This window comes from Sorex fumeus, unplaced genomic scaffold (genome assembly GCF_029834395.1).
Source record: "Sorex fumeus unplaced genomic scaffold, SorFum_2.1 ptg000002l, whole genome shotgun sequence".
NCBI classification, from domain to species: domain Eukaryota; kingdom Metazoa; phylum Chordata; class Mammalia; order Eulipotyphla; family Soricidae; genus Sorex; species Sorex fumeus.
In genome coordinates this window covers 34427663-34499751 of record NW_026606059.1, presented here as the reverse complement: position 1 = coordinate 34499751, position 72089 = coordinate 34427663, and the positions used below count along the sequence as shown (strand labels likewise).

The following is a 72089-nucleotide window of genomic DNA, read 5'->3' as shown; positions in this document are numbered from 1 at the left end:
CGTTCACTATTTTGAAATTCAGACACTCATGACAAGATTTTCCCATTGAGATCATCCTACTTTGTAGTGAGTTTCTCTGCGTGCCCTATATCTTTCAGATACTTCTTTCAACCAAGTGAACTATTCATGTTTCCTTTACTGGAGTTGTGCTCTTAAGAGCAACCCTCCACCCATCAAATCCTTCTTTGCAAAGAAGGTCATTATATAGTAGATAGAAACTTTAAGAGGAAAAACCCTACATCAACTGGTGGTATAATCCCCAAGGGGAAACAGACTTTAGTTGAACAATCAGAAACCTGGCTTGCTTTATGGTGTTTACACTACTGCTTGCTAATGGATCACCATAAAGGAAGCAAAAGGGCTCTTACACCATTGAGTAGGCTATCATGGGAGTCTTCTGAGTGTGCCTTTTTTATTTGCTGCAGTCAGGTTAATGAGCTCACCAGCCCACTTGATGTTGAGGACTTTGTAACAAAGCAATCTCTCATTAAATGCTGCCTGGCACCACTCTCTTGAAGCAAAGGGACATTCAGATTATTGAATGCCTTTGTACTCCTCATTCCTACCAGGCTATGGAGTCCAGCAGTGGCATCGGTCCCACACACTTCCTGGCAGGCATCCAGTCATCCGCCTGCCCTCTTCAAACTGCATGGGCATTTGCCAATCTAAGCAGCACTGGTAGGCAAACAAGCATGGCACACGACTCCTTTGGCTGAGAGCCAAATGTGCAGCTGAACAATCTAATTTGTTTCTACTGTAGAGGGAAACATTCTTCCCCATTCTTTTCTATTCAGCCGAATTTACATGCAAAAGTTTTGTTTTGGTACAAAGGAATGTGCATTTATCTAAATTTCTTTCTGCTTTTACACCTTTTTAGTCTTCACAGTGCAGGTCATGATTTTGTCTGTGGCTTTATTTTAAGTACCTCCTGGCTGACAGTTTCTTCAATGAAATGACCCCAGAGTGTTATCAGCTAGCTAGCAGGTGTGTCTCTATTCAGAATCTTGCAGGTAGAAGTGCATACTGGGTAAAGAGCAAACTATGAACAATTCAGCTTTTTTCTAACATTACTCATGAGATTTAATGGTTCAGTGTCATAAAAATTTTTTTCAAATTTTTATATTTTAGAGTGCTGATAATGCTGAGACATGATGTCTTAGAATAGAATCACATAATTATTAAAATGCATCTTATTATATTTTATGAACAGCTATATTTTGCTATTAATAATGCCCATCTCTTTCTGAACTATTAAATATCCCATTTAAGATTTATTGAGATGACATAGAAAAGATACTTAAAACTTCACTGCAATTTTGACCCTGAAATTACATTAGGAATAGATGCATATATACAAGTATTTTGAGATTAAATTAAATAAAGCAAAACCATTGTTATACGTTTGTATACTATTCAACTTTTAATTCAACCTGTATAAAACCTTTCTAAGTTCAAAAAGTCTTTGAAAAGCACAATAAAATTTAAATAACATTAGTAGCTAGAGCAACTTAGCAATTTTCTCAATTTCAGAAAAAGGTTTGTCTGTGAAATTAAGTGAAAATTTTCCAACTATATTCTTCATTTTGTTGGACAACATAGAGACAATGTAACATAAATTTAAACCTGCTCCCTGAAAAATATTCATATTTAAATTCAAGTCAGATTAAAATAAAATAGAAATGCATAGCAAGACTACACAGTAAATGGCTGAAAAAAGTAAATATTTTAAAATTAGTACATTCCTTTCTCATGCCTATAAGCACTAGAAAGGAAAAGATAAAAATTCTATGGTACTGATTAACTCTGTATTTGAGTATCTTATTTCATTTACATTATAAGATATGCAACTTAAGAAACAGCATTATTGTGGAATATGAAACTAAATCTCTACCCTATAAATCGTTTATAATGCGTTTTGCATAGTTTATATATTTATACATATACATAAACAGTTTGCTTAAATAATGTCAGCTCACATACTTCTAATATTTTGAAAGTATTAGCTGTGTTCAAATAGCTTAATATCAAGATTAAGATTCATTAATTCTTTGTCATATTTGCTTTAATAATTTTTTTCAAAAATTGTCATTTCAACTCACTGTGCTATAGATTAATTTTATCTGGTATTAGATATTTTATAATTATGTAATAAAGTATATTGCTATTTTTAAAAATCTAGCTGTCAATTGAGTCATTAATTATATTTAACATGATTTGCTCCATTGTCTATATAAATTGTCAATTCCAGAGAAATCATGAACAGAAAAATCACATTAATATTGTAGTATATCTTTGCTCGTTATATTTAAAGAAGAATATTCAGATAGTATTTTTGCCTTTTTTCCTTCATCTAAAGGAAATGATGAAAGCATTTTAAAAACAGAAACTACTCGCAGTAAAGCAAAAGAAAAGATCTAAGCAGTAAGAAGGGAGCAGGTACGCAGATCAGGCTTTTCTTACTAAATGGGTGCTCCTTCTGCTCTTTAGCATGCTTCCAACCGATGAAGTTTACTCTATTTCCAGGCAATCATAAATAATTACATCTTAAGTCGGTTTGGATATTTGAGGATTGGGAACAAAGGATTCATTTTATTCTCAAATCTGACTGAGTGGGCTAACCACTGCAGATACAGGCTGTTTAGAATGTTTCAGGGAAGTCGTAGTGATTTAAGATAGTGAAACTCTCTTTTTCTGTGTCCCTGGTAACATTACCTTTAACGGCACAGATCCTATGGAAAATTGAAAAATGCCTCAATCACAAAGCATTGTAAGGTTAGTGCTAATCTAATATAAATAGTTTGTAACAAATATATTTGTAGGTGCATTGATTGATTTAAAAATATAATCTTTTATCATTTTGTGAATATTGCAAAGAAAAGTCAAAATTGAGTAATATGAAATATGATTAAAGAGTCTATAAATAATCTTTCTTAAATATCATTTATCTCAGCTAAATTTTTAACTTATACGATTTGATGATAGTCATTTTGTCAGACAGAAAATTTTTATTTCCTTAATTTTGATCCTTAATTTTGTTGACAACTAAATAGTGTTGTTCCTTAATTTTTATTTCTAAATTAATAAGTTAAATATTTGTCTTTGGACATATATGATCGTAGATTTCTTCTTTAAATGCTGGCCGATAACTTTTAATTTTTTAAGGGATCACCTCCCCAAAAGTTTTAAGAATGTATGCATATTTATAAATATATTTTATGTTGCACAAAAAGATTTTTCTATTTAAACAATTTACAGTGAAAATCATGGATAATAAGATTTTTAAAACCCAGAATCTAACCTCTCTCAAATGATTTGGATAAGCAGATTGGTTGGCTAAATGCTCTGCAAGTAGTCTTCAATTTTTTATCTAGCTATTTATAGAAAGCTGAAGAAACAGCTGAGCTGACTGAAGTGATGTCACATTTGCTGATGGAATGGTTTGTTCCAGAGCACGCTCAGAGGCTGCATGAGTCTACTTAAGGTTTGGTACGCAATCCTAAGCAGTGAGAAGGTGTAAACATGGGCATTTTTCAGCCCCACCAATCAATATTGCATTGATGACTTTCTACTGACCTTTAACCCCATGAGGAATACCAATAGAACCATACTGAATCTTCCTGTCTTCAAGGGCTGCCTAGCATAAGCTACCAATTTTACAATCGATCAAAAGTCATCTCTGTGAATAAAGCTTGAGATTTCAGGCAACAGCAAGCAATTTTTGAAAGGTCAGAGCTGGGTTTTTATTTGCTTGACCTGTGCTTTCAACTTGTATCATAGTTCTTTATAACCACTAAAAGTAGTAAGAAATTTTCAGATTTTTTTTCCCCATGTATTTTTAGTAAGCCTTTGGGCATTTTCACTGTCCCTAAAAGAATATGGTTGCATGGCAACCTTCACAGTTGCTATGGAGACTCCATGTGTAAGCAGCTGCTGCAATCAGCATTAACTCCAGGCTTGCAGGTTTGTCATTCCAATACATAGGGAGGGGAAACAAATAGGACAGCACATTGCCGTAAAGGGGAAGTCACCTAGATAATGTCACTCACAAACATATGTTCCACAATTATTCTTTCCACTGTTTTATTGCTGCAATTATAGCTAAACTAAGATTACAAAATTATATGGTTTTAATTTGCCTCTATTGACTATGTTTCACTTCCATTAAAATTAAGTCTGAACCCATTTATGTAGAAAAGTGTTGGCTTTCTGGGGGAAAAATTGCTTTCTCATTTAATGTCAGCAAGAAAAAAAATCAATGGCCATAGGAACCTTCGTATGAAAAAGCAACTTAGGCAAAATATAGATTAACCTAACATGTGAACCATGGCCTCTGTGCTAAAATTTATTCTATATTGCTAATATTTTCAGGTACGTTAGGATAAATCACAAAGATGTCTCAGATGACACTGATCCATCTTTAAAATATAAGCAGAAATATCTGTGAAGCTATCTAAAGCCTCTGTTCTTAACCCATCAAACTTAAGTATTGCAGCATGTGATTCAATATCAAAGTCCTTAGAAAGAAAATTCAAGAACAAAAATGGTAGAAAAATAATTATTGAGGCTTTTTTAAACAAATTTTTATCTAATTCTGGTGAGTGTGTACACCGCAAGAATTTTTGTTTCACAAGACCTAATCAACTTATTTAATAAAACTCAGCATCTCAGTCTATAGGTACAATATTAACTCAGAAGTTATTTAATATATAGCATTAACTTACCATAGTTTTTGCAAATAGAAAATTTGATATCCCCAAAATACCTCTTATTCAAATATTTTAATTTTTATCTGAAGGTAAAATCTTCATAAAAAGCTAAATTCTCCCTAAAATTTATTATTTCACTTAAGACAATATAAATGATTTTCTCTCTAATTTATAACATATAACACTCAGTATCTAACAAGCAAGCAAACAGTTTTTATGGTATCTAAGAAGACTGTAGTGGTAGCACAGAAATAATATTAAATGGCTACCTTTCATTTCAGTTTTGGAATTTAAAATTATCATGAACTTAAAAGTTATTAAAATTAGTTCTGCTCTTACATATAAATTAATTAAATGAAAATGTGTTAAAACAAAGTTCCTTTACAATACTTAAATAGGCACAGGTAATATCTAGACAGCAATCTAATTTTAATATTTATACAAAAAATCCTCCCGGTTTCTATTATATTATTTAGAACCTTATATCAAAATTTGTCAAAGACTTTCTGGAATGAAATAGTAGCTTATAAAATCTGTGTGTATATATATATTTGTATAGTCACATATATACACATATTATTCAAAGTATTACAATTATCTTTATATTAATAGAATATCACATGATAATAAAGCATAATTGCCCATCCTAAAAAGCTTTACTTAGACACATTTAAAAGGTGAAATTTAACAATAACTAAAAGGTAGCCCATTAATAATGTACATGATTATAATATAACATACAAAAATTTCAGTAACTTATAATTACCATCTTAATGGGTCTTTAAGTAGATATCTAATTGCACAATTCATAGCCCTTTTTAAAAGGAACCAAATGTTGAGTTATCCAACGTAAGGACAATTTTGTTAATCTGATGTTTTCATTTTTCACCTCTTAGCATATATTAAAGCAAACATTCATTTTTTTAATTACGGCATGCTATAAAAATATGCATCCTCCTGCAACCTCATTTACTAGCATTTGGGTAGGAGCTTATTTAGGTTTAGAGAATACACTCTACAAACCCTAAAAATGAAAATACTGATAGACCCTTAAGCATAGCAGCATTAGCGGTTGCTGCTTTAATACACAAATCCATATAACATTAAGTGACCTATTTTTAAAGCCTGTCCAAGAAAAGTGACACCAAGAAATTGAATTCTCTGCCCTTTACTTTAATAGTTCCTTGTCATGCAATCTTCAGATCAGAAAGGGTGATCACTACAAAACAAATCTCCAGGCTGATACATACAAAAGATGCATTTTTGCAATTCTGTAGACTATACTGATGGCCTATTCCATATAGTTTTCGTTTTACTAGGATAACTGGCAGTGAACTCTGAGTAGATGCAAACATTACCAACCTGGATTTAAAGCCCTGCTTTTTAGTAATAGAAATATCATACTGAATTGTTTTAAATGTTAAGTTTTCAGTAATTTTATTTCAATCTGAAAATATATTAATTGTACAATAAGGACACCACCAACAATTTTTTTAGTTTGCCATATTTTAATATAAACAAAGCACTGAAGTTCGTTGAGTTCTATAATAATAGAATATATTCTAATTATTTTACTAATGGATATGTCTGTAGTTGAAGATAAAATATGCTCTCCAAAATGCTTTCCTAATAAACAAGTCATAGGTGATTTTTTCTGTAAAAGTGACATAAATTCATGGAGCAATTATTTGGATAATTTAAGTATTATTCCCCATGACTGAGAATAAGAAGGGTTTATTTGGCTTGAATAATAGAAATTAGCAATGTACACAGAATACAGTATGATGGTTTCAACAAAATTATTTACTTATACTTCACCATTTGAGACAGAATTGTGTTTTTTTCTAACTTATTTGAACTTTTATAGATAGAAAACTTATGAAAAAGTTTAACAAATACCCATGTATCTACAATTAATTAAGTAATTGCTAATAGTTTGTCATACATGCCTTCTCTTGGCTAAAAAAAATGTTGCATATTGGCAATATTATATTTCAACCTAACAATACTCTTATGTTGAATCATTTTAACTTTAGCTACAAAGATTCATAACATTTTCCCCCTAAATACTCCTCATGTGTCACCAAAGAGCAAAATCTTTCTGCTACATAAACCACAAGCCCATTATTACACCCAATCAATTTGCATTGTTATAATAGTATTATCTTATATAAATCCATACGTAAAGTTTTTCATTCTCCTGATAATGTCCTTTCTAATCTTATCTGGGGTTGGGATCTAGATTCAAATCAAGAATAACTGACTATACAGTTCATTTAGTTATTTGTCTCTTAAGTTGTCTATAACCTAGAACACATCCTAAGCCTCCGCATCGTCTTGTGTGCACTGAAATATTTGAAGAACCACCACTTGGTCCTTTTAATGTCCTGCAATTTAGACTTCTGGAAAATTTTTTTGAACAGTTATATGTAGAGTGAATATCTTTGAGAAGACCACAAGGGTAATGTGATTTTAAAAATTTTTCTTCTGACAAAGAATTCTACCTATCCTGAAAACATCCTGGGTGTGTTCATTTTTCTATTACCAATTTGAATGACTTGAAAGAAAACATAATTATTTGCTACTGTCACAATTCTACAGTTCATTAAATATAGTTTTATTATACCCTGAACCTGAATATGTCAGCCATTTTATTCATATCTTTTCATGAAACGTTGGGGTGCCTGAACATCTGAACATTTTGTGATTAAATTCCTTTCCCCTGACCTTCCACCTCCTGACAGCTGACAAAATGACCAGATTGGAAAGAAAAGAGTTTCATAACACCTTTGCATTCTAAGGCTCACACAATGAAATTTCATCCATCATTGTGAAATTTATATGTATGTTTATATTGTACATTGAAATGTAAAAATAAAGTACTTTGCATAAAAACACCATTTCTCCAACTCTGTTCCAGAGAGAATATCAAGATGGGACATAATTGTTCATACTTAAAGTTTGTAAATAATTCTATAATTTTAAAATAACACTAAATAATTCAATAAAATATAATCTTTGGAAAAAGTAGTGGGGAACTATAGAAAATAAAGGTACAACAAAAAGTAACAAGATCTAGTATCTACCTGTTTTCGATTTACCTAGGTATATACAAATGGATTTTATGCTTTTTAAAGCAAATAGTTTTTTTTTAAAAAAAAATTATTTTTAGTATCTTCTCACTAATCCTAAACAGTCATACTTTACTGCTTACCTCGGAAACACTTATGCCCATTAAAGTATGGTTAAAGTTTGAGGATCCTACAATCTGTTTAAAGTTTTTCCATATAATTTAAAATAATATGCATCTATCCTTGTCAACCTATAAAGTACAGAGCTATGTCCCACATGCCATCAAATCCATTTACCTTTCAAACATTTTAGAATTATTTTTTTTGCTTTATTAGAACTTGTGACCTTAGAATTCTTTATGTCAGAATGCTTAGTAAACTTAAATCCTTAATTCAGATGCTAGGATAATGATGATGAAAGGTTTCAAAAGATGGGGATAAAAATTCACATTTACTGGTAGCAAGTCACTTAACCTCTCTGAGTCTTACTTCCCCTTACAAAATAAGGATGTAATCATCATTTTTGAATAAATGCATAAAAAGACAGAGTTAATGTTCAGAAAGTTGTAACCTTACAGAATATTTTTTAAAAATCAAGATGATAGCCCTATTTCCAATTCTATGCTATTATGAATAGACTTGTTTGAAACAGTGTATGATATACAACAGCAAATTATCTTAAACAAAGGACCTTTTACTTTGAAATTTAATGGCTCACTTAGAAACACCTGTGCACATGTACAAATATAAACACAATTACAAATATATTGGTGGAAAACTTTGGTGTAACTAAAAAGGTTTAAGGAATATAACTGACCTCTGGGAAGAACATAGCCATATGAGAAGTTTCCCATAATGCTGGAAATCTATACTTTATGATCAGTAAAAGAAATAAAAGACAAAAATCTGGAAAATAGAAGCTTGGTCTATGTCCTTAACCAAAACCTTTTGGTAAGAATATATGCATTATTTGTACTCTTAACTTTTTTTATTGGCTTTATGAGTCACACCCAGCGATGCTCAGGGGTTACTCCTGGCTCTACACTTAGAAGTTACCTCTAACAGTGCTCGGGGGACCATATGAGATGCTAGGAATCGAACCCGGGTCAGCTGCATGCAAGGCAAATGCCCTACCTGCTGGACTATCACTCCAGCCCCTCTTAACATCTCAGTCAAATGATAGAAATCAACTAGAATGCAGTCAATCCTATCATTAATTATGCAAAATTAATGCAAAGCAGCCATCATGCTAATATTTTAAAAGGGTTTTCTTAAGTTCAAGAAAGGGTTTCAACCTTTGTTTTTATGTTTCTATGCATCCTCATACTTGGTTCAATTTTTAGTTTTCTGGCATTATTCAAAATAGGCAGGTTTTTTTTCCATTCTAATCTGTGTGCTTTAGTATTTTTATTTCTATTTAAATAAAATTTTTACCAAAAAATTAAGTGTTTTAAAATACCTCCCAACAGTTATGATAGGGAAGGGACCAACAATGATAGTTGAAAATGATGCCTCTGGAAAATAGGTAAACATGACAACCTGTAGTACAAACCATAATGCCAGAGAGAGAGAGACAGATAGACAGACAGACAGATAGACAGACAGACAGACAGACAGACAGACAGACAGACAGACAGAGAAGGAAAGTACCTGCCATAGAAGCAAGGGGGTGGGCACTGTGGCTGGGGAGAGGCTGGAGAGAGCACGGGGAACACTGGTGAAGGGATGGGTGTTGGAACATTGTATGACTGAAACACAGTCAAGAACAAGTAACTGTATCTCTCACCATGATTCAATTAATAAAAAGGAAAGAAAGAAAATGCTTTCCCTTCACAATAAAAGTATTTTTTTGAAAAATAGAAGCACTATGTATATACATCTTACACAAAGCAAACTGTATAAAGGAAAGAATCATAGCAATTGAAAGAAATCATCTGAAGCTCTTCTAGGCATTGAGCTACATTCTGAGAATTTCCAGCCAACTCTGAAATACTAACGTATAATAAATAGGTCATATTTATTATACATTAATATCTTGATAATATATAATAAATAATATTGCAAAATAAAATTAGAACATCAGCATCACTTCATAGAAAAATTATTATTTATTTTATAATTGTGTTAATTAAAAGGCAAAATCATAAACTTTATGATTATAAATGTATAAATTACACTGTTTATATTATACTTGGTAAGAAAATTACCTAGCTAATAGCCTTCTTACAGTCTTTAATGCCATATCTGCTAAAGTTGCTAATAGAAATGCAATGATATAAATTAAATAATATTAGTATGATTATTCGCAATAGAAAAATTCATTTAATTTAAAATAACACAAACTTATAACAGTACAAATTTTCCATATTTAAGACAAAATAGTATTATTATATAATCAATAAAAATAAATATTTATTTCTAGCTGTGAAGAAACATTAAAAATACATGCTTTCTAAAACTAAATTGTAAAATCTCTACCTATAGTCAATATCACCTCTGAGATCAGGTTTATGTTTATTGGGATTCACTATGTATGGTCCAATCTAGAATTAGTACAACTGACTCTGTGAGTGATTATGCAAAATATGATTTATTGTTTACAAGCCTAAATTTATGGTGGCAAAAAACAACAGCAATTATATTTTAACACATTTTATTCTGATTTTCTATTTAAAGGAGATAATCGTATTCTAGATTTGTTCTTAATAAGACAAATAGACAAATGATTTAACAAATTCTAAATAAAAGAACTTAAAATAAGTACATGGGGAGGCTTAAAAAGAACATATTTTTTCCTCCACCTCATCTACCAACTTAATTTTTTCAAAATGGAGAAGAAACATGTTTATGCATCATCTCCTATACCATAAAAATTCATCAAAGACCCATAGCCTTTTTGACTACCATGGTTTTCTATCGCTGTAATTTTGGTCCTTTTGTGTTTTACAGAAGAAATTCTTTCTAGTCCTAAAGGCTATACTGCCCACTATCATTCATGAAAAACTTGTATTATAGAGCCTGGCACAAATTAAATCAGGGAACATAGGTGTAATACTGACCCAAACCCATAAAAGTTTTCATGGAAAGAATATAATCACATTCCAGGCTACTTTTGTGGGCTTTCATGGGAAATTCTTTTTAACAAAAAGTGATATAAAAATGATATTCACACAGCAAGAATAGGAGCAGCAAGTAAAGGTTTGAAAAGCCCACCAGGAGAGAAAATTCAACCCACTTATAATAAATCAACTGTTATATTTCTACAGGTTTAGTATCCCAAAAGAAGATAATATGAATCCATTTTTCCATTCAGATTCTCTTTAATCCTAGAGATGAAAACTACCCTACTGTTTCTAAATGCTTTTTTATTCAAAAGGTAAAAATAGCTACCAAAAAGATAGAATTTCACTGTGCATCTCTTTCTAAGTTGACATTTTCAAAATATAGACATACTTTTACAGTCACTAATTATTAAATTGTTTTAAACCTAAAATATGTTCATAATGTGATTTGATTATTAATATTCTCCCAATAGTAAGATCTTAAGTACAAAAAAAGCAAAAAAATACCACAGTTAAATCAATTTTATGCACACAAACATCAGCAAACTGGATTTGTTTGGAAAACTATTAACCTGCCTAATTTCAAATTCTTATTTCTTAAAAGCATGCTACAGATTATTCATACTCTTAGTGAAATGAAACAAGAAGCTTTTGACAGACAAATCAAGTTGACTTATAATAATCCCTCTACTTGGAAGGATGAGAAAATCATGACAGAAGATTTTAAAACAAAGTCTCTGATATCAAATGCTATAGTCTTCTTGCATTAATTACTCTAAACAGGAACTTTGAAAAGATAAAATCAAATTATTTCACTATTAATATACCATAACTGTCAAATTATTACCCTATTTTGTAGCTCATATTTTTCTTGAACATCCTGGATTTTAAATATTTGTTAAAAACTTAACTAACAAAACCTATTCTCATAATAGGCTGTTTTATTTATTCTTATTTAAAAGAATGACTCATGCTGGCACTTTAGAAAGAATTATTTTGACAAAGAAGAAATTCATTTATTCAAAGAAGTTTTACAAAATATATTTTACTTGAGGTGTGGAATGTAATAACTTGCTGTGCTTGTTCTTTGGAATTTAAGTTTCTTTTCTTAGCTAGTCAGTATCACTGTCACTGTCACTGTCCCTGTCACTGTCCTCCCATTGTTCATCGATTTGCTCCAGCAGGCACCAGTAACATCTCCATTGTGACACTTGTTACTGTGTTCGGCATATCAAATATGTCATGGGTAGCTTGCCGGGCTTTGCCGTGCAGGCAAGATACTCTCGGTAGCTTGCTGGGCGCTCCGAGAGGGGCAAAGGAATCAAACTCGGGTCAGCCATGCCGGCCACATGCAAGGCAAACACCCTACCCGCTGTGCTATCTCGCTCCAGCCCTAGTCAGCATCACATAAGTATTTTATCTTTATTCTCTCACAATCACTAATTTACTCAAAAGCACACTTATCATTGAGTTATAAAGTTTTACCTTTGAAATATTGCACAATTTCAATGAAAATTAAATGTTTAAATTAGAATTCTATGCAATATTCAAAAATAGTTCATGACAATATAAATTTCTATCTCCTAATATTAGCTACCTTTACCTTTTAATTCTTAATTCTAGGTCAACTATTGATACACTTTAATACATTCAAGAATAAAATGATTGTCACTATTTCGATTACCCCATAATTATTGATAGTCAGGTATTACTTTAGTTATACATCTTATCAGCTAACTATAGCTGCTTTATTAAATTGAAAGAAAATTTGATTATGTCATTATATATTACTAATATACATGAATTTTCTACTACATATCAGTATGATTAGCTTAATGTTTATAAGGGTTTTCAATAGACTTCTAGATGTATGTCCTCTAACATTTAAAATAAGAATGCTAGTAAGTCATGGCCTTGTAACCATTCTCTGAATCTAAAGTCAAATCTTCCTTCATAGTTAACTATTGTTGGTAACTCAACTTTCATAACTTCAGATGAGGGGGAAATTTGGAGAGTGGAAATATAAGACAAAGACTCCCATTAAGATCATGTGTTTTAAATGTGGACATGTTGGACTATGTCAGTTAAAGCCTATGAACATTAGGTGTCTTTCTCTCCTGGTGTGTCAGCAAAGCCACACATACTCTTTCTTGCTACAAATCTGTAAATCTCAAAAGGAGTAAAAGAACATGAATAGGAAATCTCTTTATAGAATAAAAAAGCATGGGGTGTTATTAAGGAGAACTGTAAGCCCTATTCTATTCATAGTAATTACAGGATCAGATCAGGTTAATGTGGGGACCTAGGTCAATAAAGTACTGTAGGTTCACTGCTTTAATCTCTTTCAATCCTATAGTCGGCAGTGCTGACTGCTCTGCTTGACTCACCAAATCACTATAGGTAACATGGATGTCATGGGAATTTTTGGCAGAGAGAAAATTGATATATTCAGTCAGCCTCAAGTTTCAAGAGATGGAAAAAACTAATTTCTCAAAATAATTTGACAAGTTTTTCTCTCTCAACTCAAATAATAAAGGCCAAATTTCATTTCTAGGTAATGCCATTTTTAGTCCTCTTTTCACAATAAAATCTATTTCCTTATTAAATTTTTCACCCACCTATCATTCACAGAAGATATTACACAATCTTGATAAACATATAAATGAGAACTAAAATATATTAAAATTTGGCCTTATGCACCTTGAAATGATCCTTCTATTCTCCAACCATGTTCTCTAAAATTCCACTGGTGGAGAATGAATAGCTAAAATTTTTAAACTTGATATCTCATGCCTAAAGATATTTCATTGAAAAGTATTTTTGATAAAAAGTGCTTTTCAGGGAATCTTTATATCTTTATCTCCTCATATTACTAAATATATGCTTCAAAGTTAAATTCAAAGTTCCTCATTGTAATCATAGTTTTAATTATAATTGTGAGCATTACAATGATTCTTATCTTTGTTTTTAATTTACTACTTTTAATCCATAGAAGGACTGTTTTGGGTTAATGGGAAGAATATGGTGTTCTAGGAGAAAATTCAAACTATGATAGCGTATAGTTCTTTAAACACTAGTCTCATTCTACAATGATCCACATACTCTATATAAAAGATTAAAAGTTGTAAACATGTAATTAGTTCTTTACATTTAATGCCTGTGATTGAAATGTTGGTTGCACTAATCACTTGGCCAAATCAATATTTTTTTTCTAATTTTTTTCTTCTTCAATGTTTTTGTAATGTCTTTTGTCACTGTTTCTTAAACTATCAGTCACTACAAAAGACCATATATTCAAAGTCTAAGTCTGCTAGTTCCTGTAAATAGCCACTGTGAAGAACACTGAAAAAGAAAGATAATATATGTGTGTGTATGATTATATCACTCAGACACCCTAGCTTTTTGATACTTTACATTTCTATTTTTCTTTTCCTTACACTAGTATTAAAAAATGAGCAGAGACAAAGAATAAATGAGAAATTGTGAAAATATCTGAAAAACATTATGGTACTATTACAATGGAATAGACTACATTGGAATTGAGTAGTTTTATATTTTCACTTTTTTGTTTGTTTGTTTGTTTGTTTTTAGATCACACCTGCAGACTTACTCCTTACTCTGAACTGAGGAATCACTCCTAGTGGTGCTTAGGAGACCATATAGGATACCAGTGATCAAGCCTGTGTTGGTTGTATGCAAAGCAAGCACCTTAACCTACTGTACTATCTCTTTGGCTCGATTTTCACTTTTTAGTCATTTGGATTTTATATAGAGTATGAGAAAATATTTATGATGTATGTATTTAAGTGACTAAAACTAACTTGCCTCATGTGTTCTTCCAATTCTCGCTATGAGAATGCAAGCACACTGAAGTTAGGAAATGCTTTATTCCTTTAAGGTTATCATGGACCAAGAAATCTTTAACAAAATTATTATTCACTATGAATTTTTCATCCCAAATTTATACAGCTGACTTTTGTTTACTCTGAATATTTATTATATGAATTATATTTTAAATTTTATTTAACTTTTTATTTGGACATGGTGATGTACAAAGCGATTGACTAAAAAGAGTTTCAGACATACAATGTTCCCAACTCCAACCCCACCATCCCTGACCGTATCCTTCTACCAATGACCCCATAAATCCAATACCTCATAAAAATGAGGGGAGAAAATGAATAACCATGTCTCTCAAGAAGACAGATGGATGACCAGTAAGCATATACAAAGGTGTCCATCGTCATTTATTGTTAGGGAAATCCAAATAGAGACAACAAAGAGATATCACCTAACTGCAGCAGGAATTGCATGTATCAAAAAGCCTAGGAACAACTTGTGTTGACTGGAATATGGGAGAACTAAATAATTAGGCACACACAATAATACTTGGAAGCATAGTTTTTACATGAAAGTTACATTTGAAAGATTAGTGGAACTGACCATATAATAGAGAAAAAGATGTATTTTAAAGCAAAAGTTATCCCAAGAAAGTTTTTTTAAATAGTTTTTTAAAAAGCCAAACCTACCAAACATGTTACGACTTGAATGATGTGAACTGTGGTAAGCGCCAGCATGCAATATGGCAAAAACGAATCAATCAGTTCAGCTTAGTTCAGCCTCTGCAACTGGCCATCTGGCACAAAATCAACCAAATGTATCCCTGCATATTCATCTTCATTTTCACAAATACTCAAGAGAATGTCATTCTAGGGCAAAATAAAATTAAATCACCATAATTTTTAAGACATCTTTCCTTTTATACCCTCTTGAGAATATTGTGTTTATATGAGAATACTTATTACTATAGGGTTGTTGCATAATTATTATTTGAATGTATTCTTCCTTTTCTAGGGATGAAAGTAAAACACTTAATTATAAAACTTTTAATGTTTAAAGGAATATTCTTTTGTAAGGGACAAACTTCCACAAATAGGACAGTTTATTTTAGCAAAGTAAATAGTAGATCAAATGACCAAGGTCACATTTGTAGACTGCAACAATTGGATAATTGCACTAATCTTGAATGAAATTAGCTTAATATTATTGTTCAACATGTTTAAAACAGTATAACATAACTTCACATTTCAATTTCTTTTTACGAAATCAGAAATTAGAAACTAATATTTCAGTTGATCAAATAAAGTTCCTATACATAAACCATATTGTTACAATAAACTAAACAGGCACTTTATCAAATCCTAAGAAAATAAATCTAGATGTTACTCGATAGTTTTATTTTGTTAAAATTGTGAAACTTCATTAAATATTTATTTTCAGATGAAAGTAAAATTCTAGCTTACACAGAATTATGGGGTCATTTTGAATTATAATAAAAGTGTAGTATCATATTCCATTTTTAAGATTCAATTGAATAAATGTTATTTCTGATTTTATGCAGCCATTTTTCCTTAAAATTGAACTATTACATTTTTGACTCTAAAAAATTTAAAACGAATGCTAAGAAATATTGAAGTACATGTGATAAATTGGGTTTTAAGCAAACTTGTTTCCAAAGTTATGTTTGTAAGTATAATAAGACATATATAAACTATTTGACTAAGGAATCATGATATTTAAGTTCTAGTCTCTATGAAATTTTGTTCATTAAAATATTTTGTTAGGAATTTTTAATTTTAAAAGAATGGGAGGTAATTTATTATTGCTATTTTACTATATTCTTGGTATTTTACTATGCAAAAATTTAATTATGAAATATTAATTTATTCTATACTTTAGAAGAGAAGCTTATCAAAAATAATTCCTAAGCCAATATATTTTTATAGGATGTATCTCTGTAAATTACATACTGATATATAGCAATCATAGTGCCTTTTATTTTATCTTGAAGCTTTTTTACTTGAAAGTTAAGTTCTACTTCAGGTACTCTAGCCAAAACAAGTTTTAACTAATGGCTGAGAATCATTTCTAGAGCTCTTTGTTGCCTTTTGTGCATGTGTGTGTATGTGCGTACAAGTGTGTGTGTGTGTGTGTGTGTGTGTGTGTGTGTGTGTGTGGGCGCGCACAGGGTGAGTGGGTGTGGAGAAGGTGGTATTCAGATATGTTGCAGCTTGCTGTTTTATAAATTGACTCACAGTTTGGAACCATTCTTTTGTTATTTAATACACATAAAAACAGGAACTCTCTCCAGGTGGAAAGCATCAACAGATTGAGTGGACCAAAACTTAGAATTACCATCAATATTAAGACTCTGGATGCATCAGCTTTAATTTGCTTGAGTTGAAAAACTCATCCAGATATACAATGGTTCATCTTTCTATTGCATCATCAATTTGTAAATATTGCTGAGTCTGTATAAGTAAAAAAAATGAACTTGACAATAAAATTTATCTACTTTTGGAATAATGACCCAGATTCATAGAATCTTTAAGCTAGGAAATTGTTACTCATAAATCCTACATCTGTTAATTTAAACAGTTTTACTTGAAAAATCATTATCTCTTGATAGAAAACCTTTACGTATTTTTTTATTTCTTGTAATTAGCACATATGTGTGTGTGTGTGTGTATATATATGCATACATATATATATATATATGACATTTTGCCTTGCACGCGGCCGAGCTGGGTTCGATTACTCTGTCCCTCTCAGAGAGCCTATCAAGCTACTGAGAGTATCCCGCCCACAAGCTTGCTTGTTACTTGGCAAGCTCCCCTAGTAACAAGAAGTCTCACAATGGAGATGTTACTGGTGCCTGCTCGAGCAAATCGATGAACAATGGAGGACACTGCTACAGTGCTAAAAGCATACATATACATTTTCTCACTTGATCGTCACAATACCATGCAAAATAGTATGTGTTTTTCTTTTATTTTAAGAACAAAGAATCAGCATCACAGAAGCTCTATAGCTTTTCTGAAGTTATAATCCACTTAGAAAAAGAAAGTTTTACAACAGACATAGTTAGACATCTAGAAATCCTATTTTACCACAATCCTTACTTCTGAAAGGCCAGCCCTGGGGGTTAAAAAAAAACTTTTAACTTCTTTTTTTTTTTTTGCTTTTTTTTGGGGGGGGGTCACACCTGGTTATGCACAGGGGTTACTCCTGGTTCATGCACTCAACTCAGGAATTACTCCTGGCGGTGCTCAGGGGACCATATGGGATGCTGGGAATCGAACCTGGGTCGGCCACATGCAAGGCAAACGCCCTACCCACTGTGCTATCACTCCAGTCCCAAAACTTTTAACTTTTAACTTTTAACTTGTATCCTCAGTTATTCTGAAAATCTCAGTGGGATACCAAATGAATAAACTGTGATCATCTATAGTCCTCTTCCCAGTCATATAATTTAAAAGTAACATAATCACTCTACAATTCAAGGGATTTTTGTTTGTTTGTTTGTTTTTTCTTTATAAATATACAATTTATTTCTTGTCTTCTACACATACATTCGCTACATTTCTTCTCTGAATTGGTTGCTCAGAAAAAGTGTGTTTCCCACTTTTATCCATTTCCTCCTTCATTGGTTGTTGGCCTTGAAGAGCCTTCTTCAGTTTCATTATCAGATGAAAATAAGGCATTATAAAGACAAATTATAAAAGACAAATCATAATGGACAAATGTTCTGATTGAAGGAATACTTCCAGGAGACTTGCTCTCTGCATCCTTATCTAAAGACAAAGTCTTGCTCTTGTCTTCCGTCTCTTCCAATGGGAAGAGACTGAATCCTTCTTTTGAGAATGTTTCATTATTATTTCTTGTATATGTAATAGAAAAGATTGCTTGAATTCTAGGACAATCATGGAGAATAGCTGTTCTTCTACATTCCATCCAAATCTATCATAGCAAGAGAAATTACAATTTTTTCTCAAGAAAAAGCTTCATCATATCCAGTGAGTTATGACATACAGCAAGCATGGGGGCATTTTTTCAACTTATTCAATACATTTATATTTGCATCCATCTTTATTAAAAACTCTATCTGCATTTTTCCCACTTGAAGCACTTATCAAAGGACTATGGCCATACTTGTTTGTTGTTTCAATATCTGCATCATGAATTAGCAGCCTTTCTACTAATAATGAATTATTACTGCAGGCTGTATAGTAGAGGGTAGTGTCGCCATGAATGTCAAGATTGGGATCAGCAGAAACATTGATCAGAGCTGTCCTGATGAACTGGTCACAGAGGTTAGCCTGGCACTTTTTCTCCACTAGGAATGACACTAGTTCTCAGTTGCCAAAGACACATGCCCAATGCAAGGGAATCCTGTTCAGTTTATCCTGCAAATCCACATGCCAAGGATCCAGGCTTATCTTACCCATTTGTTTTTTTTAAAAGTCATTCTGCACTGTGGCAATGTGGATCCCTCCAAGATCTCAGTTCCACACTGAATACACTCACTGGTTCTTATCCTCTCTTCAGTTTAAGACTGTATCAAAAGTTCTCTTGATGTTAAAACTTACAAGGTTCCCAAGTGTCTAAATAAAAAGAGGGGAAGGAAGGGAAAAAAGGAAGGAAGGGAGGGAGGGAGGAGGGAGGGATGAAAGAAGAAGGGATGAAGGGAGGGACGAAGGGAACGAACGGAGCAAAAAAAATGGATTAAAGTTCTCAACATCAGACCTGAATACGTAAGGTACATCAAAGATAACACAGGCAAAACCATCCATGATATTGAAGTTAAAGGCATCTTCAAAGTTGAAACACCAAGACTATAGTTGCAGGGACCATGCATATAGTTCATCACTAGAGAAGTTTCTCTGATTGTGTAGAGCACCCAAAGCCACAAGGAAGATAAGGAAGATAAGGAAGAGTGGTTTATGAGCATGAAGCTGGTTCTAGATGTTGCTTTTGCAATTTCCTTTTACCGTTGATGAACCTTCCTCTCTTCCTTTGGAAGAGGGAGAGGGAGAGGGTACAGTTTGAGTGATTTCAATTTTTTTAAAAAATCTGGAAACAACCTAAGAGCTTAAGAATAGATGACTGGACGGACACACACACACACACACACACACACACACACACACACACACACACACAATCTCAGAAACAATCAGCTTATTGCAAAGATGCCTCCAGACTTTGCAACAGGCACTTTCACTGGGCTACTCCAGATGGGGGCAGTGCTGTCCCTCCGCCTGTCTCCTAGTATTCCCGGCAGCCGCCATATTCCAGAACCCAATGAGAAGCCCAGGTACACAGGAACAATAACAGCAAACAGCAAACTCCAGGCCTCATAGGATGGGGGAGGAACTGGTCCCTCTCGTTCCCGCCCCCCGGCCCCCGCCCTGATGGGACCCTGCAATAACACCCAACTGCTCCTGGCTGCTACTTAAACTCCTTACCGGCCATGATCCAGAGTCACACAAAAAGAATCTTGGAACCTGGCAGCTCACTCACTGCAGAGATCTTTCCAGACACGAAGTATTAAAATTTTAGAATTCCAGAAGTGATATCTTATGCAATTCATAGCAAGCAATATAAAATATAGAAAATAAATTGTGTAGCAGTGCCTTATCGGCAGATCTGAATGGTGGTGTTAAAATTCTAAGTTATAGTGCTGGAACTGGTGTACGGTGTAAAAATATTGAATATAATGGAAGGTTGGAGATCTCGGCCCCGGAACCCGCGTGGCTTTGTCCCTCTGCCAGTACCTTAATGTGTGCGGAGAGTGGTCTCAGCATGGTGGTGGCTGGTCCTGGAGGTCTTCAGCTGCCAGAGCCCTGGTCGGGGCGGGGAGGAAAGCTCAACCCGCTCCCCTCCAAGGGGCCTCGGCGAGGAACAGCCAGGCGCGGGGGCAGAAGACTCCAAGCCTACTCGGATTGGAGTCGAGCATCTTCCACCCAGATCCTCCAAATCCCAGTAGGCAGGGGTCACACCCACCACCTGGCCCCCTGGCGCCGTGTAATCCCATCAACGGCCAAGACTCAGAGACTATAAAATCCAGCTCCCGGAACCGCGAGGCCGCATTTGTGGCCGCGCGACGTCTTATCAGGACATATTTTTATGACATCTTATTATCTCATTCCTACTTTGGACAAACTTGCAGGCTATCGAATGTAGCCTGCCCACAGGGCAGAGTCTGGCAAACTCCCCGTGGCGTACCAAATATGCCAAATACCAGTAACAATGATGGGTCTCATTCTCCTAAAGAGCCTTGAATATAATCTCAGGGCTAGGATGAAAGACACGTTACTGGGGCCTGCTCGAGGCAATGGACGAATAACAGGATGATGAAATGAAAAATGAAATGAAAATGGAAGGTTGGGATGCAGGGGCCAGGGATGATACTGGGAATTTTGGTGGTGGAAAATTATACTAGTGAAGGGGTAGGTGTTTGATCATTGTATGACCAAAACTCAAACATGAAAACTTTGTAACTGTATTTCATGGTGATTCAATAAAAAAAAGGAATAGATGACTGGATTTTTAAAAATGAAAAACCACAGTACATCTACACAATGGAATATGAAAGAGCTGTTAGGAACAATTAAGTCATGAAATTTTCTTATATATGGATTGATATGGGAGTATCACACTGAGTGAAATGAGTCAAAAGAGTATGGACAGATCACTTGATCACTTGATCACTTGACTTCCCATTAATCGTCGACTTGCTCGAGCGGGCGCCAGTAATGTCTCCGTTTGTCCCTGTCACATGCTAGTGTAGCCCAATGGTGTCTGTTTGTTCTAGGAACACGAAGAGCCTCAAACCGATCATTCATGATCTTGATGAAAAAGTCTGACCATCTGGTAGGTGGGCGGCCACACGGTCTTTTGACATCCCGTGGAATCCAGTCGGTAACAGCTCTAGCCCAGCATTCATCTCTAAATCTCATTACGTGACCAGCCCATCTGATTTTTGATGCCTTGGCAAACAAGACACCGTCCCTGATTCTTGATCATTGACAGAGGTCGGAACTCCGGATTCTTTCTCTCATTTGAGTGAAACGTGATATTCCAAGCATAGCTCTTTCAATTCCTCTTTTGGAGACCAGAATAGCATTCTCATCCTGTTTGCGTAGGCCCAGGTCTCAGAGGAGTATGTTAATGCAGGAAGAACAGTGGAATCAAAGAGATGTGCCCAGAGCTGGAGGTTCTTCGTTCTCTAAGCTATTTCTTCAACGCTCTTGAAGGCGTTCCAAGCCACTCTCTTCCTCCTGCACAGCTCAGGTGCCAGGTCATTTGTCATGTTGAGTTCTCGACCTAGGTACACTAGCTATTGCATTCGGAGATGGTCATTCTGTTGAGAGCGAATGGGGCATCAGGAACGAGGCTGTTTCTCATAAACATTGTCTTTGTAAGATTCAGCTGTAGTCCGACCTTTCCACACTCACGGTCAAAGTCGGCCAGCATTTGTGCCGCTTGGCTAAAGTTTGGTGTTATCAAAACAATGTCATCAGCAAAGTGGAGGTGGTATAGTTGCTGACCATCTATCTTCACACTCATTCCTTCCCATTCCAGTCGTCGCATGATGTTCTCAAGGGTGACACTGAAGAGTTTCGGTGAAATGGTATCACCCTGCTGAACTCCTCTCTTGACATCAATGATTACTTCTTTGTAGAATGGTGAGATCCTGGTAGTGAATTCGTAATACAGCTCACGGAGGATCCTGATGTATTGAGTTTGAATGCCTTGATTGGCTGGGGTTTCAATGACTGCTTTCGACTCAACAGAATCAAAGGCCTTCTTTAAACCAATGACCGTTAGACAGAGCGGCATCTTGAACTCCCAAGAAACCTCAATGAACTTGGTTATCATGTGGATATGGTCGATGGTGCTGAATCCTTTGGGGAACCTGGCTTGCTCACATGGTTGTCCTTCATCTAGTGTTCTGCCAATCCTATTCAGGATGACTTGAGTGAACAACTTGTAGATGACAAACAATAGGCAGATTGGGTGATAGTTGCCAATGTCGTGGATGTCTCCCTTCTTGTACAGTAGTACAGTCCTGCTGGTTTTCCACTGGGATAGAACCTTGCATTCAGACAGGTAGCATGTGAATTGTCGAGCCAGCATATTGATGAGTACTGACGGCAGGTTCTTCAGGTGTTCAGATCTGACCTTGTATGGGCCGGGTGCTGTTCGTTGCTTTACTGTCAAAATGGCCTGTTGGATTTTGGAAGGGAGAACATTCGAAACGACATATCCATTCTGTGGAATTTGGTATGTTAGCAGGTAGACATGGCTATTGAAGGGATCTGAGTAGAAGTCATGCATAATCTTCTCCATTGCCCTTCTGGAAGATGTGATAGATCCATCAGGACATCAGAGGGCAGTCATCTTGGTCTTGTAGTTGGTGAAGGACAGGCAGGCATTACGAATACTTTTCCTAGCTTCTGCCACATCTACCAGCACTTCTGCTCTTCTCTCTTTGAGTTCTTCCTTGATCACATCTCTTCACTGCACTGCTTTGCAAGCTCGGACAGATATAGAATGACTACACTCATTTGTGGGATATACATTTAAAAAAATAGTATGGACTCATATCCAAGGCCAGAAAAAACAGGGGTCAGGAAGACTGGTCCATGGTTGGAAACTTGTCAAAAGTGTATGGGTGGTGGGTGGGGTGGCAAAGGCAGTTAGGATAGAGAAGGGATAACTACGACAACACTAGTTAGAAATGATCACTCTGGACAAGAATTGGGTGATGAAAGTAGATAAAGGGTAATATATGATAACCTTTCAGTATCTGTATTGCAAGCCAAAATACCCAAAAAGAAAGAGAGAGAGAGAGAGAGAGAGAGAGAGAGAGAGAGAGAGAGAGAGAGAGTTGCCTGTCAGAGAGGCAGTCAGGTGGTGAGGAGAGGAAACTGAAGAAATTGGTGATAAGAAACTGGTGAAAGGACAGGTGGTGGAATATTATATGACTTAAACCCAATCCTGAACAACTTTGTCACTGTGTATCTCTCTGTGACACAATTAAAAGATAGTTAAGTGAAAATTGAGAATTAATGAGGTAGGGAAATAGCTCAGTGATGGGGATAAATGCCTTACATGGTCAAGGAACCTGGTTTTATCCCTGGCAATATATGTTCCCACAAGCACCACTGGTATAACCCAGGAGGTCTCTAATCACCACTTAGGTGGTCAAGGTGTCTCCTGACACCACTGAATCTTAGAAGTTTACATAACTCAACGTAACCTTTGACTCACCCAATCTGCTTTGCTGAATGTTCCTGATATGGACCCCTATGTTTCCCTAGCACTATTCAGAGGCCACAGACACACACACACACACACACACACACACACTCACACACACACATACACACACAAAATATGAAATTTGAGGAATGAATTATAAAACAATATCCAAGATGATAGAATCAGAAATTATTTAGTTTGCACAAGATAAAAAAATATGACCTTTAGAAAAAGTTGAGAAAGACAATATAGAAAAAAGGGGCATCTAGAGATGATAAAGGAAGCAATAAAATAAAATTATCTGGTGATTCTATATGAAACTGATTCCACTGCTATAATATAAACCCTTCCAATCTCCTAACCAAACCTGACCAGTTCTTTTTTCAGTAAGATATACCATAGACATAATTATTAAATGTAATTCTTTTTAAAAATTGTGACAGTATTTGGGTTTGATATATGCACTGAATTGAAGAGGAAAAAAAATAATAACCATAAGTGCTGAGGATTCAGTATCCATGGAAACAGAAGGTTACCAGAAATGTGATAAAATTGCAAGATGAACTTTGAAATTTCAGAAACAAAGAAATATGAACTCAAACTAGTTTTATAAAGATCTTAAAAGGTTAAGCATCACAGCTGGCATGTAAATTTTGCAATAAAAATTAATCACTTGATCACTTGACATCCCGTTATTCATGGATTAGCTCGAACGAGCATCAGTAATGTCTCCATTCATCCCTGTCACATGCTAGTGTAGCCTAATAGCATCTGCTTGTTCTAGGAACACGAAAAGCCTCAAACTGATCATTTAGGGTCTTGACGAAGAAGTCTGACCATCTCGTAGATGGGTGGCCAAGCAATCTTTTGACATCCCATGGAATCCAGTCGGTAATGTCTCTAGTCCAATGGTCATCTCTAAATCTTATAACATGTCCAGCCCATCAGATTTTCGATACCTTGGCAAACAAGACAACATCCCTGATTCTTGACTATTGATGGAGGTAAGAACTCCAGATTCTTTCTCTTACTTGAGTGAAGTGTGATACTCCAAGCATAGCTCTTTCGATTCCTCTTTGGGAGACCCAAATAGTATTCTCATCCTGTTTTCGTAGTGCCCAGGTCTCTGAGGTATATGTTAATGCAGGAAGAACAGTGAAATCGAAGATATGTGCCCAGAGGTTCTTCGTCCTCTTAGCTATTTCTTCAATGCTCTTGAAGGTGTTCCAAGCCTCTCTCTTCCTCCTGAGCAACTCAGGTGCCAGGTCATTCGTCATTTTGGTTTCTCAATCTAGGTACACATAACTGTTGCCTTCGGAGATGTTTGTTCTGTTGAGGGAGAATGGAACGTCAGGAACAAGACTGTTTCTCATAAACATTGTCTTCATGAGATTCAGCTGGAGTTTGACCTTTCCACACTCACCGTCGAAGTCGGCCAGCATTTGTGCTGCTTGGCTAATGTTTGGTGTTATTAGAACAATGTCATCAGCAAAGCGGAGGTGGTGTAGTTGCCAACCGTCTATCTTCACTCCCATTCCTTCCCATTCCAGTCGTTGCATGACGTTCTCAAGGGTGGCACTGAAGAGTTTCGGTGAAATAGTATCACCCTGCCGAACCCCTCTCTTGACATGGATGATCATTTCCTTGTAGAATGGTGAGATCCTGGTAGTGAATCCATAATACAGCTCCCTGAGGATCCTGATGTATTGAGTTTAAATGCCCTGTTTGGCTAGGGCTTCAATGACTGCTTCAGTCTCAACAGAATCCAAGGCCTTTTTTAAGTCAATGAAGATTAGACAGAGTGACACCTTGAACTCCAAGAAACTTCAATGAGCTTGGTTATCGTGTGGATGTGGTCGATCATGCTGAATACTTTTTGGAACCTGGTTTGCTCACATGGTTATAAATAAAATCAGGAAACGTAAGTTTAAAATAAATATTTAGCTTATTCACACTCATTGATTTTATTATTTTTATTAAGCACCAATATATCTCAGTTGCTAGAAATATTGCTATAAAAACGTATGGTTCACCTGTAGAAAACTTATATATAGGATAAGTAGAGATGAGTTCTAGCAATAGTTGAAGTATAAGTGAGATCTATAATAATTAAAGATATAAAATATTATGCAGGGCCTGGCAAGCTACCCATGGCATATTTGATATGCCAAAAATGGTAACAATAACAGTTCTTATTCCCCTGACCCTGAATGAGCCCCAATACAGTAACAGTAATAAAATGTTATAGAAGAATTTGGGACTAGCACTTAAATGATCAACGTTATTAGGAAAGACTCAATAATGTGTTAGTGGAAAAAAAAATCAAAGTTGAGGACTAGTGAGTACATCAAGGCACAGATTATTTTAACAGTACATGTGAAGTCCCAGAAATGAGATGGAATCAACATGTTTAGAATTTGCTAGTAGTACATAAAAGGTGAGAGAAGTTCAAATTGATGAATGTCATGATTGGGTTGATAAAAAGAGGAAAAATCACAAAAAGATTTGTAAACCATGTTAAAAAAATTAGAAACTTGTGGGGGTTTTATTTCCAAAGGCAACATGAAGTCATTAGAGCTTTAAGTGTATTACATGACAAGGTCTTTGAGAAAGAGCACGCTGGCTGCAGTATTGAGATGGGATTAAAGTAACACAGGCTGGAGGTGACGAAGCCAGTTAGATTAATTAATATTCCCAGTGAGGAAGTCGTGGGTAAAGCAGGGAACTGTCCCTTGCATAGAGGCAATTTATAGGATTTAGGAATATGTTGAGATAGTGTTCATGCTTTTGGGTAATTAACTGAGTATAGGCATGGAAGCAGAGAGAGATTTCCAAGGAGATGTGCAGAATCAGGCAACTGGATGTTGTCACCCACCTATATAGGAAAAACTCACTGGAAGAAAAAGAATGATTTTGGAGATTAGATAGCTAGCACACGGATAATGGTACTTACATTATTTGCAACCAAACCAGGTTCAATCCTTGGCATCCTCAGAGCAACTCCAGGAATAAAGCCCTAAGCATGACTGTGCCCCAACACACCAAAAAGAAAAAAAGATAACACTTTTCAAGATAAATGCAGTGTGATGTTTCTATGAGAAATTGGAGTTGAAGTCTCCAGAAAATATCGGGTGCATAGAAAACAGATCTAGACTTTAGATTTAAAAAACATAATCAAAGAGTGTCTTCCAAAGCCGAAGAGTAACTGAGATCAACCAGGGAACATGTGACACTGAGTAAGAACTTGGGCTGAACTTCAAGAATCAACACATGATGAAGAGGAAGAGAAAGTGGGGACACAAAAATAGTTTAAGATGAAGGATTCAAAGGGATTAGAGCAAAATCAGAGAAATAGGGAAATCCAGAGTCAATGTTGTTCGGAAATCTAAGAGAAAAGTTTTTAATAAAAAAGTGAATCACGATTCCAAGTAGCTTTAGAAAATTAATAGCGCAAATCCTGAAACCAACCCACAGAATTTTTCTTTTTTCCCTTAAAGTTATTTTTATTATTTTAGACATGGTGATTTACAATATTCATAATTGGAGGGTTTTATGCAAAAAAAAAATTCTATCACCACACTCTCCACCAGAGTGCTAGCTTCCCTTTGCCATGACCCCATGGTTTCCCCTCCTATTCTTCCATTCGCTCATGGTGACATGCTTCAATAAAGAGACCAGTTCTCAGTTTCTGTCTCCTTTGAGTTTTCGTTGCTTCTTAACTGTCATTGTCACTGTCCTCCCTTTGTTCATCAATTTGCTCGAGCGGGCCCAGTAACGTCTCCATTTTGAGACTTGTTGTTACTGTGTTTGGCATATTGAATACATCATGGGGAGTTTGCCAGGCTTTGCTGTGTGGGCAAGATACTCTCAGTAGCTTCTTAACTATGTTACTTTATATATTACATATGAGAGAGGTCATTCCTGTGTCTGTCCCTCTCCTAACTTCACTTCAAATACATCCATATAGCTGCAAATTGCATAATAAATTTAGAAGCTTCTGTACTGCAAAAGAAATGATGACCAGAACAAAAAAATACCCCCCAACAGACTAGGAGAAAATATTTGCTCACCACTCATTTGACAAAGACATTTTCTATAAAGAAGGCATTTACGATTTCTCCGGAGGAGTTTCAGTGAGAGGTAAGCTATTAACCAACTCAGCATATTTAGAAGTCAAAGGAAGAAAAAAAGGAGTGAAAAATTGCAAGAACCCATAAAATTTAAAAGATGTTTAGTTATGAAAAGGACAATGTACAAAATAGAAGGTGAAGATTTTTAATGTCTGATTTGAGCCTGTGTAATTATTTACTTAATGTATTTAGTCACATATTTATGTAATGTCAGAGATTGAACCCAGGGTCTCACTAATGCATGGCGTGTGCCCTACTACTAAACTCTAACCTTTACCTCCAAGGTTGCTTAAATGATCATAAAAAGGAGCTAGCAGAGAAAGAAGACGAAGAGAAAAATGCTCGAGTACACAGGTCTTTTTCATTAGGCAGAAAAGGACACACAAACTAGCCCAGGAAAGAACAGTGACTTCAAGTGGCTTTGCAAAAGGAGGTGAGTGGGGTGAACTTAGGTCTTTTGTTTTGCTTTGGTTTGATTTGGTTTTGGGGTCATCATTGGCAGTGTTCAAGAGTTACTCCTGGCTCTGCAATCAGGAATCACTCCTGGTGGTACTTAGGGGGACCACATGGGGGCCAGGGATGGAACCCGGACCAGTTTGTTGCAAGGCAAGCAATTTATCCACTGTTCTATCACTCTGACTACAAAATGAGGACATTTCTGCTCAACATCTTTTCATCTTTCCTTGGATTAAGAGTCATGGATTATCAACACAACAGAGATTAAATGAAACTTGGTTTCAATTTTATCTTAAACTCTGAAGTTTTAAATAGAATTTTTAGATAATTAGAGTAAGAAATTACTAGAAAAAAGAGAGGAGAGCTAAAAGATATTAGGGAGGGAAAGGTGCCTGCCACAGAGGTGGTGGGGCTGAAAGGAAACAAGGAACATTGGTAGAAGGAAGAAGGCATTGGTGAAGAAACTAAAGTTCAAACATTATATGTATGAAACTCAGTCATTAATAACCATGCAATTCACATAAATTAATAATTTTTAAATAAAAAAGAGAGGCACTGTAGCACTGTCCTCCCGTTGTTCATCGATTTGCTCGAGCAGGCAGCAGTAACATCTCCATTGTGAGATTTGTTACTGTCTTTAGCATATCGAATACACCATGGGGAGCTTGCCAGGCTCTGCCATGCTGGTGGGATACTCTCGGTAGCTTGTCAGGCTCTCCAAGAGGGGCAGAGGAATCGAACCTGGGTCAGCTGAGTGCAAAGCAAATGCCCTCCCCACTGAAAACAGAGAAAATGATGAGAAATGTCCAATTGTAGTATTGATGGCATAGGGTTGGAGACCATACATTTGACTCTCCTTCACAGCCGGTGGGAAGCAGACTGGTTCAGCCCTTTTGGAATACAGTATGGACGATTCTCAAAAAGTTAGTCAGATATATGACTCTCTCCAGTTTATTTTCTCCAGTACAATTAAGCAGTTTAGCAGTAGGTACAAAAAAGGCAGCTACTCTACCTGAAATAATTTGGGAGTCGGGGGATGCAGTGTTACTTACTATGCAAATGCAATGAAACAAAAACATGTTTAAAAATTTATGATCTGGGCAAGAATATAAGGTGATGAGAAATGGTGTTTTTTATTAGTACTAAATATCACAGCACCTGATCTTAAAGATGCTTCAAGATTTAAAGGTGACACACCATTGGCCAAGCAAGTGGAAACAGAGATAAACAAATGGGACTATCTCAAACTGAGAAACCTCTGCACCTCAAAAGATACAGTGACAAGAATACAAAGACAGTCTACAGAATGGGAAAGGATATTCACCCATAGAGGGTTGATATCAAGGATTTACAAGGCACTCATTGAACTCCACAAGAAGAAAACATTCAACCCCATCAGAAAATGGGGTGACGAAATGAACAGAAACGTTCTCAAAGAAGAAATCCAAATGGTCAAAAGACACATGATAAAATGCTCCTCATCACTAATCATCATGGAGATGAAAATCAAAACAATAATGTGATATCATCTTACACCACAGAGACTGGCCCACATCCAAAAGAACAAAAGCAACCGGTATTGGCGCAGATGTGGGGAGAAAGGGACTCTCCTTCACTGCTGATGGGATGCTGACTGGTTCAGTCCTTTTGGAAAACAGTATGGACGATTCACAAAAAGTTAGAAATTGAGTTCTTATTTGACCCAGAAATACCACTTCTGGTTATATATCCTGTAAATACAAAAAAAGTATAGTAGAAATGACATCTGCACTTATATGTTCATTGCAGCACTGTGAAAAATAGCCAGAATCTGGAAAAAAAATTCCAAGTGCCGAGAAGAGATGAACAGACTTTAAAATTACAAGAACATTTGGGGGCCGGAGCAATAGCACAACAAGTAGGGAATTTGCCTTGCACACGGCCAACCCAGGTTCGATTCCCAGCATCCCATATAGTCCCCTGAGCACCGCCAGGGGTAATTCCTGAGTGCAGAGCCAGGAGTAACCTCTGTCTGTGCATCGCCAGGCGTGACCCAAAAACCAAAAAAAAAAAAAAAAAAATTTATTTTTGAGAAAAATATCTTCTCAATCACAATTCCTAAATAAATGTCATCTGTTTGGCTATATAATTTAGTTGTCTTTGTTTAGAATGCTAAGACAAGGAAATACAATGGTTTAAAGGTAAGATGATGGAAATGCCTATTTCATCCTTGGCCTCAGAAATTGGGAGAAGTAAATAATTCAAGGTGGAGTCGAGGGAAGAGATAGAAGGGAAGCAATGGGGCAATTGCGGGGGCGGGGGATGGTTATGGAGACAAGAAGATTTCATTACAATCAGGACTGCAAAGGAATAGTAATAGCTTTCCATTATCTGAACATCCAAGAGTCATACAAAGTCAACAACACTGAAAACAGACCCAACATTCAACAACTAAACTTAAAAATGTACCTGTCAAGATGCAGGGTGGGGGTAGGAGTGTGGGGAAGAGAACCTAGGAACACTGCTGGAAGTAAGTCGACAACTGATGGTCTGAAATTGGTGCTGGAACACTGTATATCTAAAACTCAACTATGAATAATGTTGTAAATTATGGTGCTTTGATAAAATAAAATTTTTTAAAGAAAATAAGGAAAACCCAGTTACTACTTTTCTTTTCGTACAAAAAAAGCTTATCAAATTTATCACATGTACTTTCTTTAGATCTTTAAGAGTACCATATCTTCCCCAAGCCAGAACGAGGACTAAGCCCTAGGCACAGCTGAATGTAGCCCAAAAAACAATAGACACACCTTAATACTTTTCAACATAAAATTAACAAAAAACTGGATTGTATTGTAAAAACAAAAAAAATTATGAAAACATTTATTAGATCTATCACTAATGATGCCATTTAATACCGAAGACTTCAGGATAATTATAACTGCTGGATTTTATGTCTCTGACTTTATTTATTTCTTAATTAAGCAAATGTGCTGTCTTATTTCTGAGGATACAAGGATGACAAATGCAGTCCTACTTTCAAAGAGCTCACAGAAGGGCCAAAAATAAATTAATAATAGCAATAAGTGTCATAATGCAAAGAATAAGGTATAAATAGGACAAAAGAGGAGAGTCTGACCCTGCCTCATTAATGGAATCATGAAAGCTCATTGTGATTCTAAATGCATTCATCGTATAGTTAAACTTAATATTTTCTGTTATGCACATAGCTACAGACATATGACAAGGATGAGCTAACAGTTTAAAATTCTCACAACAGCAAATACTAATATATATAGATCCATAATTCTAATATAATAGTATTCTGGTATCTATTTTTTATACTCTATGATGCCATAAATTAATCCTGATCTTGACCTGAACATAGGTTTGCAAAGTTTAGCTTCAAATACAAAAGTTAGGTTTATTCTTTTTCTGTTACAGAATTGTTCGATTACAGTCAGCCATCTGGCATTATTGAATTATAGTCAATCATAACATTTCTCGGAGTGGTAGAATCCATAGTAAATCTGCCCATGCAGAACACTAGATACTAGAATTACAAGGCACAATCCAGATAAACAATGCGAATGACAGACCTAAGAACAATTAAGTGGGATCTTTCAATTATTTCATGTTTTAACACTATGTATCTTAAAGAGCACTAAATACAAAATTATGTTACCATTAATACTCAGTACTTTAAACTCATCTTTTAAACTAATTCATAACAACTTATTTTTAAGTACAAGGGAGATATAAAAGAAGTTGAAAAACAAATATCATATTAGATAACAGTTATAAGCAGCACATTACCCAGATAGTTGAATATGTTAAGTAAATACTTAACCACTAGTAGAAAATTTGACTGATAAAGTACATTAACCCTTTCATGATAAGATTTAGTGAGCTGTTTAGTCCTGTGCATTATTGAATACATATCTGATAAAACTCTCTTCATCCTGAGAAACTTGAGTTCCCTTACCCACTAGTAGATGGTACTATTTTGACAATAAATTGTGATTTCTACAAAAAAAATTAAACAAATTCTTGAAAAGTCTGAATTTGTCTCTATAACTCAACTTTAAATACTCATTTAAAAATTCATACAATTGCATAAATGTGTACAAAAACTTATGCCTTCAACTGCAGTTGGATAGTCAAACTGCAGTTGGATTACTTACTTTTTTGTAAGTAATCTCTTATATTAAATCGCTTTCTTGACCATTTCCCACTATATTTGTTAGAAATAATTAGCACATAATAAATGACACATATTTTTAGTATACAATTTTATAAATTTTGATATATACAATAAACATTTATAAAAGAATAAAATGGGGAAAATAATGTTTATATATCCATAAATATATTTATATAACCTTTGCAAGGTTTTGTTGAGCTCCTTTGTAACCTTTCTCTCCTATTCCCTTCATTCGTAGATAACCATTGACTAGTTTTATTTTATTGAAAATTACATTTTCGAATGGCACTCACATACTACGCATATTTTTATGTTTGATGTCTTCCACTCAGCAAAATTATTATGAAATTTAATTGAGCTATTCTATGTATCAGTGGGTCCTTCCTTTTACTGAGGATTATATGTTTTTGTAAATAATTTGCAACTCATTTATCTGTTAACCTGATGGGCATTTAAATTTTATGTTTTTCACTACTACAAATATAGCTATTATGCATATTCATGTTTTAGTCTTTGTATAGACATATGCTTTCATTCTCTTGCATAACTACTTAAGAATGGAATGTCTAAATCATATGGTGGATGTATATTTAGATTTTTAAAAAACTGTCAAACTGCTTTCCAAAGTAGTTGTACCATTTTAAATTCCTACCAGCTTTCTTTTGATTAGTGTTAGCACAGTACATCTTTATCCCATTCTTTTATTTTTTTTTCATTTTTTAGGAGTGCAATCACCTGTTTATTGTTAGTTTATGATTAACCTTTTATTTTTAACCAATCTGTACCTACATATTCAAAGGTTTTTTGTAGACCACAAACAATTGAATTGTATTTTCCTATCCAGTTTGGTGTTCTCTGTCTTTCAGTTGTGAGTCTCTTAAATAATTTTCATTTAATATTATTAGTGATGTGGTTGTGTTAAAAATCTACCAAATTCTATAGGTTTCTGATCCCACTCATTTGTCCTTCATTACACTCATTTCACCTTTTCTGCCTTAGTTATTGATTCTTTCTGCTTTTGTATATTTTCCCCCCAAAAAAGGGTTACTTCACTTTGATCTTGAGAAAGATTTTTTTTAATACATGAAAGAGTCTGGTCCATTAATTTACAAAGGAACACCACACTTGTTTCCAAGAGAAGTCTGTTTTCATCCGTATCTTTGTTAAAAAATGCCTGATTAAGTTCTCATTTTTTAAATCCCCAAAATTTTCTAGCACTGATTTCAATGAACTTCATTGTGAAACTCAAAAGTCTCTTCTAAGTGTCTTAGGATTGAGTTAATTTTTTCTCAAATTTCAGTCATTATTACTTTAAACTAATTTATGATCCTTTCTTCACAAATTCCAATTCTATAAATATTTAGGCAATTTTATATTATTTCACTGTTTATTAACTACTTATCCTTCATTCATTTTTCTTTCAATCTTTATAGTTTATTTGCTTTTTCTTCAAGTAGTTGCATTTTTCTTTAGATTCCAAGTTGCAATTAATGCCATCTCATTGTGTTTGTTACTCTAGACACATTTTATCCTTAATTGATTATTATCTGTATCATTCGTTCTCCAAGTCCATTCATTCATCTACATTTTTAATATACAGAATATAGTTATGATAATATTTTAATGCCTTCTTGGTGTGATAGCACAATGGTAGGGCGTTTGCCTTGCACATGGCCAACTTGGCCGACCTGAGTTCAATTCCTCCACTCCTCTCGAAGAGCCGGCAAGCTACTGAGAGTATCTTGCCCGCAAGGCAAAGCCTGGCAAGCTACCTGTGACATATTCGATATGCCAAACACAGTAACAACAAGTCTCACAAAGGAGACGTTTCTGGGCCCGCTTGAGCAAACTGATGAACAACAGGAAGACAGTGCTACAGTGCCACAATGGCTTCTTGAGGTAAATCTCATGGTAGACCCACTTATGGGTCTGTTTATATTGACTGGACTTTCCCTTCATTGGATGTCATATTTTCTTGGCGGGAACCCAACCCTTTGTACTGTATCTCTGTATATATGTATATATATACATATATATATGTATATGATATATATAGGGCTGGAGTGATAGCACAGTGGGTAGGGCATTTGCTTTGCACACAGCCAACCTGGGTTCAATTCCTCTGTCCCTCTTGGAGATCCCGGCAAGCTACCGACAGTATCCTGCCACACAGCAGAGCTTGGCAAGCTCCCCATGGCATATTTGATATGCCAAAAATAATAACAAGTCACACAATGGAGACATTACTGGTGCTCACTCAAGCAAATCTATGAACAATGGGAGGACAGTGCTACAGACAGTGCTATTTTCTTTTCTATTTACAACCATGGTATTTTAGATGCTAAACAATGCAATTTTTACCCTGGAATGTAATGAAAATTTTATTCCTCCAAATATTCCTAAATGCTAGGTATTTTTTTCTTTTTCCCCCATTTTTAGTAAAGTGTATTGACGTACAATACCATTAGTATAGTTCCATGAATTCATCTCTCCAACACCACACCCACCACCAGAATTCACCCATCACTAACCCAGGAACACTTCATACTGCCCCACCCCCACATAAACTTGCATCTATACTTTATTCTCCATAGCACAACTCTCAAATTCTGTTCCTTTTAATCATGTGTTGCCCCTTTACTAGGTTTCATTCTACCCCACTTATGAGAGACCTCATTCTATCGCTGTCTCTGTCATTCAGATTGACTTCACTCACCATAATACTCTCTAGTTTTAATGCTGGATATTTCTTTATTCCTGTAAACAGCCTTGAATTCTTTTCTGAGTCATAATCATGTCACTTGAAAACAATCTGATACTTATAAGGCTTGATTTTGTAGACAAGAAACCAGAGTGTAGATTAAGAACTCCCTTACAAACTTTTAGGACAGGGGTAAGTCTCTTGCTTGCATAGAGTGAACCTAGTTTAATGCCTGGTTGAATATGACTCCTGAGCAATGCTAAGAGTGATATCTTAGGACAGAGAGAGGAGTAAGCCCTGAACATCACTGAATGTGCCCTCTCCAAAAAAAACAGATAAACACACACACACACACACACACACACCACAAATCTCTATGACATTACCTTACAATATTTACAATAATACTTAGAATTTACTTTCTCTATTTTTATTGTGCATTTCTGGAGAACATATCTACTCCAGATTTTATTTCTCATAATTATAACCTAGAACCAGAGAAATCACAAATAAAAGTTGACTAAATTATAACAATAAATAGAGGGATGCCATTGATCTTATTGACTCACAGATTCACTGAATTAACAATAAAATCTAGACTACTTCTTCATATTATAAACAAAAGTACATATTGTTGGAAAATGTTTTGGGGTTGGAATGATCGTACAATGGGTAGGGCATTTGTCTTGCACATGTCTGCCCTGTGTTCAATACTCAACATCCCATAAGGTCCCCTCAGCGCTGCCAGGAACAATTCCTGAGTGCTGAGTCAGAAGTAAACCCTGAGCACTGCTGGGTGTGGCCTCAAACCCAAAAGAAAATGTACTACTGAACAACATCACTGACTGTTCAGTCAGCCACAGAAAATAAACTACTTGACTCTCATTCAGAGAATTTTTTTGTTTTGCTTTGCTTTATTTTGGGACCACACCAGCTATCACTCTCTGGGATGCCAGGTTTGTAGCTGGGTCAGTGGTGTGCCAGAAAAGCACCTTACCCACTGTACTATTGCTCCAGTCCCCAATTTATTTAATTTTATATAAAAGTTTAGAGAGTTATTTATAAAAGAAAATACTTTATGAAGCTTAAACTAAGAGTTGCATCTATCTAAAAGGTTTTATTTCTGATTCATTTAACTCATTACTCGACTCTCAGGCTTTGTATACCTTTCTTTGTAAGAACTCAAAATCCTTTCAAATCTTAGTTACAGATACCATCTCATTGTCACTCAGGGGAAATGAAAAGGTAAACTAGAAGTAACATAGGACAATGATGGAAGGTCTTGGGCAGGTTTGTAATGCTGAGTTTCAGTAACTCAAAACCATGAGGTAGAATAGCATCAAAATTATAGACATTTAAAGCTCTTTGATGACCTAGTAACTATATACCTTCATAATTTTTGTAAAAAGAAAACTCACACTTGGATCAGAGGGATAGTGTAGCAGGTAGGGCATTTGCCTTGCACACAGGGGACCTAGGTTCAATCCCCTGCATCCCATATGGTCCCCCAAGCACCACCAGCAGTGATTCCTGAGTGCAGAGCCAGGAGTAATTTCTGAGCTTTGCTGGATGTAAGGGGAAAAAAGTAAAAAAAAAAATGACACTCAATCTTAACCTTGGTGATACTTTTATTACCATTTTCCCCATGTAACTATTCTTTCAAAAATATTTGCTACATGGTTTCCAGACTCAACACCTTCTTTTCCCCTCTTCCACAGACTTCCAAATATCTGCAATCAACATGAACATTTCTTACCCATCTGCCCACCATCCTTGTCTCAGCCTCCTGACTCATTTCATAAACCTTCTTCCACATACTCTAGTTCTTCATATTATCTGCCAATTTCAAGTGCACTTGAAAATATTCTGCAGGAAAAGCCATTCCTGTCACATAGGGTACTTGGCAGATGAATCACATAGAAACAGAATACTAACATTCTGAAACATAAATAATATGAGGATCCATGTCCAGGAAAGCTTTCAATCTCTATTCAAATTTTGCATGAGTACATTTTCTATACCCATCCCAATGTGAATGTGTGAGTCATAATAAAAGTCAATGTTGACATCAATTATGACCAAGTATCATAAGTCAGATCACTTCTATGTGTGATCTGTAGCAGACAACGCCTGACGTACTTCTCTTTCCTTAGAAGTTAGGAGAGGCTCCACTGTATAGCCCCTACCTAGATTCAGTGAACAAACCAGATCTTCAACTTCAGTAAGAATTTATCTTTGTTACTTTGATCTCAAATCAAAGCCTGAAGCCTGAACCCCACTTCTGATGTTTGAACTATTAGAGGCTGTGACTTAACCTGAATTATATGTCACTGTTATTATTAATTTCATGTGTGATTCCAACTAGTCCATGTGGTACTCAGATATTTGCTTAGACATTATTTCTTTTTGTGCTTGTGAGGGTGTGTCTAGATGGTGTTTTTCTTCATAAAAAATATACTCTCCCAGGCCTGCAATTCTAAATCTTTGTCTACCTATTCTATTCCATAATGAATGTAATTTGAGAGACAATAACTATCCCATCCCCAATAGTCAGCTAAACTATTTTATCACAAAATGCCAGCCTAAACCTTTAAATGAGCTTATTTTTCAGAACTTTGAGAGCTCTTGGAGTAATTTAGTTCTGGAGAATAGAGTACACAGTGTGACAGTTTGTTGAGTTCAGTCCCTAGTTCAAACACTTAATATAAAACTTTGTACTTTAAAAATTTATAAAACTATTTCATTCTTATTAACCATTAGTGTTTTTGTTTTTTTATTTGTAAGCAATAAAAATAATTAAAATAGGCTCTAAAATAGGAGCAACTATTCTTCAATAGTAAATTGTGCTACTTAAAACAATTATATCTGAGTACAAATAAAACAATAAAATATTTAAAATATAATAACTCTTGTATACAAAGTAGTACTACATGCTTATGTAATTAAAGATCATCTAGCAACCATGACAGCTATTTTTTCTATTAGTAATACCATATTATATTTATGTCACATAGCACCGTGGGTAGGGCATTTGCCTTGCACGCAGCCGTGCCAGGTGACCCAGATTCGATTCCTCTGCCCCTCTCGGAGAGCCCAGCAAGCTACCGAGAGTATCTCACCCGCACGGCAAAGCCTGGCAAGCTATCCGTGACATATTTGATATATCAAACAGTAACAATAAGTCTCACAATGGAGACGTTACTGGACCCGCTCAAGCAAGTCAATGAACAATGGGAGGACAGTGCTATAGTGCATTGATAAGAAATTATATCTCAAATGATTCCTTGAAGTTTCCTAAGTAAACACAAAAGTTTTATCTGAATTTTAAATTACAAAATAACATAAATTGTGAAAATTATTTTTTAATATTTTGCTACAGATAATTTTATGATATACAAGGTAAATTATGATAGGCCAAGATAACTAAGAATCAATATTCAAATGATTTGACAATATACCACAAACATATTATCAGATACATGTAATTCTTTATATTTTTGTATACTTCCGAAAATTAACTCATCAATTGTCTTAAACACTAAGTCAAAATTTTCTAGAATGCTTTAATTTCAGGGATAAGAAAAGAAAGGCATGTGAGATTGTAGGTAAAAGAATCAGAGAGAAAGTATAAAGAATAAGGCATTTGCCTTGCACAAAGATGACCTGAGTTTAATTCCTGGCACCACATATGGTTCCCTGAGCTTTGCCAGGAGTGACCACTGAGCATAGAGCTAAGAGCATAGAGCCCTGAGAACCTTCAGATATGGCCCAAAATTCCAACAAAAAAACAAAATTAAATTAAATTAAATTAAAATGAGAGAAAAGGTACGAGATTTGGAAAAAAAGTGGTGGGGGGAATGCTGACTTTAAAAACCAACCATAAGTCAGACACTACATTGATTTAGTTATTGTATTCAAGCTACAAAACTACCTTAGCTAGGATGTAACATAAAGGGAGTGCTAGAGGATCTTGAGCACTTCAGTGAAGTAAACTTAGTCACAAAAAAAAATCATAAATGTTAACATTATATAAGCATATTACTTAAACTATACAATTTTTTTAAAAGTCAAACTATCTTAGCTTATTGTCTCTGTTTTGTGGATAAAGACACTGAATTTAGAGAATGGCATGGTTAGAGAGTGACAGATGCCTGAATTCTCTCTCAGTGTAGTCCATACTCTATTATAACAAAAATTAACATATATCGTATCAAAGCCCAAGATACATTCAACATACATTTGCATCTTCAATAAATATCAATAAATACTATTTATGTTTAAAAATTCATGCTAAGCACTAACAAAAAATGTATGTCTTATTTATTAATACATTCACTTAGTTAAAAATCTATTGTCAACTATAAGTATACTACTCTAATCTCAGGAAGTAAGTGAAAAAAAATTAGCCTAGAGGGATAGAAGGAAATAAACCACAATTTTAATATGTATGGTAAGTACTAAGAGGGAAGTATATGCATATCTCTATAGGAATATTGTAGCCATTTGTCTTAGAAATGTTGGGACAAGGGAATGCAGAACAAAAAAAAGAAAAAAATACCCAAAATTTCCTGGAGGTAACTCAAGGAACACTGAGAAATCATCCAAATGGATCAAGAAAGAGAGGATATTTAGGATGGGGCAGTAAATGTGAAAAGACTGAAGAGAAAAGATTACTTAAACAAATGTAACTTGATTGCTAAAGTAGCTATGAGACCTTTAAAAGGAAAGCGTGTAGGAAGAATCCTAAGCCATTGTTTGGGTGACTATTATTTTGGTGTCATACTTTAGGACACAAAATAAATTGTATTATTCTTCTACTGACTTATATTGCTATAAGAATAAAATGTGCTTCCTTAATAATCCTATCTTAACAATGAGTACTCTTTCTGTCCATAAGGTGCTGATACCTAATACCTATAAATCATTCTCTTAGAATAATATCTCTGAACCTCATTCAGCATAAAAACCCACTTTTTCATTTTGCACATCACTTATTCAGAAATTTGTCTTTAGTCTACAGAATGGTTATTTGCAATATTACATCTTTCATGATATCTTTAATGTTAACACTATGGTTTTTACCATGATAGATAGTACTTAAAGTGATGAGAGTCAATGAAGTAAACCTGAGAGAAAAATGGGAAGGAGAGAAACATCAGTATTAGGTATAAATGCACATTTGAAATATAGAAATAATACCTAGCTGGAGCAGTCAGAAAAAAGAAAACTAGTGCAGGCTTGTTTGGAGTTGGCTGGGAGGGTAGAACAGGGGACTTAGGGATGGTGCTAGAGAGAACACTAGTGGCAGGATAGACAAAGGAACATTGTCAAAACTCAGCTATGATTCTCTTTGTGAATCACAGTGCTGTAATAAAATAAAATTTTGTGGGGGGAGCATTAGAATGATAGAACTGAGTTCGGGTTTGGGGAAGGGTGTGAAAGGGAGGGACCTTTGGAAGTTTGGGGGAGGGCGTAGGTACTCTGTTTATGGGTGTGATGTTGGAATTGTGTCACATGAAATTATCACTGAGAGTACTGTAACTCATAAAATGTAACTCCATAAAAAAATTTAAAGCATTGGATAAACAAGGTGAGAAAACTTTCATATCTCAATAAAGATTTAGAGGGGTGAAAATTAACACAAAACTTTCTGTGAGCTAGAAAATAGTACAGGAATTAAATCACTTGCTTGCATGAGGCGGACCCTGTTTTTTCCTCAGTACTACATCTCATCTCCTGAGCAACTGCAGGGACACTCCTGAAACAATATCAGGAATTGCCCTTGAACACCACTGGGTGTGGTGTAGCACAAACCCACACCCTGAAAAGAAATAATAACAAAACAAAATAAAACTTTCTAATAAGAAAAATGGCAGGGATGCAAAATGCTTTTATTTGAAAAAAGTAACAGTTTGAATAGCATTGAATTTTTCAATTCTTTATATTATGGTTTTATTGAGATATAAATGATATCAACATTGTATAAGTTTATTTTACTAATAATATCATTATGATACTATTAATTAAGATTGCTATAGGTGCAGGAGTACAATTTAAAGTATACATCATAATAATGTTATTAAAGAATTTTGCAGTTCTAAGGATAAATGTTCACCTTTCACAGAACAAACGGAGGAAAGAACAGATTGCATTAACTCAAGACCTCAATCATTTAACTATTCTCACTAAATTTTTTTCTAGCACCATCTGTTGGTAGTGACTCAACAGAAAACAAACTAGAAATACGTCCTGTCCTCATGGACTTTAATTCACTAGGATCAGGGGATAAATTTGGCTTTGCTGAAATACAAGTGGTTTATTTCTCTTAATTCTTAATTTTTTTATGCCCTGATATTTCAAATGTTTATGTTAGCTGCCTGTTCCATATAGCCATTGTTTATTAACTTTATAACATTGTATAGGAAGTGTTGAAATGAATTGTAAATGTATATGTGCTCTAATAACCCACACAAGAACAACAATTATAAATAGTTTTCCAAAAAAAAAATGTAGTAGATCTGGAAGATTAGAGTTGGTAGCAAGCAAAAGAGGAAAATTTGTTTTAATCAAATGGCAAACTTTTCAAAATCTTGTGGGCTTTAATGAAGCTAAAAGCTAAAAACATTACTACAGCGTGATAGTACAGCAGGTATGGAGCTTATCTTGCATGCAGCTGACAGTTTCAATCCTCAATGTCCTGTACAGTCCCTTGAGTACTGCCCGGAGTAATTTCTAAGTTTGGAACCAGGAGTAAACCCGGAGCATCACCAGATATGGCCCCAAAACAAACAAACAAAAAAAAGTGCCGAGAGCAAATGTGAAAAAAAGGAAATATTAAAATCCCTTCAATTGTGTTGCTTGAGAATAAAAGAAGTGACAGCTTCCAGCTATTGTTATAGCAATATTTGACAGCAAAGCTTAATATTTTTGTGCAAAAATAGACTGGTGCTTTCTTCAAATACTTTTATGCATTTTCTGATTTCTTGTGTAGGACTGGGATTTAAGACTATTGAGGAACTAAAGGGTTTTTTTTTGTGGGGGGGGGGAAACGTGGGAGTGAGGGGAAGTGGTACTCAGTGGTTACTCCTATCTCTGCACTCAAAGAATTACTTCTGGTAGTGCTCAGAGGGCCATATGGGATACTGGTAATCAACCCGGGTCTGCCACATGCAAGGCACTCTGCTATGTCTTCAGGCTTTGAAGGGATTTTTGTGAAGTCAGTTGTTGAACCAAATTATGGGTATCCCTTTGAAGAAAATCTGAATCAGAGTAGAACACCAATGACTCTGCCCTCTGAGTCTACTTCACCTAATATTTCTAACTTCTGTTAACTGCAGTTAACAGAAAATAAAAATTCAACTATGTTTCTCAAAAGTATTCTCAAATGTTTGAGAGTAGATCCTACACACCTTCAGACATTTAGGAGGCCTAAACAAATAATTTATTAATATTATTTTCCAAATGAACTTCTTGGTAATGTATTGTATTTTTTCACTTTGTCTTTATGGAACAACTAAATTTCCTTGTTGACTATTTGTATGAATTCCAATTATTTTATTTGATATAACAAATAAAGATTTTTAAGATGGTGAACCAAATAATTATTTCAGGGCTTCTACCCAGTGTCATTAGTTGCTAATAAGAAGTGACAGACAAAGTTTTTTGACAGTTTTAATTCCATATATAATTTATGGCTTTTTAGTAGCCACTTAAAAAAAACTCCCTTTACCTTATTGTTAATTTTTTAGACCTCAAAAAATGACATTCCTATATGGTTATATAATTGATATTTGTTCACAAACTGCTTAGATGTTATAAAGAGATAATACAGTGTGTAAGACACTTGCCTTGCATGTGGCCAACCTGGGTTTGATCTCCAGAACTGTCAGGAGTGGTCCCTGAGCACAGAACTGGAGAACGTCTTGAACACAGCTAGGTATGCTCCCCTGCAAAAAATAGAAACTGTTACAGTTTTATATGAAAATGACAATATTGAAAATAAGAGCAAAAATGTTATTTCAAGATTATTATATTAAAAGATATTATAAATGGATTATGTTATATGATTTATTTATGTAATTATTTTATCTATCTTATATAATTTGTTGTATATATACATAAAATAAATTATTTGTATGATTTCTATGTGTTCCTCCAGGGAGACTTTGGTTTTTGGGGTTTTTTTGGGGGTTTTCTTGTTTGCTTTTTTAAGAGTATATCCCCTTGAGGGGGTATGGTGCCGCCAGCAGGTCAATCTGTACCTGTGAGGTGAGTGCATCAGCAGCCTGATGGCCCCTTCAGACTTTCAGATACCCCAAAATTGCTGCTGTGCCTTTGGCCAGACCCCAAAACTTGGGGCAAAATTTACCAAGAAAGTAAACAGCCAAAAGTTAGGTATGTGGGAAACACACCCACAAACCACCTCCGACTCAGCTATATAATTGGAGGCAAGGCCTCTCTGGTTCCTGATTGAACTGCTTAATGGCCGTGATCCCAGAGACTCAGAAGCAAATCTTGAAACCCAGTGGCTTTTGGCAGAAATGCGTCCAGTCCCTACAGTAGGTTACCGGTGCTGGGCCAACCCAGGTGGGAATAGGTTTCGTGCCATGGCCTATTCTCCCTGGCAGCCTGGTGGCCGCCATCCTCCAGAGGCCACTGGACAGTCAGGTTTGAACCCGCAGTGACAAGACATGCAGGGCCTCACTGGATGGGGATGGAGCAGGTCCTTTCCTCCCCACCCCAACGAGACCCCAAGTCATCGCCCACGAATGGCCTCTCTGGCTCCTGATCAACCTGCTTAATGGCCATGATCCCAGAGACTCAGAAACAAATCTCTCCCAGCAGCTTTTGGCAGAAATGTATCTGGACCCTGCAGTAGGTTACTCAATTTGCAGTGGTAGCAAATCTCGGAACCCAGCAGGTTTTGGCAGAAATCCCTCCAGATTTAAATGTTAAAATTTTGGAATTTCAAAATCGCGTGGCCACTACTGCAGCCACGTGACATCGTATGTCATTCATAACCAGCAATAGAAAACAAATTGTCTACTGTTGCCTTTTCAGCAGATCTGAGTGTTGGGGTAAAATCCCAAATAATAATGGTGGTTCTGGTGTCATTCAAGATATTGAATGTGATCAAAGTAGAGAGAGAGTAATGTGGAAATCATCTGCCTCACAGGTAGGAGGAGGGTGTGGAATGGGGATATACTGGGATTGTTGGGGGTGGAGAATGGGCACTGGTGAAGGTACGAGTGTTTCATTGTACGACCTAGACTTAGACCCGGAAGCTTTGTAACTGCTCTCATGGTGATTCAAAATAAATAACATTATTTAAAAAAATGAAAAAAAAGTAAGGTGGAGTTCATGCCCAATTCAATCAGCTAATCAATGGCTGAATAAATAGCAGTACTCCTACATAAAAAAAAAAAGTGTATCCCCTTTCTCTACATCTCTAAGTCATCTAGACATTCCTATAGAGGTCTTTATATATATCTCCATTTTAATATTTGCCATATAAGTAAGTGTGTGTGTGTGTGAGAGAGAGAGAGAGAGAAGAAATAGAGAGAGAGCTTTTTTAGATTAATATTTTTAAAATTTTTCTTTTTTTAATGTTTCTTCATTGACTTAGTTCCCTAAGAATTATTCCCTTCTCCTAATCTTCAAAATAACTAATACTTCAGGGGGCAAAGAGAATGTGCAATAAATAAGGTATTTATCTTGCTCAAGACTGACTCCAATTCATCCCAAGCACCACTATGGTCCCCCACCATTACTGCCAGAAGACATTCCTAAGCACAAGACCAGGAGTAAGCATGAGCACAGCAAGGAGTGGCTTAAATCCCTCCCCTTAAAGAGCCAGTTTAGCAAAAACAAACAAAACATTAAATTTAAGGCTATACAAAAAGAAATTTTAAGGATATATGTAAATATTTTTGCTTGTTTTCTTCCTTTTTAATTTTTTTGCTTTTGGGTCACACCCAGCAGTGCACAGAGGTTACTCCTGGCTCATGCACTCAGGAATTACTCCTAGCGGTGCTCAGGGGACCATATGGGATGCTGGGAATCAAACCCGGGTCAGCCGCATGCAAGGCAAACGCCTGACCTGCTGTGCCATCGCTCCAGCCCCTTGTTTTCTTCCTTATTTCAAAGTTAGAAATGGAAAATGAGTCCACAGAATTGATATATGACAAATCAAATTTAAGCCACAGAGCCACAGAAATGGGGGAGTCGAGGTTGCAAGATGGGCATCTTACACATTGCTCAGACTACCTAGGAGGTCACTCCCACAATTCTCAGCCTGCTGGCCCATGGATCAATGTCAGGGCTTGTGGATGCTGTCCTGTTCGGGACATGACAGATTCTGAAGCCATCAAGGCCACAACTCGTGCTTGAAGGCTTCAAGTGTTACACTCTGTAGGGCCCTGGTTCTGTACAACATACCAGTGCAGCAACAGAATAAGTGTCAGCCACATGCAGAATATCCACTTTAACCCTTGCACTATCTGGTCCTTCCAAAGAATACACAGTCAGCGTAACTTTTCAAGAGAAGTTTGAAAGTCATACAAACTCTTTTAGGTCTTTTTAAAAATAAATAAAAGTTCACTTGGAGAAATAGTGCAAGATGTAAGACACTTGCATGTGCTTGTGGCTGTTATGACCCTGGTTTGAATTTCTGATAACACTAAATATCCCCTGAACATTGGGTCAGGAATAGTTCCTGAGTATTGCTGAGTGCAACTCAAAAGCTCAATAAAATTTTTTTAAAAAGTATAATCTAGTATAGCTTCCATTAACTATTTTAATAAAAATCAACAGCAGAAATTACTCACAAATAAATCTCAGAAGAGAGCAAAACCTACAGAGATGCCTTCACACCCCATGCCAGGCTGAGTTCATCTGGGGCACCCCAAATTCAGGGCAGGACAGCCCACCACCTGCCCCAAAAGACCCCGGCAGCTGAAAACCACCAGAACCCAATCACCATCATGCTCACTGCTGATCTCTACAGACTCGGGGCATGCCCTTCACACATGAGAATGAATCTGCTGAAAAACTCAGGTATTCGGGTTTTGTGACGGAAACCTCCAAGCTCTCATGGGGTCAGGAATAGGCAATCCTCCTCACCTCCCTGTTCTTCCAGGATCCTGGTGGTCATGCCCACAGACTTCCTCTGGATGTCATAAGCTCACTAACAGCCTTGATCCAGAGACTCACAAATAAATCTCTAAAGAGAGCAACAAGCTGCAGAGATGTCTCCTGACCCCAAAGTCACCATCCAGTTCAAAATTTAACTCTGGCTCTATCGCTGTATTTAAAGTTTTAGAACTCCTGGAGCAACATCTCACACTCTCTGTCACTGATGTACCAAGCATAGCACTCATTTGATGGGATGTAAAGTAGAAGGCAAATGATCTCAATCAAAATAATAATAATAATAATAATAATAATAATAAAACAAAAACATTAGTACACAAGTTTCAACTCATAACAACAGTTAGTAATCTCTTATACAAAGACTTAACAGCTCCAAGGTGAGATACAACAATCTTCATACACTTTCCTCTAAGTAAAACTTGGATTATTTTCAGCAGTTATTCTTAGCAAGCAATACAAAATAAATTCTTTAGGGTCTTCCTAGGCTTGGGTGATTGTGGGAAAATTCAAAATAATGATGGTGGTAAGGTGTAATGGTGGTGGATTTGGTGTCAGAATATTAAATGTAATAAATTATTTTGAACAACCTTATAAAAATGATTTTTTTCCTGTATAGAGTTGCTATGGGCTGGAGCAATAGCACAGAGGGTAGGGTGTTTGCCTTGCACATGGCCAACCTGCGTTCAATTCCCTCCGTCCCTCTCAGAGAGCCTGACAAGCTACTGAGAGTATCCTGCCTGTACAGCAGAACCTGGCAGGCTCCCCATGGCATATTAGATATGCCAAAACCAGTAACAACAAGTCTCCCAATGGAGACGTTTCTGGTGCCCGCTCGAGCAAATTAATGAACAACAGGAGCTCAGTGCTACACTGCTATAGAGTTGCTAACTTATTTCGGGTAATTCGTTGGGTTACAGTGTGTTAAATATATACTCTCCAAACTAGGTTCATCTTTTTTTTTCAATTTCTTCCTTTTCATTATTTTCATTTTTACTAAATCATTGTGAGATACAGCTACAAGAATTCATGTTTGAGTTTCAGTCATACAATGATCAAAAACCCATCCCTCCACCAGTACACATTCTCCAACACCAATTTCTCCAGTATCCTTCTCATCCAGACCCTCCCCCTGCCTCTCTGGAAGACACCAAAAGTATTTTTTTCTGGAGCGATAGCATAGCGGTAGGGCGTTTGCCTTGCACGCAGTCAACATGGCCGACCCGAGTTCGATTCCTCCACCCCTCTCAGAGAGCCCGGCAAGCTACCGAGAGTATCTCGCCCGCATGGCAGAGCCTGGCAAGCTCCCCGTGACATATTCGATATGCCAGACACAGTAACAACAAAGTCTCCAATGGAGACGTTTCTGGGCCCGCTCCAGTAAATCGATGAACAACGGGAGGACAGTGACAGTGATCAGTGATTTTAAAACAGATATTGGTAAATCTTGTGTAATTGTTGCAGCATTGAATTGAGCACTGAATTTTTCCTATTGACTCAAATGCTAAGCAGGTGAGTAGAATAAGACTTTCAGTGAGTTTTTGGAGATTTGCCATATTCCTTTTTCTCTAGAAAGATATGGACAATTTATAGTAGATATGCAAAGAGATAGAAGAATCTCCTGCCCCCGCACCTGGTTGTCCTCACCAGGGCCCCATGGAGGGGGGCGAGTTGAGTTTCCCTCCACGCCCTGAGCAGAGCTCCAGCGGCTGAAGACCTCTGAAATCCCGCCACAACCATACTTAAGACCACTCTCCATACGCTTGGACAAGCCTCACGCATGAAGGAACCGCAGAGGAACCCAGATGTGCAGGACCCGAGGCTGAGATTTCCAGGCCTGCTTGGATCGGGACTGGGCCTCCTCCACCCAGATACCCATCTTCCAGTAGCTAGGCATTACACCCACCAACTGCTCCTGGCGCCATGTTATCCCATCAACATTCAAGACCCAGAGACTATAAAGCCAAGCTCCTGGACCCCTTATTGTCTAGTTCTTGCTCTCAGAGAACCCAGCAGGCTACCAAGAGTATCCTGCCCACACAGCAGAGTCTGGCAAGCTCACCATGGTGTATTCGATATGCCAAAACCCAGTATCAATGATGGGTCTCATTCTCCTGACCCTGGAATAGCCTCCAATGTGGCACTTGCTAAAATCTCAGGGCTAGGACGAATGGAGACGTTACTGGTGCCTGCTCAAGGAAATCGATGAACAACGGGATGACAGTGATAGTGATACAGTGATGCAAAGAGACATTCTGTAAATTCAGTAGACTCCAAAAAAAATGCCCAATAGGGGGCTGGAGAGATAGCACAGCGGGTAGGGCATTTGCCTTGCACACGGCCAACCCGGGTTCGATTCCCAGCATCCCATATGGTCCCCTGAGCACCGCCAGTAGTAGCTCCTGAGTGTGGAGCCAGGAGTAACCTCTGTGCATCGCCAGGTTGACCCAAAAAAGCAAAAAAAAAAAAAAATGCCCAATAGAAGAAAAGGAAAAGGAATGCATGGGATGAAGAGAAATGTTCAAGAAATAAATGTAGAAAATGGAAAAATAGAGATGTACAAAAGTAATACTTCATTTGCCATCTAATCAACCCAGACAGCTTCTCCATAACACAAAACTGATACAGATAAATAGTAATAGGAGGGCAGTCTGTTTTGTATTTTAAAAGTTTCTCATAAGTTTTACTCTGCTACAAATTAAGACACCTTGGGAAATTGTGTCATGATTTTTATATTGAAACATTATGTTTATTAAAATATATTCAAATTGGTTATTGAAATGAACTATAATTTTAAAAGGTGACTATTATCTGTGTATTTTTAATTTTAAAATAGTTTTCAATGTTTACTGAAGTAAAATAGTTTATATAGTATTAATATTATGTTTTTGGCATGTAAATGATGCAAACATCATATCCACCTTGTGAAACTGATGTATATACTTAATATTTAAATTACCATTTTTAAAAAAAGCAGAAAGTATGCTTTTTAAGATCATCACAAAACCTTCTTACTGAATGTTCTTTAAATATTTCTAAGGAATAATGCCTGAATTTTAGGAAGAAAAATAATCAGAAGAGTAGCTGGTAAAAGTTCAAATACACTATGTGAACTTTCAATTATACTACATGTGTACTACCGGCATGTAACAGATTACAAAGGTCTATGTCACAAAGGGTCTGTCCTGTTGGAACCGAAACTAAACTCAGAATGTACTAATCCAAGAGCCATCCTGTCCAGAGCTAGCTATGCTAGAAAAGCAGCAGACCAACTAGTTCTAGAGATCAGACAGACTGATGGTATTTGTTGAGCAGACAGTAAGATAGACTCTGACCATAGTGAGTACGAACAAATGCCAGCAATTAGCAGTGACCAGAAAGGCCATTTCTCCATGTCAAAATATTTGCTTCTGGATCTGAAGCCAGGTGGGAATAAGATGTGTAACATATGGTTCAAATATGCGATTTTCAGGAGTTTCTTTGAACATGATTCTACCTTCTTTCCATGGTAGTATGACCACTGTAAACACAGGCAGAATGATTTATTTAAGGTTTGTCACCATTATTTTAATTATACCCTGTATAATGGATAAATGTACCACAAGAACTATTGTAAGTACCTGTGCATATTCATCCTTTACAATTATGTATCACATTTGTCCTTTCTAATTAATTAGAGATGAGGTTTGAGTTTCTCTCCCCTCCCCAAGCAGAGCCTTGGCAGCTGAAGACCTCCAGAACCAGCCATAGCCATGCTTAAGACCACTCTCCACATGTTCGGACGAGTCTCATGCATGAAGGAACCCACAGAGGATCCCAGGTGTGCAGGACCTGGGGCTGGGATCTCCAGACTCTTCTATATAATCTTTATTCAATACAAATAGTCCATCATCAAATTTGGTTTGGTGTACATAAAAACATACCACAAATTTATATATTGATTTTCATTCCATGATTGACCCATTATAATCTTACTCACCACCATCTCTTATATTGGATACTAATACATTAGGGAACTGAAACAGACTATATATGTGCTCCCTATTTCTATTTTTTTCATGTATAGTATTCATGTATCAGCTGAAATAACTTTCGAGTGTAATAAGCCTCTTCTCTTTAAAATACATCAGTGAGGTGGTATGGTGCCACCAGCAGGTCAACTTGTACCTGTGGGGCAAGTGCATCAGCAGCCTGATGGTGCCCTCAGGCTTTCTGATACCCCAAAATTGCCACTGTGCCTTTGACTGGACCCCAACAACTTGGAACCAAGTCTATCAAGAAATTAAATGGACAAAAGTTATGTATGTGGGACCCATGCCCACAAACCACCTTCGGCTCAGCTATACAAGCTCATTTATTGGCCTTATTCAGAGACCTATAAATAAATCTTGAAAGAGATCAAAAGCCACAGTTAATCTCAGGCCTGCACATGACTGAACAGACCCGGGTAAATCGGAGGGGACTAGTTGACCTGGTGCCCGCCCAAGCAGAGCCCCTGCAGCTGCTTGCTTCCACATTCCAAAAATGCCGCCTAACTCCACCATCTTAGAACTGACCTCACCAAGATATAATCTGATGAAAATTCTGGTATATGGGTTTTGTGACTGAAATGTCCAGGTTTTCTTGTGGAATTAGTATAAGCTACCTCCCCCCACATCTCAATTCTTCTGGAAGCACTGGTAGTCACTCACACGAATCAACTCCAGCACCACCACATAAGCTATACAACTGACCTTGCTTCAGAGATATCTTAAAAAAGATTGAAAAAAGAAGCTGCAGTTAATCTTGGATCTTTGGATGGCTGTACAGACCAGGGTAAATCAGAGGGAGTGGGTTGGCCTGTGCCCGCCCAAACAAAGCCCCTGGCAGCCACTTGCTTCTACAATACAAAATTACTGACTTATCCCCGGCCTAATTCCACCATCTCAGGACAGATCTCAACTGAGACATAATCTGCTGAAAACCCTTGTATGCGGGTTTTGTGACTGAACTCTTCAGGCCTTCTCGGGGTTGGATGGGCTACCTCCCCCTACCTCCCTGTACTTCCAGAAGCCTCAACAGTCACATCCACACCCCAAAGCTGCCACACAATTGGAAAGCTATTCCAGCCTTACAGTTCCAATAAAAATACCCAATGCTCTGAACAAATGCCATGACTCTTAGCACCTGTATTGCAAACTATAATACGCAAAAGGAAAAGGAGAGAGAGAGAGAGAGAGAGAGAGAGAGAGAGAGAGAGAGAGAGAGTGCAAGAAGCAAAGTGCCTCGCATAGAGAGTCTGGGAGTGGAGGGTGGAGGATTGGGGGATGGTGATAGGGAAATGGGGGACATTGGTGGTGAGAAATGTGTACTGGTGGAGGGATGGGTGCTAGATCATTGTATCACTGAAGCCCAATTATGAATAACTTTGTAATGGTCTATCTCACGGATATCCAATTAAAAAAATGTTTTTAAAAAGTAATGTGGACAGAGGCCCAGCTCTGGGCAACAAAGCTGAACGGCTCCAATTCCAACAGGTACAGCCCGCCCCCAAGGGCCTGGGTACCTCTCTGGGCACGCGCAGCTAGAAACAGCCCCGAGACAGCCGGTTTTCAACCCCTGAGCCGCGTGGGACGGGCACAGAGGCCCAGCTCTGGGCAACAAAGCTGAACGGCTCCAATTCCAAACAGGAGACATTCCCAACTCCTCGCCCAGTGCCAGGGACTCTTTCCGGAGCTGCGGCCGCTAACGCGGCCGCGAAATATTTTCCCACTACATATGCCATAGGAACCATAAGCTAACTTCTTAGATGGAAACTTCTCTATTTTAGCTCAGCCACTAGAAATACAGTTGCCAATAACTCATAAGCCTATCTTAACTCACACTGCATATCAAGCAGAATAGTAACACTGAACGTGAAGGACTAAACCACACCTCTCACAATGGTAAAGCAACGCAAAAGCCCACCAAACATTCATATTGAAGAGTCTAGCCCAGATGACACCAACAGTACTGTAGTGTTAGACAACCTCTCTGACAAGGAATTCAGAAGGGAGCTACTTAGGATGCTTAGGGAATTAAAAGAAACAATGGAAAGCAATGCCAATAGAAGACAAGAGGATCTAAAGGCAGAAATGAGGAAAATGCAATCAGAAATGTCAGACCTGAAAAATCTCGTAGGCGAATTGAAAAGCTCAGTGGAAGGCCTCAGCAGCAGAGTAACAGCGGCTGAGAACAGAATCAGTGAGCTCGAAGATGAAGTTCAGAGACTCTCCCGAAAAGAGCAGAAAATGGAAAAGAGACTCACAATTCGGGAACAGATGGCAAGAGAAGATCGTGATGAAGCCAAGAGGGGTAACATAAGAATTATTGGAGTCCCAGAGGGACAGGAAGAAAACCTCGATGAAGAAGAAACTGTCAAAGACATCATTGCTACAACATTTCCAGAGCTGAAGAAAACTTGTGACCACATTCAGGAGGCCCGAAGGGTACCAGCTAGAAGAAATCCGAATAAAAATACCCCAAGACACATTCTGATCAAAATGACCAAAACCTTAGACAGAGACAAAATTCTGAAAGCAGCAAGATCGAAGAAAGAAATCTCTTACAAAGGAGCATCCTTAAAATTCACAGCTGATTTTTCTGAGGAAACCCTCATGGCCCGAAAACAGTGGTGGGACATAGTAAAAAAACTCAATGAAATAAATGCCTCCCCCAAAATACTTTTCCCAGCAAGACTCTCATTCATAATAGAAGGAACAACACACAGTTTCACAGACAAACAACAGCTCAGGAACTTCATAGACTCAAAACCATGGTTACAAGAACAACTAAATGGGCTACTTTAAGGCAAGAAAGGCCCCTCAAATACACCCAATTTTAACATAACAATGGGACAAAATCCCATAACAATAATCTCTCTCAATGTCAATGGGCTAAACGCACCAATTAAAAGACATAGAGTGGCAGGATGGATTAGAAAATTGAACCCAACATTCTGCTGCCTGCAAGAAACGCATCTCAATAGTCAAAGCAAACACAGACTCAGAGTCAAAGGCTGGAAAACAATCCTACAGGCAAACAGCTCCCATAAAAAAGCTGGGGTAGCCATCCTTATATCAGACCACATTGATTTCAGAGTGAGGAAGGTCATAAGAGACAGTGAAGGCCATTACTTATTGATCAGAGGATCTGTACAACAGGAAGAACTTACAATAATAAATGTATATGCACCTAATGAGAGACCAGCAAAGTACTTAAAACAACTACTCATAGATTTGGAAAAAGACATCAATAGCAACACAATACTAGTGGGAGACTTCAACACTGCTTTGTCACCTCTTGATAGATCAACCAGACTCAAGCTTAGCAAGGACATACTTCATTTGAGGGAAACAATGGAAGAAAGGGACTTAGTAGATATATACAGGACACTTCATCCACAAAAAGCTGAATACACATTCTTCTCAAGCGTACATGGAACATTCTCCAAGATAGACCACATGCTGAGCCACAAAACATGCCTCCATAAAATTAAGAAGGTAGAGATTGTATCAGCAATCTTCTCAGACCATAATGCGCTGAAATTAGAAGTAAATCACACACAAAAACAGAAAACTAAATCAAACACCTGGAAATTAAACAGTGCACTATTGAACAACGAGTGGATTAGGCAGGAAATCAAAGAGGAAATCAAAAGATTCCTAGAAACGAATGAAAATGAGAACACGAGTTACCAAAACTTATGGGACACAGCAAAGGCTGTGTTAAGAGGAAAGTTTATAGCTCTACAAGCATTCCTCAGGAAGGAGGAGCGAGCACACATAAGTAACCTAACGTCACAGCTTAAGAGCTTGGAGAAGGACCAAAAAAAGGAGCACAACCCGAACAGGAGAAAGGAAATAATAAAACTCAGAGCAGAGATTAACGAGATGGAAACCCAAAAAACAATCCGAAAGATCAATGAAACCAAGAGCTGGTTCTTTGAGAAAATTAACAAGATCGATAAGCCTCTAGCAAAACTCACAAAGAAAGGGAGAGAGAAAACCCTAATCAACCGAATCAGAAATGAAAAGGGGGTCATTACAACAGAAACCACAGAAATTCAGAGGATCCTCAGGGAGTACTTTGAGAAGCTTTATGCCACGGAACATCAAAACCTCGAGGAAATGGATAAATTCCTAGACTCCTACAGACTCCCAAGGCTGAACCAAGAAGACCTGGAATACCTGAACAGACCTATCACCATCAAGGAAATTGAAATGGTAATAAAAAGTCTCCCCAAGCACAAAAGTCCTGGCCCGGATGGATTCACTAGTGAATTCTTCCAAATCTTTAAAGAGGACTTACTCCCAATACTCTTTAAGCTTTTCCACGAAATTGAAATATCAAAAACACTTCCAAACAGTTTCTACGAAGCAAATATCACACTGATACCAAAAGCAGACAGAGATACCACAAAGAAAGAGAATTACAGGCCGATATCCCTGATGAACACAGATGCAAAGATCCTCAACAAACTACTAGCAAATAGAATCCAACTACTCATCAAAAAGATCATACACCATGACCAAGTAGGATTCATCCCAGGGATGCAAGGATGGTTCAACATTCGGAAATCAATCAACATAATCCACCATATCAACAAAAGAAAAGATAAAAAGCATATGATCATATCAATAGATGCAGAGAAAGCATTTGATAAGATCCAGCACCCCTTTATGATGAAAACCCTAGCCAAAATGGGTATAGAGGGGACCTTCCTCAACATAATTAAAGCCATCTACCACAAGCCTACAGCAAGCATCATCCTCAATGGGGAAAAACTGAGAGCCTTCCCTCTAAGATCAGGGACGAGACAGGGATGCCCACTCTCTCCACTGCTGTTCAATATAGTACTGGAAGTACTTGCAATAGCGATTAGGCAGGAAAAAGATATTAAGGGCATTCAGGTAGGAAAGGAAGAAATCAAGCTCTCACTATTCGCAGATGATATGATACTCTACTTAGAGAACCCAATAACTTCCACCAAAAAACTCTTAGAAACAATAGACTCGTATAGTAAAGTTGCAGGTTATAAAATCAATACCCAAAAGTCCATGGCTTTCCTATACGCAAAGAGTGAGAGAGAAGAAAGCAACATGAAAAAAACAATCCCATTCACAATTGTGCCCCAGAAAATCAAGTACCTAGGAATCAGCTTAACTAAGGAAGTAAAGGACCTGTACAAAGAAATCTACAAAACGCTACTTCAGGAAATAAAAGAGGACATGAGGAAATGGAAAGATATCCCCTGCTCATGGGTCGGGAGACTTAACATTGTCAAAATGGCAATACTACCGAAAGCATTGTATAAATTCAATGCAATCCCTATAAGGATACCCATGACATTCTTCAAAGAAATGGAGCAAACACTCTTGAAATTTATATGGAACAATAAGCCCCCACGAATAGCTAAAGCAATTCTTGGGAAAAAGAAAATGGGAGGAATCAACCTCCCGAACTTCAAAGCAGTAATAATTAAAACAGCATGGTACTGGAACAAAGGCAGAACTGCAGACCAATGGAACAGGGTTGAATACACTGACATCTCTCCTCAATCATATGCTCATCTAATCTTTGATAAAGGTGCAAGTAATGTGAAGTGGAGTAAGGAAAGCCTCTTTAATAAATTGTGTTGGCATCACTGGACGGCTACATGCAAAAAAATAGGCTCAGAACTCTGCCTAACACCATGTACAAAAGTAAGATCAAAATGGATTAAAGACCTCAACATCAGACCAGAAACCATAAGGTACATTGAAGATAAAGTTGGCAAAACCCTCCATGACATTGAAGCTAATGGTATCTTCAAAAATGCCACGCCACTGGCCGAGCAAGTGAAAACAGAGATAGATAAATGGGACTATCTTAAACTAAGAAGCTTCTGCACCTCCAAAGAAACAGTGACCAAAATACAAAGACAGTCTACAGAATGGGAAAGGATATTCACCGAATACACATCTGACAAGGGGTTGATATCCAGGATATACAAAATACTGGTTAAACTCCACAAGAAGAAAACATCCAACCCCATCCAAAAATGGGGCAATGAAATGAACAGAAACTTTCTCAAAGAAGAAATCCGAATGGCAAAAAAGCACATGAGAAAATGCTCTACATCATTAATCATCAGGGAGATGCAGATCAAAACCACAATGAGATACCATCTCACACCTCAGAGACTGGCCCAAATTCAAAAGAACAAAAGCAACCGATGCTGGCGTGGATGTGGCGAGAAAGGGACACTCCTTCACTGTTGGTGGGAATGTCCACTGGTTCAGCCCTTCTGGAAAACCGTATGGACGATTCTCAAAAAATTAGAAATTGAGCTCCCATTTGACCCAGCAATACCACTCCTGGGAATATATCCCAGAGAGGCAAAAATGTATAGTCGAAGTGACATCTGCACTTGTTTGTTCATTGCAGCCCTCTTTACAATAGCCAGAAACTGGAAGAAACCTGAATGCCCAAGAACAGATGACTGGTTAAAGAAACTTTGGTACATCTACACAATGGAGTACTATGTAGCTGTTAGAAAAGATGAAGTCATGAAATTTACATACAAGTGGTACAATATGGAAAGTATCATGCTAAGCGAAATGAGTCAGAAAGAGAGGGATAGACATAGAAAGATTGCATTCATCTGGGGGATATAAAGTAACAAAGTATGAGATTAATACCCAAGAATAGCTGAGATCAGCACCAGGAGGATTACTCCATAACTTAGAGGCCAGCCGGGTATCCTAGAGGAAAGGGCTATTCAGATAGAGAAGGGAGCACCAAATAAAGGATGTTTGGAGGATCCTCCCAGGAGGGGAGATGCATGTCGAAAGTAGACTATGGACTGAACATGTTTGCCACTCAATGCCTCTTTTGCAGACCACAACACCCAAAAGGAGAGAGAGAACACAGGGGATTGCCCTGCCACAGAGACGGGGGGATGGGGGGATGGGGGTGGGAGGGATATTATCCATGGTGGTGGAAAATGGGCACTGGTGGAGGGATGGGTATCTGATCATTGTATAATTGAAACCAAAGCACAAAAAATTGTAAATCTACAACTTTAAAAAAAATAAAATAAAATAAAGGGAAAAAAAAAAAGTAATGTGGAGTTCGTGCCCAATTCAATCAGCTTAATCAATGGCTGAATAAATAGCAGTACTCCTACATTAACAAAATAAAATAAAATGCTTCAGTGACTTTTTATGAAATAAAATCCAACAAATCCTCTATAATCTCATTGTTGCTTCCCAAGCCATCTTCATCTCTTCCTCTTTCATTCACTACAAACCAGTCATGATGATTATTATTGTTCCTCAAAAGTTCAACACTGTTCCTTCTTTTAGCTTTTTCTCTCTACCTCTGCTGCACCTTCATAACTAGCTCCTAGGAAAGTATGTTTTATATCTCAGATTAAATGTCATCTGCTCAGTCTTTCAGGCTTGTGGACAATATTCTCCAAAGTATTCTCTGTAGAGCAATAACATTAGCTTCTTTATTTTTTCTATAGTATTTAATGATAATCTTTCATTATAGTGCTTATTTATTACTTATTGTATTACTATTTGTCCTTTCCCACATACTTCTATATTTGAAATAAAATGAAAGAAATATGAATGCAGGAATTTTGTCTCTTCTTTTTACTAATTGTTTCTTAAAGGTTCAGAAAATATGCAATACCAAATACATATTTCTTCAAATAATAGAAGGAATTTCTTTTCAGTTTTTTAATCTAGGCTCCATGTTTTATGATACTGTTAATAATAAAGTTTCAGGCATAGAATGTTTCAATTCTCCGCCATCTTATAAACTCTGCTCCGAAACCCCAAGGTCCTAAAAATACTATTTCAAAAAGGAAGCATATTTAAAATTTATTGTTCGACTTTCCATTTAGAGTAAATATTTTTAGAAAGATCATGTCTTGTTTATCAAGAATTTGAAATTGTACTTCTGCAATGCACCACTGTAATAAAGGTATTTAATAATTGTGATAATTGATTTTTATATATGAAACATCATTTAAAATGAGTATAAGGTCCCAGTTTTTGTTACAGAAAGTCAAAGAGGCAACAAAGACAACTCACAAATTGACACAAAAATAGCAACCTATGAATTTAAGGCTTAAAGTAATACTGATAAGATACAAGAATTTTTTCTTAGAATACTTTGAAAATCTGAAAACTTTTAATGCTATTTGAAAAGAGCAGTTCTTGTTGCTTTTCTCCCATTGTGTACTCCATGCAGCGATGGATTTTTGTAATTCTCCTAAGAGGTTCTTGATGCCTAGAGAATACCATGAACAAAAGAATTGTTTAGTAATTCCACAAGAAGAAAGTCCAACTGAGGTAATGTATCTGAATTTAGTACCTAAATTAAAAGTTTGAGACTCAGCTTTCCCAGCAGTAATTTCTTCTCTCATCAGGGAATATATACACTATAAATAAGATTATGTAGCTCAAATGCTAATTGTTTAAGAACACCTAATTGGAAGTAATAGTTAATGAGAGGGTCACATTAGTGACTTAATGTTAGTGGTCACATTAGAATCCTACATTTATACAAACCTGGTTTATTTCCTCTATCATAGATGGCATTGTTGAATAAGTAAATTATTCTGGGATAACTGAAGCTGCTGATGCATGCTGGACTTGGATCAAAGGACCTTAAAGAACATTATACAGAAAGCTCCACTCCTAACTCACAGATTTTTAGAACTGGAGTGTAATGTTGCCTGAACTAAAACAAATTAAAGGTCTCTGAAACCACCCAACAAATATTAAGAGAAAATAATAGAGGCCATTGTTTTAAACTTAGTGTTTAGGAAAAATATAGACAAATAAGAAAGCTAGGGAACAAATTTAAATATCTTCTTACACAGTCTCTGCAATATACCAGTGTTTTCCATTCAGGATTGGATTCAGGTTTGGAAAATGAGAAGTCTTCCCCTCCATCAACAAACCTGGCCTTGGATAGAGGCATACAAAAAAGATTCACACATCACTGTCTGACAAGATGTTCACTGATAATTTTAGCAGTGCTGAAGAATGTATTGATATACTTTTTCCTTTTAGAGAAGCATCTTAAATTTATAAAGGAAATAAAGAAATTTAGTATAAAGACAAATGGATAATTTGAAACTTTACAAGAATGTGAATGCCAAAAATAAGACAATTTCTTAAAAAGTCAAAGAACCAGAGAAATAGTACAGGGGCTAAGGTTCTTGTCTTGCATGTGACTGACCCTGGCTTGATTTCCATTATGTAAACTATAAAAAGAAAATAAAATACTCAGTTCTTGGATAGGCATGGTTTTGAGGGAAGCCTTCCTGGTGTTGTTTGGTGGTCAGATACTTTGATCTTCGAGGTGAATGATGCATTCTTATTGGGACCATGAGGGCCACCCAGCAGTACTTAGTGCCACTAGAGTAACACTTGACAGTGACTGAAGGCATCATCTATGTGCTTGAAGGAGGGTGACGTACAGTTCTCAGGAGGTCATGTGGTACCACGGTTTGAATTTGGGACCTTCCAAATACAAGACATGAGCTCCATCGTTTTGAGCTATCTCTTTACCTAGAGACTATTTTTGTACAGGAAAATACAAATCCACATTTTCAGTGAATGGATGATTAGGGGAAAAATTCATCTACCTTAAAGATCGTAAAACTAAGAACAGGATGACTAGGCCAAATACTTTTCAATGTGTTTCAGAATTAGCATCATCAATATCAGCATAGTTATTTAATAGAGTCTACTTCCTTTATTCTCAATCAAATTAAAATATGCTGGTTGTGATTTTGATGTTCGAAAAGTGAATTCAATAAATTATTGTGAACAACCTTTAAAAAGTGCATGTAACAATTATGTATACCTTTATACAAAAATACTGTTTTTTTTCTTTTGCTATAGACTGAAATTTTGTTTCCTTCTAAAATTATATATTGAAATCTAATCCCCAAAGCATTGGCATTTCAAATGAGGTCTTTAGTATGTGATTTGAACATGCAATGAAACCTTAATAAATGACATTATTGTCTTATAAGAACAGTCAATAGGGCGATTATCTCTCCTCCAATGAGGGTATAAGAAAAAAAGATGGCAAAGGGTGGAGAGATAGCACAGCGGGTAGGGCATTTGCCTTGCACGCAGCCGACCCAGGTTCGATTCCCAGCATCCCATATGGTCCCCTGAGCACCATTGCATAGGCAGGAATAACCCCTGTGCATTGTTAAGTGTGACCCAAAAAAGCAAGCAAACAAACAAAAAAAAAGATGGTAGTCAGCAAATCAGAAAAAAACTCCTCACCAGATATTACATCTGCCCTCATCATAATTTTAGACTTTTCAATCTCCAAAACTGTGAAAAGTAAATGGTTTTTAAGGCATTGACTCTGATATCTTTTTATAGAAATCTCCAAACTAACCAATACACTATCATGAACTACTAAGCTTTTTTTTTTATTTATAATGGAAAAAAAAGTTTAGACCTATTTCAAATAACCTACCATAAGAATATGGTATATTTAGATAGCATATGGAGAAGTCAATACTAACAGCAAACATAGATAAATTCTAGAATTTAAAGCTACTTTATTTTCCTTGTAAACATAATGGATTCAATTCTCTTTACTCTCATGAAAAAGATTCTATGGGAATACATAAATGTAATTTATTCCAGTGCAGGCCTTGGTGTTAGGTTGCTTAGCTAGGTTCTTTACCATAAAATTTCAAAGCATATGACTTGAAATTCCTCAGTCAAACTTATGATCACAAAGTGTTTTTTGACTTCTTCTATGGGCCAGGAAATACTCAATAGTTATGAAATATGATGATGCAATCAAGTTTTTCTCCTTGGGGAAAGATAACAAAGACAGAGCTACATTATTTATGCGTGAAAAATAATTGTAGACTGTAATAAATTCTGTGAAAGAAAGAACTAATAGGATAATTTAAATAACAACTAACTAGTGTGGTCAAGAATGCTTCTTTTAGAAGATTAAGAATAAGAAAGGGTAAGTTGTAGGGGTTGTGAGAAAAATCTTCTTAGAAAACAACTAAGGAAGTCTTAAGGCAAATATTAATTTGATTTTCTACCTAAAAGAACTGATAAAATGTCAGAATTGGTCAATAAATCTCTGAGCTTACTCTGTGCTTTTAGAAATGCTAGTTTTCTTCTGATGGTAGAACAGCTAGAATACTAGATAAGATAGATAGATAGGTAGGTAGACAAAGATAAACAGATATTCAACCTTCTTTATTCAATCTTCTTTAATATAAGAAAACAAATAGTGCAAAACTGTGACTCCTAATAATTTAAGGGACTTCTAAATTTGTCTTAGTCTTCAACTTGGAGTTTACAGAGCAATTTTTGTGTAAGGAGGACCACAAGTTGAACACAAGTAGGCTGAATAGTTGGATTTGGCATAAAAGAACACCTTTTATGTTAGAGGGAGCATAAGAAAAAAAAGAGCTCCAGAAATCCAAATAGCATTCTCTTTTGTTCTTATCTGACAAAAAAATAGAACATGTATAACACAAAACTCCGTAATGGCAAAGAATAATACTTAGAGAAATAAACTGTTTGTAGTGTTCTTAGCAGATAAAGTGTGTTGAATAACTAGGACACTAGTAGAATACCTCAGTTAACAAGGATTATATATAGAAACATGTTTAATAAAGATATATGCCTTAAAAATCATCACAAAATAATGGTATTTTTATATTTTTGTCTTGCAAGTAAATTACTGGATTTACTCCTGGATCCTGGGCTGGAGCGATAGCACAGCGGTAGGGCGTTCGCCTTACAAGCGGCCAACATGGCCGACCCGAGTTCGATTCCTCCACCCCTCTCGGAGAGCCCGGCAAGCTACCCAGAGTATTCGATATGCCAAACACAGTAACAACAAAAGTCTCCAATGGAGACGTTACTGGACCCACTCGAGCAAATCGACAATCAACGGGAGGGCCTTTACCTTTACCTTTACTCCTGGCTCTGAGATCAGGGATCACTTATTCTGGCAAGGCTCGGGGGAACATAAATGGTGCCAGGAATCAAACCTGAGTCGGCCACATGCAAGAGCAGCATTTTTAAAGAAACAATGCAAGCAAGAAGAATATGGATTTGTATACTTCTTAGTAGGGTGAAGGAAAGTATACCAATTAGAATGTAATATCCAGCTAAATATCTTTCAAATACTAGAAAATAGATACCTATCCAAACAAAAAAAAATTACATCTGAAACCAGCAGAACTTCTCTATAAGAAAAGACTTGTTTGCTAAAAATACAAAGATATCTGGGAACTGAGTGTACTCAAACAAATAAAGAAAAAATAATGAAATATATAAGAAGTTAGTTTTCCTCACTTTAACTTATGTTTAGGGGCTAAGAATGTAGCTTGATGCAGAATAATGCTACTATGAGTGAGGCTCTGGGTTTCATTCCTATTACCACAAAATTTGTATTTAAAAGGAAAGTTAATATTAAGATTAAAATAATAACAGTATATTTCTGGTATATCATATATCTGTCCTCCCATTGTTCATCGATTTGCTCCAGCGGGTCCAGTAACATCTCCATTGTGAGACTTCTTGTTACTGTGTTTGGCACTTGTTACTGTGTTTGGCATATTGAATACTCTCGATAGCTTGCCAGGCTCTCCAAGAGGGGTGGAGGAATCGAAACTGGCTTGGCCAGGCTGGCTGTACGCAAGGCAAACGCCCTACAGCTGTGCTATCACTCCAGCCCATATCATGTATATATAAATAAAATATATGTTAGAGTATATAAAATTAAAAGAAAAAATGGAAACAAACTATTATAACGTCCTTATAGGAATCGAAAGAGCTATGCTTGGAGTATCACATTTCACTCGAATGAGAGAAAGAATCCAGAGTTCCGACCTCCATCGACAATCAAGAATCAGGGACGCTGTCTCATTTGCCAAGGAGTCAAAAACCAGATGGGCTAGACACATAATGAGATTTGGAGATGACTGCTGGACTAGAGCCGTTACCAGCTAGATTCCATGGGATGTCAAAAGACTGCAAGGCCGCCCACCTACCAGATGCTCAGACTTCTTCATCAAGACCCTGAACAATCGGTTTGAGGCTCTTCATGTTCCTTGAATGAACAGATGCCACTGGGCTACACTAGCATGCAACAGGGACAAATGGAGACATTACTGGCTCCTGCTGGAGCAAATCGATGATTAACAGGAAGTCAAGTGATCAAGTGATCATATATGCCTTTTAAAATAATGTAATATTAAGGTAACATAAACTGTAAAAAGTTAAACACATATGGTAAACCATAAAAAAACACTGTATAGTTAAATAAACCAATAGTTGAATGAAAACAATCATTTCAAAAGTATTATAGGAACAAAATGAAAAAAAAATAATGGAACAAATGGAAAATAGCCAAGTAGTATGCTTACCCTAACAATAGAGTCATGTAAATTATTATACTAAAAATAATATAAATTTAAAGGTTAAATAGTGCTGCAGTATACATACATGTACGTTTATCTTTTTGAAATAACATTTTTGTGTTCTTGGAATAGATGATAAGAAGAACCACTGGGCCAAGGATCAAGATCTATATACAGAGACACATAAATGGATCTCGGACACACAATGGATCTCTGATCTTGCTGCAGAGATGGCCCTGGACTTTGCAATAGGCCGTTTCCTCTGGGCTGCTCCAGACGGGGGGCAGGTACCATCCCTACACCTGCCCTCTAGGAGCACCCAGTGGCCACCATTTTTTAGAAGTCAGTGACAAGCTCCAGGTACAAGTGGCAGTGGTGCCAAACACCAAGCCTCACAGGACAGGGGAGGAGGGGGATCTTCTCCTCCCCCCCCAAATGGGACTCCGAGATGACACCACACCCAACCACCATCTACTTAAGCTCCCACACGGCCATGATCCAGAGACACGCAAATGAATCTCGGACCCAAGCAACTTGCTGCGGCGATCTCTTCTGACCCTAATTATTAAAATTTTAGAATTCCTAGAGCACATGGCCTTATATATTTTATCCATAACAAGCAATACAAAACACGGTGTCCAGCATTGCATTTTTAGCAGGTATGAGTGGTGGTGGGTCTGGTCTTGAAATATCGAAGGTAACTAAAGCAAAGAAAAAGAGTAGTGCAAATTGTGTGCCACACAGGCAGGGGAAGGTGTGGAATGGGGAGTGAGGGAGGATACTGGGGACTTGGTGGTGGAAAACGTGCACAAGTGAAGAAATGGGTGTTTGATGACTGTATGATTGAAGTTCAAACATTAAAGTTTTGTTACTGTACCTCACGGTGAATCAATTAATTAAATAAATAAATATCTATATACAACCAAAATGCTCAATGACAGATGCATGGATAAAAAAATTGTGTGATTTACACACAAAATGGAATAGTAGTCAGCAATAAGAATGAATTAAATATTGCCTTTAGCTAAAACTTTGATAGAACTAAAAGACATCATGTTAAAGAAATAAGACATTGGGAGAGCAAGTGTCAGAGAACTTGACTAAAATATGGTATACAAATAAATATGGGAAAATAGAGGATATACTCATAATTATAGGTAAAACAACAACTTTTCAAATCATTGGCAGATGAGACGCAAAAAGTAAAAAATAAATACATAAAAAGACAAACATCATTATCAACCAAATTTACCTAGGTGACATTTTATGGCACAGCATACTCAAAAATTGTAGAACACTCTAGTCACATGAATACAGGACATTCACCAAAATAGACCATGTCTCGAATCATAAAATAATCTCAATAAATTTAAAAGTTAAAATTATAGAAAGTGGGCCAGAGACATATTACAGTGGGCAGGATGCTTGCTTTGCATGTGGCAAATCCCCAGCATCCCATATGGTCCCCTGAACATGGCCAGGTGTAATTCCTGAAATGCAGAGTCAGGAGTAACCCCTGGGAACTGCTCATTGTGGCCCCAAAACAAAGACAAAAAATTACAGACAGTGTATTATTGTTATTCATATATATATGTATATATATATATGTATATGTATATATATATATATTCCTTCAGTTATTTTATTTCTGGTATTCCCTGCTTCTATGTTTTTTCCTTTTGAATCTAGTCACCAATATCTTGGAACACGATACGTTTTCCATTAGGTCAAAATCAACCCCAAAAGATGATAAAATATGTGTGTTTCAAAGGACGTAGAAACAAGGGTCAGAAGGATTGCTCCACAGTTGGAAGCCGGCCTTATGTGCTGGGGAAGTAGGCAGTTGGGATAGAGAATGGACCACAAAGTCAATGATGGTTGGAGGGATCGCTTAGGATGGGAGATGTGTGCTGAAAGTAGACAAAGGACCAAACATGATGGTCTCTCATTATCTGTTTTACAAATCATGATGCCCAAAAGTAGAGAGTAAAGGAGGAACATGCCTGCCACAGAAGCTGGAAGTGGGGTTTGGTGGGGAGGAGAGGTTGGAGGTATACTGGGGACATTGGTGATGCAAAATGAGCACTGGTGGAGGGATGAATGTTTGATCATAGTACAACTGAAACTCAATCAGGAAAGTTTTCTAACTGTATCTCATGGTGATTCAACAAATTATTTTTTAAAATATGTGTTTGATAAATCTTCAGATCAATAATGCTTTTCTAAATATTAATAGGGTGTTCACTTGCTTGATCACTTGACTTCCCATTAATTGTCGATTTGCTCGAGTGGGGACCAGTAATGTCTCCATTTGTCCCTGTTGCGTGCTAGTGTAGCCCAAAGGCGTCTGTTCATTCTAGGAACACGAAGGGCCTCAAACCAATAGTTCATGATCTTGATGAAGAAGTCTGACCATCTGGTAGGTGGGCAGCCACACGGTCTTTTGATATCCCATGGAATCCAGTCAGTACTGGCTCTAGTCCAGCAGTCATCTCTAAATCTCATTATGTGACCAGCCCATCTGATTTTTGACGGCTTGGCAAACGAGACAGCGTCCCTGATTCTTGATTGTCAATGGAGGTTGAAACTCCGAATTCTTTCTCTCACTTGAGTGAAACGTGATACTCCAAGCATAGCTCTTTTGATTCCTCTTTGGGAGACCCAAATAGCATTCTCATTCTGTTTGCGTAGGGCCCAGGTCTCTGAGGCGTATATTAATGCAGGAAGAACAGTGGAATCAAAGAGATGTGCCGGGAGCCGAAGGTTCTTCCTCCTCTTAGCTATTTTTTCAATGCTCTTGAAGGAGTTCCAAGCTCCTCTCTTCCTCTTGCACAACTCAGGTGCCATGTCATTCGTCATGTTGACTTCTCCACCTAGGTACACATAACTGTTGTATTCGGAGATGGTCGTTCCATTGAGAGCGAATGGAGAATCAGGAACGAAGCTGTTTCTCATAAACATCGTCTTTGTAAGATTCAGCTGTAGTCCGACCTTTCCACACTCACGGTCGAAGTCGGCCAGCATTTGTGCCGCTTGGCTAATGTTTGGTGTTGTTAAAACAATGTCATCAGCAAAGCGGAGGTGGTGTAGTTGCCGAACATCTATCTTCACTTCCATTCCTTCCCATTCCAGTCGTTGCATGATGTTCTCAAGGGTGGCACTGAAAAGTTTCAGTGAAATGGTATTACCCTGCCGAACCCCTCTCTAGACATCAATGATTACTTCTTTGTAGAATGGTAAGATCCTGGTAGTGAATCCGTAGTACATCTCACGGAGGATCCTGATGTATTGAGTTTGAATGCCCTGGTTGGCTAGGGCTTCAATGACCGCTTCCGAGTCAACAGAATCAATGGCCTTCTTTAAATTAATGAACGTTAGACAGAGTGGCATCTTGAACTCCCGAGAAACCTCAATGAGCTTGGTTATCGTGTGGATATGATCGATGGTGCTGAATCCTTTGCATAACCCGGCTTGCTCGCATGGTTGTCCTTCATCTAGTGTTCTGCCAATCCTATTCAGGATGACTTGAGTGAACAACTTCTAGGTGACAGACATTAGGCAGATTGGGCGATAGTTGCCAATGTTGTGGATGTCTCCCTTCTTGTACAGTAGTACAGTCCTGCTGGTTTTCCACTGGAATGGAACCTTGCATTCAGACAGGTAGTGTGTGAAGAGCCGAGCCAGTGTATTGATGAGTACTGACAGCAGGTTCTTCAGGTGTTCAGGTCTGACCTTGTCTGGGCCAGGTGCTGTTTGTTTCTTTACTGAAGAAATGTCCTGTTGGATTTTGGAAGGGAGAACATTGGGAACAACATAACCATTCTGTGGAATTTGATATGTCAGCAGGTGGACATGGCTATCGAAGAGATCTGAGTAGAAGTCATGGATAATCTTCTCCATTGCCCTTCTGGAAAATGTGATAGATCCATCAGGACGTCAGAGGGCAGTCATCTTGGTCTTGTAGTTGGTGAAGGACGGGTGGGTGTTACAAATACTTTTCCCGGCTTCTGCCACATCTACCAGCACTTCTTCTCTTCTCTCTTTGAGGTCTTCCTTGATTGCATCTCTGCACTGCTTTGCAGGGTGTTATTTTATAAAATAAATCTAAAGTTTTCCTTATTTTGTCCAAGCATTTATGGCATCACATTTTCTCCAAGCTGTATAGCATGTTTTCAGTTTATTATAGATTATTAAGTCCCTTAAAAGACTTCATTTGTATATTGAGTGCATTATGCACAAAAAATAAGATATATTAAGCACCTACCAAATTTAGTCACCATTCTTATGCACAGTAAAAACAGGAGTGTAATATATCCCTAAATTTAAAAATATGTCTTAAGTCTATAATTTTATATCATATGATGTCAAGAGCATTTATAATAACCTATTCTCAGTTTTAAACATAACCGTAATTGACTATCTTCCATTTTTATTCCTTGAAAATTTTCTTAATGATTTACCACTCCCATTTAAGAAATTTAACATGTAAATACTTAGAGACCTATCCACTCAAGTGATATACCAGATTTTCATAGTCTTGGCTTTTTTGTTTGTTTAGGGGCCACACCTGGCAATTTTCAGGGCTTACTCTTGGCTCCACACCTAGGTATCACTCCTGGTGGTCCCCAAGATCCCCAAGGTACTGGGGATTAAACTCAGGCTGTCCATCTGCAAAGCAAGCACACTACCCGCTGTACTATCTCTCTGACCTACAGATTTTGACAACCTTAACTAGAAAAACAATTTCACTTCTGCTCTAAAATTAATAAGCAAAACTTTTTCCCTAAAACATTGATGAACTCAACTCATAAACATGACAATCTTACTTTAGATTGCTTATTACTTTGTGCTGTAATTCATGCAAAAAAGGATGATGCAAGTTATATAATTGAAAAATTATGCTTAATACTGAGGTATTGTAGATGACAATTTTGCTACAATAAACAATTATTTTCTCAGATAAATATGACATTAGCTGCTAAATAATGAAATAACTAATAAAAATTATATCAAAAATTAATAACCAAACAGTATCACCTTATTTGATCCCTAAATCCTTACTACTCAAAACATGTCCATGTATCTGTTTCACCAGTAAGTTTAGAATCTCAGATCCTACAGAGCTAGAATCTTTAATTGAACTAGGTCTGCCCAAGTGTAGTATATATTTGCACAACCCAGATCCACCCAATAATATATGTTTGCACGTATATTAAAGTTGATAAAATGTTATATGAAAAGGAAATTCATCTAAATTAGTTGCAATTGTGTTACCAACTCAAAATATCAGCATACTAACTTCACCAAGTTTCATAAAGTATTCAGACCAGTTGATTGATGTTTTAATTTCTTAATATCAAAAGGCAAACAACTTTTTATTAATACTGAATGAAATCTTGTTTTATTTATTGGAATAAGTTACCATAAATTTACGCTTCTATATTTTGTGAAATAACTTATAACTTCATATTTCAAACTATTTTCTTTTACATTGTGTCTGCTCTCTATTTTATCATCCATCCCAGCCTCATAAAATAATAACTAAATGATCAAAGCTAGGTTATAATGTCTTTAATTTATCAAATAGACCACTAGCAATTATTTTACTTAGAAATAGAAATTTTATATTTATCTTCAGAACATAAGCAAATATCTATGCTGGATTTTTAATCCAAAATATCATTTTTCTTTAATACTACAAATATGAGAAATAAATATTTATACCTGCAAACTTTGTATCCTAAAACATTCATGATTATCAGTAAAAGGCTTCGAGAACCATAAACTTTCCTTTCTCATCCTTAAATGAGATATGGCTTAAATTGAAGACATTAAGAAATGAGTCATGGCAAAGCAGTTAGCCATTCTTTTCCATGAAGGGCTCTAAATTTATGTTGAGTTAAATTTTTAAAGATTAGAACTAAGAAACTACAAGATAACATTTCTCACCCAAATTCCTTGTCTCACTTAAGATGTCAAAGAAGACAGGTAAAGACTAGCTGACTAAAGGACAATCATAGCAGATTCACTCAGGATTGTCACTTACTTGTTTATTATGGACTCCCTTACATAGATATGACATTACCATCACCACACCAATCTCTAGACAATACAAGAGTGTCAAGTAAAAATCATGTTAGCTGTAAAAATATTTTTAAAGTGGTCTTTTCAAATGAAAAATACATTATACAGCAAAATACACTAGTTTAGTGGAAGCATTTCACCAAAATGTCACTAAAAACATGCTCAGCCAAGTAAAATGATAAGCACTAGTCGAACTGATAAAGCATTGTGCTCAATCCATAAGTAAGCATTTGACTTTGAGATAAAAGTATAATTTAAAGAAGTTATATATGTATGTGTGTATGAAATTCATACACAAATACATGTACACATATATGCATTGCATTGCTTGTAAGATATATGCATTACAATTTGGTGATTAAGTATTTGAATTACTTTATATAATTTAATCAGATAACATTCTAAACTGAAGGAAGGAAATATTTAAATGACAATTTCACTGTAATGAATGACAACAAAAATGACCTTGAAAGATTTGAGGCTAACTGGCCTTGTGGAGCTTGCTATTAACTTGTTCTTACCTTTGGTATATGAAGTGGCTGTATTTTTCTATTTTACAACAACATAATTTCTTATTTTCAACATGCAAGAATTCTTTGAGTTTAGAAAACTATATGCATATACTTATAGTATTGACTAAAAATAACCATAGCATGTTAAACAAAATATAAGAGAACTATTATATTAGACAAAGATGATTTTATAATTCCATGTAAACTACCTTCCAAGTATGTCTCTTCTTTCTAGTCTTCTTACTTTATCTTTATCCTTATTCTTTCTTCTGACTTCAATATGATGTAAATAAATCAAAGATTGATATAGCTACTATTAAATCTCCTTTGCCTTTCTTCTTCAAATTTCCCATATGTTTATCCCATAGCTACATCTAACACATTGCATCAAACAACTCATTGATAAATTCTTCCATTCAACAATATTTATTGAGAAAGTTCTGTGTTCAAAGAAGTTAGACATACCTGAGCTACATCAATGAAAAAAACAGCCAAAATTTCTTGAGCTTCCATTATGGAAAGGAATTAATATAATGCCAAAAATAGATCATCACAATGCTTGCTATGTGAGATGGTGATATTATGGGGAAAATAAATGACAGAAAATTAAAAATGCTCAGGGAAAAGAAATTATAAAGGAGGCTCAACCTAGTACATTGGTAGAGAAGCTAACTTCAGATTGGAACAGAGATAGTTCATTTAGAGTAAGAAGCCAGAAGACTGTGTATATTCAGCATAAAAATTGAGTGGGTACTTATCTCGGCTACTCCATGGCATAGAGGCCAACCGGGCATGCTAGGGGGGAAGGCAGCTCAGATAGAGAAGGGAGCAAGGGAGCACCAAATAAAGGGTATTGGGAGGATTCTCCCATTATGGGAGATGCATGCTGAAAGTAGACTATAGACCGAACATGATTGCCATTCAATGCCTCTTTTGCAGACCACAACACCCAAAAGAAGAGAGATAACAAAAGGGAATACCCTGCCACAGAGGCGGGGTGGGATGTGGGGGATGGGGGTGGGAGGATACTGGAATCCATGGTGATAGAAAATGGGCACTGGTGGAGGGATGGGTATTTGATCATTGTATAATCGAAACCCAAGCACAAAAATTTGTAAGTCTACAACTGTACCACATGGTGTTTCACTAATAAAAATTTTTTAAAAATGAAGTGGGTAAGAAAATGGGTAGTTGGTCTTTGTAGATATTCTCTTTTGTTTTCTACTATTTCCTAAATGTATTAGCGAAGTCATTGCTGCAAATACAACTATAAAAGTATGGCTAAGAGATTGAGAATAAAGGGTAAAATAAAATTAGGAGAAGGCTCATATCTGATGCTAATGTTCACAAATGTAAAATGAGACCAATTAACTTAACTAAGCAACTTTCTTTTTTTAAATATCATTTATTGATGTTTTATTTGAATCTCCATTATTTAGTTAATTAGAAATTAAAATAGAAATTTTTTTTTAGTTAC

At 36.4% G+C, this 72089-nt stretch overlaps 1 non-coding gene across 1 annotated transcript; it reads left to right on the top strand.

Moving 5' to 3' along the window:
- The first annotated feature begins 19510 nt into the window (after positions 1-19510).
- LOC130022739 (small nucleolar RNA U3) lies at positions 19511-19733 on the top strand. The gene has a single exon (XR_008792285.1). It is a non-coding gene; the product is annotated as a small nucleolar RNA U3 (small nucleolar RNA).
- Positions 19734-72089: the final 52356 nt, after the last annotated feature.